The 71,227-nt window shown below is 50.1% G+C and overlaps 1 protein-coding gene across 2 annotated transcripts; it reads left to right on the forward strand.

Moving 5' to 3' along the window:
• The first annotated feature begins 866 nt into the window (after positions 1 to 866).
• SPARC (secreted protein acidic and cysteine rich) lies at positions 867 to 24,231 on the forward strand. 2 transcript variants are annotated; one of them, XM_067566691.1, is made up of 10 exons: positions 867 to 991; positions 13,897 to 13,972; positions 16,031 to 16,081; positions 17,182 to 17,266; positions 17,389 to 17,510; positions 17,829 to 17,949; positions 20,913 to 21,046; positions 21,418 to 21,566; positions 22,661 to 22,809; positions 23,465 to 24,231. In XM_067566691.1, the coding sequence occupies exons 2-10, from the start codon at positions 13,910 to 13,912 to the stop codon at positions 23,491 to 23,493; spliced, it is 903 nt and encodes a 300-aa protein (XP_067422792.1). In that variant the 5' UTR covers positions 867 to 991; positions 13,897 to 13,909; the 3' UTR covers positions 23,494 to 24,231. The 2 variants fall into 2 exon arrangements, with proteins under 2 accessions (XP_067422792.1, XP_067422793.1); XM_067566692.1 differs by having other exon boundaries at positions 16,034 to 16,081.
• Positions 24,232 to 71,227: the final 46,996 nt, after the last annotated feature.

Below are 71,227 nucleotides of genomic sequence, written 5' to 3' on the forward strand. Positions count from 1 at the left end.
GGGGTAAATAACACTTCCTTATTCACTGTCTCCACACCATTCATGATTTCATAGACTGCAATCATATCCCCCTCCTTGGTCGTCTCTTTTCCAAGTTCAACAGTCCCGTCTTTTTAATCTCTCCTCAGATGGAAGCTGTTCCATACCCTTAATCCTTTTTGTTGCCCTTCTCTGTACTTTTCCCAATTGTAATATATCATTTTTGAGATGGGGTGACCAAATCAGCACACAGTATTCAAGAGATGGGCCGACCATGGATTTATATAGTGGCATTATGATATTTTCTGCCATATTATATATCCCTTTCCTTGTGGTTCCCAGCATTGTTAGCTTTCTTGACTGCTACTGCATAATGCGCAGATGTTTTCAGAGAACTGTCCTCAGCAACAGAAGGGATCATCTGCGCTCTCAGAACCCTTACGTTCTATTCCATTAGGATGGACTAAGCCATCAAACTGATCCAAACTGGAATGTTTTTACTAGCAGCATTTAATATTTGTATGGCAGTGGCACATAGGTGCTGCCAGGGGCATAAGTGCCCCCCTATGCACTGTGCATATGTAGGCATAGACACCGTGCTTGCCCCAAAGAGATTACATTCTTCCGGGGGAATGTTAGAGAACTGGCAAACTCATTGCAGCACTGGAGGCAATTACAGTGATGATTGCTCATCTGAAAACAGGGCAAGGGGCACCTCTGGGAATACTTTAACAGCCCCAGTTTCCTCTGATTGCTCTGGCCCATCCTTTGGATTTAGGCTGTGGCCTCAGAATGTATTTTGGAAGGAACCGGAGAGTTAGGGACAGCCCACCAGAGAGAAAGTGAGGCAGAGCAAGAGACAGATTTGGAAAACATAGAGGAGGAGGGAGAGAGGCAGAAACCCTGCCCAGTGCATTGAACGGTTTCCTGTTGCCTCTTTCTAAAATCTTCAGATTCCTTCAGACCTTCAGAGAGCCTGAAGTTTTCTCATCTCTACTGCCCTGTCTGCGAGGTATGGCACAAAACCCTGCTCCTTTTCTTTCTCTATTTCAGACATTTCTCATCACTGAATTATTACTAATCTGATCAATTCCTCCAAAGCATCTAATACAGGACTCTGAACTGTTAGCGGTACAGAAATTTCTACCCATTATTCCTAGATAGAGGGGGGAATGCTGGGTTTTGTTGACAAACCGATGCTATATATATATGTATATATAAACTCATTGAATTCTTTCTTGTTCCTCTTCTGCAGCTTTTCTCCTCCTAAGCTGAAAATTTTATTGCTTTCCAGTTGCAGATTAAAAGTATTAGCTCTTCTGTGATCAGAAATTCTGTATGTGAGTTTGCAGTCTTTCCCAAGGGGCTTAGTTTTTCTTTTGTTTTTCAGTTGCTATAAATAGATATCTGTTTATTTATTTCTTTGGAGAGAGGTGAAGTGCCGGCTTGCAGGCATGTCTCATTTACTGCACTGTGAATAAGATTTAGTTATAAATCAACCCCAATTAATTAAGAGCTGGGGCAGCGTACTGTCATTTGATACGTTAGTCTCCCCTGCTTTTGGAGAAACAAAGCATTGCAGATGTTCTCCCGCACTCTTTTTAGTACGTTCACTTCTTTTTCTTTCTTTGCTTTTTCCTGCAAAGAAAGATATTTTATTCATTCTTTTTCTTCCAAATTGATTTTGGAATTATGTCAGGTTCTTCTCCCTCTAGTTGTTTGATTTAATTCAGCTAAATTGTAAGGGCAGGGGCCAAAGAAGAGAAAATAGACTTTAAAAAAAAAAAAAAAAAAAAGCCCATTTGAGAGGCATTAAAAACAAGGATCAGATACTCCCGTTATTTATGTTTGTCCAAAAGAACAAACCACTTGTTTCCTTTAAAGGCAGCTGCCTTTTTCTCTCTCTGGCATGCAGTGCAGTCCAACTGCTTTTTTTGTCCCCCCTGGAAGAAAAACTTTGTTTAGAAGCATGGACACATTAGTATTACGAAGAAAAGAAAAAACAGCCGGACGGTGGCTAACTTCCTATTCAAAGTGAAGGGCAGGATCTCCAAGTGAATTTGAATTTGAGTGCTTTATTATCAAGTTGAAACACCCTTAAAAAAATAACAAACCTAAAGGAACACACTGGAAACTGCAATGGCTTCTTAGCCTGGAAGGGTGGAAAAGGCGAGGGGGGAGAAATAGCTTTAAATGGAAGTAAATGGCTGCAGTGTTCTGTGAAACAGTTAAAACAAAGCATTGTCTGCCACATAGGCAGAGGCAGGCGACTGGGGGGGGCTGTGCAGCCGGGCGAGGGGGAGGACCAACTTTTCAAACTTTTTCCAAGCCCCACCTCCTGCAAAACCTCTCCTCTGACATGACTCACCCCCAATGGAATGCTGGCTCCCATGGAAACCCTTGCAGGGTCCCCTGCGAGAGCCAAGGGATGGAGAGCCTTTATCGCTCGGACAAGCCGCCGAAGGCAGGGCCGGGATGTTCACAGGAAGATGCGGGAACGTTCTGAGCCGTCGCAATCTGTCTAGAAGCGGCAAAGGCCAAGGGTGTCTCGGTGCAGCATCCAAAAGGCCTTCACAGGCTGCATCTTTTCTTCCTCTCTTCTTTTCCTCCTTTCTATTCTTTTCCTGGCTTCCTCCCCTTCAAGAGCGTTACTGTGAAGCGTCTAAGCTGGTGCAGAGGAGACGTCACATTATAACTCCTAAGGAGGCAACAGGGCCTGGGGATTTTTTATTTAATGGGCACTGAAATAGCCTTATTCTGAAGTGACCGACACGGCCGCCCTAGGAATGCTGCGTTTGGTATGAGCAGCAGGAGTCCGGCCCGGGAATGGGAGTATTTTCTGGGTCCCAGGCAGGAATTCGCTGTGAAGGATTCAATGTTCCTTTGTTTCCCTATTCCGGGTAGCTTTAGTCCAAGAAATGGATGAGAAAATAGACAGAGCCCGATTCTGCCCTCTTACTCACGCTGGATAGTGCCCTACTCCCGGGGAGTCCCGCTGAAATGAATGGCGGAGTAAAGTACTACTCCGGGGGAGGAGGGGGCGGAGGAATCCGGCCCACAGAAATGTGTTAGCACTAACTATTGGCAATTCCACACTACGCATCTCTCCTCCCTTTGAAGTCGGCGTTGCCTTTCCCAAGCTAAACCCACCCATCTAGCCCAAGGAGTGTCACAGCTCGATGGACGGATCGCACCTACCTCCCCTGAAGCAACCAAGTAAGAGATGTTGCTCACAAAGGGCTCAATCCTGCAAGGTGCTGAGAACCTCCTGAGAGCACTCTACAGCCTCTCTGACTTTCTGATTTGGAGGGTCCATGGAAAATCCTCTCTGACCTGGGCTGCTTTCAGACCAGCTTTTCAATTGCATTTGAAGAGAAATCCAGTTAACAAGTTACTGTTACATTGTTGGATCAGTTACCACTTAACCTAAGATCCAGGGCTACACCAAGGGGGTATTAATACGGCCTGACTAATAACCTAGGCCTGGTCTGCACAGTTCTGGGATCAATTTAACTATTCCCACAAGGGGGTGTGATATTCTACTGCAGAAGTGGTTCTCCACCAGGGGTATGCATCCCTGGGGGTACGCAGAGGTCTCCCTGGGGGGCACATCATCTCATCTAGAAGTTTGCCTGGTTTTACAACAGGCTACATAAAAAGCACCAGTGAAGACAGTACAAATTACAATTTCATGCAGACAATGACTTGTTTATACGACGCTATATATTAGACACTGAAATGTAAGTGCACTGTTTATATTCCAATTGATTTATTTTATAATGATATGGTAAAAAGGAGAAAGTAAGCCATTTTTCAGCACTAGTGTACTGGGACACTTTTGTATCTTTTATGGCTGATTTTGTAAGCAAGTAGTTTTTAAGTGAGGTGAAACTTGGGGTATGCAAGACAGCTCAGTAGTCTGGGGATGTTGAGAGCCACTGTTCTACTGAACTAGTTAAATTGGCACGACTCCTAGTGTGACAAAGTTATAGCAGGATAAAGGAGCTTATACTATTATACCTTATTCCTGTAAGGAAAGGAGCAAAAGCTAGGCTTTTCTGTGCACCATTATACCAATATTCCTGCATCCACACTCGAGGATTTATACCGCTTCAACTATTCTGGTATCTCTGTAGCGGTACAATTGTTGTACATGGCATGTCCTTAGTCAGTCTTCATCTGAGGATGTGGCTGCTGCCTTTCCCCTTGGGGCTAAGTAGCTCGTGTGTGGGTGTGTTTGTAAGTTGAAGGGCGTTTCTGCAGGTGCTGGGAACCATCCAGGCCTCCATCCAGCCCCAATTTCCTGCTTCTTCTCTCTTGAGATTTGGTGCCGAGTGTTCACAGCCCCACAGGGGAACAGCTGGGCTGGCTGGCGTAGGTGGCATGGAATCGTTAGGTGACTTGATCAAAAATACTATCAAACCAGAGACAGTTCAACACAGAACTTCATTCACATTCATTAAAGCAAACAGCTTAGTCTAAAACCTGGTTTTGTCCCAGAACCGATTTGCTGAAACCAAATTAAAAAGAGCCTTGTTTGCGTGGCTTGGGCTATGAAACCACGGTGGGGTCACAGTGCTCCCATTATGTTTATGTAATGGTTGTTTTCCTCCTGTGTCTTGAAGTGCTTGGTGTATTACTATACTTCTATATACTGGCCTTTTTTACTGGTAGCCTCATCCCCTTTTATGTGATCTGAGGAGAAGCAATTTATTGTAAACTCTGCAGAGCCTTTGATCCCCAGTAAGTACTCATGCAATATTAGTAACACGCAATTCATGGTATCGTGCACGTGTGTTGACCTCAAAGAGCTTGAGAAAGGGAGGTGAGTATTATTGTCACCATTTTCCAGAGAGGAAACTGAGGCAGAGCGAGGAGAACATATGATTTTGCCCAGCATCACAAAGCAAACCTGCAGCAGAGTCAGAAACAAAACCCATGTCACCTGACTACCCTACCCTGCTCTAACCACTAGACTACACTGTCTCCTCTCAGCAACAGCAGTGTATGCTATAATAGCAATAGGTCCTGCCTAGACTCGTTAAGGGCATCACCAGCAGAGAGTGGAGATAGATTTTTACACTCCTCTGTCTCTTAGCTGTTTCAGCAGATGGAATTGAACTGCAGTTACTTCTAAAAGTTATTGATCATCCAGTTTGCAAAAAATGCTACCATCCAATCATAAATTAACCAACAGCTTCCTTAGTCCCTAGCAGCTTTAACTGCGCTGTGATATCACCCGGGATCTTGAGTTATCAGCTGGAGACTGCTGCCCACAGATGGCGACACTATCTTGCCAGCCTGCACTCAGACCCCTCTGTGTTATGTGAGTGGGGGCGGAAGGAGGGTGCCCCAGATCTTATTGCGTAGATTCAAAAGGAAAAACAACAAAGGATCATTTTAGACTCTCTAAAAAACCCAAAATACTTTTTGAAGGAACCAGGCCAGGTGGTCATTTCCATGCTCATCAAGTGCCAGCTCCAGCTGCCCTTGAACTCCATGGCAGAACTCCCAATGACTGTAAATGGAGCAGGAGCAGGCACTGAGACATTTGTATTCAAAGTATTAAACTGGGGCATCACACAGAGGAACTGATTCAGGTTGGAGAAGGGTTGGGATTTTCTGTCCTGTCTGCATCTCTTGAACTGGACTCCAGGGGGACTCCTCTCATAGGCTGAGCACAGACTCCTCCCTTCTCTCCTCCCCCCACCCAAAACTAAACGTGGCATCCTATGGGACTTATGTAACCTTGACGTAGGGCTTCTGCTACATGGACTACGTCACAGCTTCCAAACAAGCCCCCTCTGGAGAGGCTGTCCAGGTTTCCTGCACCCAGATGTTCCTTCTCACCCTCCACGGGAACATCCTGAGAGAGGAGAGGAAGACGGGGGGCGAGGGATATATGGGCTCTTTCTCCTCGGAGTCACTTGCTTCTGAAGTGAACTTAATGCAAAATTAGTTTGTCCTAAAAAAATAAAACAACATAAAATAAATGCAGTGTAGAATCTACCCAGATTTCAGGATATAATTGGGGGGAGGGGGAGAAAAGCTTTTTGATTATTTTAAAATCAACAAACCAAAGAAACGAAAACAAAGTAGAATTAAGAAACTGAGCGGCTTCAAAGCAGGAAAGGGTTTGCTATTTTGAGCCAAATTTTAATTGATTTGTGGATTTATTTTTGTTCCTGACCATAAGCCCCTACCTTCCCATCACCAAATCTCTTTTGCTGGCCCTGTGTGTGTCCAGAGTGGACGAGATGTCAGAGACCTCCAGTTTGAGGATCTGTCATACAGAAAAGATGATAAAGAGCTTAGCAACTTCTCTTCTAGCATCTGTTAGTAGTTAACTAAAAAAACACACCAGCGATATAAGAGGCCAGTCTCCAAAAGGAGTTGCCACATCTGGCTGTGAATTCCGTGACCTCACACCGAGACAACGTTGCCCATCTAACCTCCTGTAAAGTACATTTATTTATTTGCAGTATGTGTATATTTCACACAGTGGTGACAGCGAGGTGAAAGGAGCTACAAGATAAAAAGTTGATTGCTTCAGGATGGAGCTGAGATAATGATGACCGTACCGTTACATGGTGACTTTTATCCAAATGGATGTTCTCAAAGAGTTTAAGTGGGACCAAAATATTGTCTAGGCCTTGTGCTAGCCATTTGCAGAGGGGTAAATCTCATTCAAATTGCTTTCCGCATTTAACAACCTGATTTTATGCATTATATCTATTGGAAGCACTCTGCCAACCAACAAAATGCAGCCACCTCAGGAATGAAACGTGGCAGCTGTGTTTAACAGCCATGGGGAGATTTGTGTTGGGAAAGGTGAAAAGCCAGGCTCATGGCTGGTCTTGGTGTGTTTGAAGGGCTGCAGAGCAGTCAGCATTGGCTGAGTTTAGCAGGGCAAGTCCTGATGCCCTTATGTACCTAAAGTAACATTCCCAGGAAGGAATACAGGAGTGTCTTTCTAGACGAACAAGTGGGATCTATGCCTAGTTCCCCACTAGTGTAGGGTGTCCGAGGGTAGGAGTTAGGGGTCATACTCAGGGTTTAACAGTGATATTATTTCACTAGCAAAATCCTGGTTATGCACAACTCTTGCTGGTAAACCCTCATAATATATGTATACAAACAATCCAATCTCAATGGCACAAGTATATTATCTTTTATACTACGATAACTGAGATCAAGGACTGAATTTGACTCAGCACTGTGCAAACACAGAGTAAAAAACAGTCTGCTCCAAAGAGTGTAGGGTGGGAGGTGAAATTGAAGCACAGAGTGTTGAAGTGACTTGGCCAAGGTCACACAGCGGCACAGTGGCAGGGCAAGGAATAGCACTCAGGTCTCTTGGGTCCCAGTCCAGTATCCTAACCCCTAGACCACACTGCCTTTCTGCAAATAAAGAAAGGGAAATGTCCAGAATGGGCAGCTCCTTGGGGCCAGGATTGTGGCAGATGGCTGGCGAAATTCAAGCATGTAGGAGAATAATAAAGTCCAGGGAGAAGTGGCAGCAGCCCAGAGGGGTAGTAGGGGTCAGGAGAACGGCAGGATCTGTTAGAGATGAGGATGAAGGGAGATGCTGGACCTGGGGAGGCCAAGTGGGCTAGCTGGGCAGAGAAAGAGCGAAACCAGGCCAAGAGGGGAGTCAGTATGGTGCCGCCGCAAGATTATAATGCTGTCACCTAGATATTGCAATAGCCTTTGGAGACAGGTAGACAGGCAGACGACAGCCATTTCTGGTCCCCACCATGAAAGCAGCAGTACATTTGTGGACAAATTCTGCCTCTTTAAAGACAATGGGGCAGATTCTACCCCTTCCCCGGTTCCCCCAGCCTTTCTGCTACCTTGCAGAACACAGGGGACGTGAACTGCTGGGTAGTTCCCCCAGCACAGGGGCAGCATAAGGCCAACGGAGGTGGCCGTGCTGTGCAGCTCCCGTAGGGGCATGGCCAGGGCCTGGCCGAGGAGGAGAGGCAGCATGTCCGGGAAGGCGGGAGCATGTCCAGGGCTCTGGCTATTCTGAGCTGCAGCGCAGATTATAGGCCGCCCTGCCAGGCTGCTGTGAATTAGAATAGCCTCGGCTGGATCCAGGAGCAGCCCAGCGACAGGGATGTGCAAACGTGGCGTATGGCCCCCCCATTCCTGGGCCGCACCTCCTGCGAGGCAGAGCAGGGGCTCAGGCGCGTAGAATCTCAGCTGTGCCGGGTTTGAACCCTGCCTGGCGCAATGTGGCACCATTCTCAGTTCAGCACCGTGATGAACCTCAGCAACAGGAACAATGAAACGCGGCTTTGCGAGCAGGTTCAGGGGATACATTCAATCAGTGGCGCCTGTCGTTTTGAGCTGTGACTGTCCCAGCACCTTTGCAATTAGCCACAGAGTCTGGCTTGGGTATGCCCAGACGCCGTAGCCTGGCTGGTTCAGTAGGAACGGTGCTCGTGATCCTGGATGAACAACTATCAGCGGGTCATGGCCGCGGCTACCAGGAGGCCAGCCTTGTTCTCGAGGCTCGGAGGCCCCCTCATCCTGCATCGGTGCTGCGCAGGGGTCAGCCACTGAAATCTGTAGGACGTGCAACCATCTTCTTCCCAGCTGGAATTCAGCAGCCATGCTGTGGGGGGATGCTGCTTGTTGCTGCTCTCCCCTGAAGCTCTGGTACGGGACACTGCCAGAAAAGGATGCTGGGCTAGACAGACCATTGGTCTGACCCAACCTGTTCTTGTGTGCAAAGCTGCTGGGTCAGCTATATTTTCTTAATTTGTTCCTTGGGGGCTGGGGGGGGAACGGAGCCTTCTACATGCTAGATCTCTGCACCAGCTCTGCTTGATTCCCCTCCACCACCACCCCCAAGTCTCCCTAGGTGACATCCCTTCACCTCTGCCTCTAACGCCCTGTCCTAATGGCCGAGGACAGCCAGACGCAAGTGCAGAGCCCAGCCACGCTGATTGCACACCATCCAGAGAGGTAACGGCTGAGCACTGCCAGGCTCTCTCGTCTCCTGCTGGTTCAGGGCACTTCCAACCACAGTTGGCTCAGAACAAGGGGTTCCTGTCAGGAATCAAAAGCCCAGGCTCTCAAAGTAGCGCAGGTCACTGAGCTCCTGGGATGTCCCAGGGACTTTTTCAGAAGATTCTCTCTCATCCCAGGAGGGCTCTCGTGTCTTCCTCACCTTCCTGCCCTCAGAAGCTGGTCACAGTCTCTGTCCATTGCACCAACTTGCAATACGTAGCGTTGGGAGGGCATTAGGTATTCAGTGGAAACCAAGCCATCGCAGCTCCCCAAGCATTCTCTGAGCAATCACCATCCTCATCTGTGAAACTCAACTCAATCTTACGGGAGACAGGAGCAGGCATTGGACGTGGTGGGATGAATAGATACCGTAAGAGCCTGCAGAGAAGACTGTGCCACCTCGGTCCGCTCCGGGGCACGTACAGACGCTGGGAAAAGATCCCCTGTGACCCATACCGTGGTGGAAAACCTTCTGCTGCAGCATTAGCATCGTGGAGTGCAAAGCCACTGAACCGTCGCGCAGGACTGGTATTACCACGGATCATTTAGGAGTGGCCATCCCGTCGCAAAGGAGCACAGGTCTTCCAGACCCTGAAAAGTTCCCAGGGCAAAGTCTCAGGGCAGCTCCTCTCCAAGGCTGTGGGTTTATTTTAATTTTGTTTTTTAAATAAACTTGTTTTCCTGCCTCTGGTGCGAGACGTCTATGCAGGGCTTGTTTGCCTGGAGAGTTTATTCACGTCCCCCCCCCCCCCCTCCTCCAAACACAACAGTCAGAACTCAGAGCGTCTCTTGTCTTCTAGTGAGCATCCGATTCAAAGATCCCAGCTCAGCGCGCTGCCCTGATGTTGTCTGGGTTTAGAGATGGGGACATCATCTACATGCAATGCAGGTTGGTTTGGGGGCTGCTCTTTTTTAATGCAAGCCCATTCTCCCCATTCAGCTCCCCTTTCCTCGGTGCTCAGCACAGCGAAATTTCCATGCTTTGGCGCAAAAGACAACTTCCAAGCCAAACAACCCTCGTTCGGAGACGCACAAGAGATGCCCTTACAAGCCAGGGGAGAGCAGCAATGGAGGAAACAGCCAGAATCAGCTGTACTTTTCCACCCAAAATGCCCATCAGATGGGGAAGAACCAGTGACCTCAGCTTCAGGTCTTGGCAGTGACGGGAGAGCTTTCAGCAGCCTCCAGCACAAATAAAGGAGAGAGGAAAGGACTTGGTGTACCGAACGGGAGGATAGGGGCAGAGGGAGCCCCTTGTATGCACTAAGCACCAGCCAAGCCACAGGAAACAGATCGCTTCCCTTCTCAGCACACGAGCCTCTGATACCGAAATGTCAGCAGCTGCTCTGGGTCTATTGGCTACTGTGCGGGGTAGCCCCACCAGAATCCAGGTTAGCGCTGCACTCTCCTCTCCCAGGTGGGGAGCACATGCACGTCTGTGTAAAACAGGTCACAGTCCGTAAATGGTGAAATAGGAGATGGTCAGCCAGCCTGCCCCCTCACGCTACAGCCCGCACACACTTTTAAACAGATTTCAATACACTTGGAGCTAAAGCATGCGGTATTTGAAAGAGCATGGAAGCAGGCCCGTCCAGGGATAGGGGAGATAATCTTATGTTTTGGGAATGTATAGGGCATTCTCCTTTGGCCAATGCAATGCTGGCGTTATCCCGGTGGGAGTGATGCATTGGGGAGTTAAATACTCCTGCTCAGAACTAAGCAACAAGACAGAGCAGGCAGTGCCTTTCTGGGCAATCAAGGCACAGCTTGGCGTAGTTCTGTAAGCGCACATCTCCTGTTCATTGTGAAAGGCAGATTCTCCAACTTTGTTTTCGACAGGAAACGCGCCATCGAGTCGATCTGAGTTAAGCCAGCCTGGCTTCATCCCTGAGCTGCTAAAAGACAGACAGATGGACATCGAGAAGTACTCTAGATTGTCCCCTCCTAAAACACAGGACTTGTTCTCCCTCACTTACCCTGGGCATTAGCTACAGTTACAGCCATTGCTGATCACCGATCTAGACACACCATTCCAACCCCCGGTGTGAACAGGCAAAGCCCCTCTCAGCCAGGATTTGCATCTGTGCAGGGAATGCCTGTTGCAAACGGGGGTTTATAGCAGATTTGCTGAAGAGATGGTGGCCACCAGTGGCCCCAGCATAGACAAGGGCTGAGAACCAGCTTGGGAAGTGTTCTGGGTAATTCTATGCCCCGTACCGGGGAGAGCTCTCTTTTCAGACCGTCACAGCCTGTGCCGCCGGAGACGGGCGGAGGTGAAAGCCCACAGAAAAGCGACTTGGAAGTCAGACAAACCCTTTTAAAAGGCGTGAGACAAACGCTGGGTTTTTGCTTTCAGGAGAGGCAGGAAGCGACAAGAACTTCTGCTCGCACCATTGCTCCATCCCTCCGTCAGAGACAGGGACTCTGCCTGCATATTAAGCACCCGACCTAGTCCTTTTCACCCTCAACCTTCCACACTTGGAGGGGCTCAATCCCTCCAAACAGGAGTCGGGGGGAGGGGAATCAAGGAATGATTGATTTCACCACCTGCCGCTCTGGCTTTGGATGGATTTAATAAAAGACTCATTGCAGCTGGCACTAACCGGCAGACAAGGAGAAGACAAGGATTGAGTGGGTCTGAGAACCTGAATTCCCCTCTCAGCCCTAGAGAGAAAGGTGAGGATTCTGGCCCCTACTCCTGCCCCATGCACTGCTCCCGTGGTGGATAGGGTCTGTAAAGCGCCTGCAGACTTCCCCCAGTGCAAGTGCAGGGTCACCATCGTCAGTCTTACACAGTCCGCAGTGCAAGCCCGGGTGAAGAAGTGTGCTGGGGTGGGAGAAAGAGGGGGCAGGACCCTAGCATAGAGCACTATGGACAGTCTGGGCTGCAGCCCAGCATCTGCAGGGTGCAAATCTGGGGTCAAGCCCCCTGCCAGGGGTCCAACATAAGAGTCCTCTCGAGGTCTCTCCGGGTCAGTTTGAAGGCCCCAGACTGCAGCAGTCTGTGTTCTACCGGTCCGTGGATCAACAGAGGGCAGCAATCTCCCGGATGTCCCTCGGTTTATTTGTCTCAGCGGATGAGATGAGGCCAGACAGGTTGCAGGCCTGAATGCAACAGCAGGAGAGAAAAGTTATGAATCACCACAAAGATCTCAGCCCTTTGGGACTGCAGGGGACGGATGAGTTGCCTGTGCTGCTACTGGAGGTACCAGACGCCGCCCATCTGGAGGAAAGCTGTGTGTGGAAGTGCTGAGGAGTGTGTTTTCTGCATGGTGCATGTGGGCAGCCATGTAAACACCATGGCCCCGGGTGCAAAAAAGAAAAGGATCTGGGCGACGCCCCACCCCCTTCGACCAGGGTCCTTTCAAACAGGGTTGAAATAGTTTGGCTGCTAAGACAGGCAGGTCCATAGCAGAGCCAGCCTTGCCATTGTCCTCAGAGGCTGAATTCCAGCCCCGCTCTGTGCTCCACTTCTCCCGTTGACAGCACAGGGGACTTGCACAGAGAGGATATTGGAGTCACTCCATTTCTGGTAATCGGTTCATTCTGGGAGTCAGCTTGTGCTGGTGCATGGAGAGCAGAAAGGGGACTGCTGGCTTGTCTACATGGGGAAAAAGCCTGCAGTAGCTGGTGCATGCTAGCTACTCCACACTGATTCCCGGTGTGGACCCTCTTACTGTACACTCCAAGCACCTTTGTGTGCATTAGCTGAATACACTTCGGAAGCATAGTAAGCTAACCCACCTGCGGGTACTCTAGTGTGGCCAGACGGGGAGTGAAAACAGAGTAGCCAGTGTGCTTCAGATTCACACCCTAGCTCACTAAGCACTAACCTTAAAGGTCGACAAGCCCTAAGAGTGAGTGATGGGGGGTCCCTGGGAAATAAGTGGGAGCCTTCATGCACTTATCTGAGATAAATACACAAAGGCAGAGTCCCCTGAGCCCTCTTAAAAGAGAGATACAGATGCCGTGGGGCCCCCAACATGTTTTTATAGAAGAAAGGGTGGACAATGGCTTGCCCGCATTGCATCATGCAGGGAGTCAAGATTGAGTAGTTTAATTTCAGCCTAAACTGCGGGTTGCTAGCAGGCAGGGGACTCTTGGTTTTTAAGGTAAAGTGCACCTCTTGGATCTTGAAGGTAGGTATCGTCAGGGCAGGTCTGGGGTCTCATGACTCGTAAAGAGAGAAGAACATAGGAAGTTCTGGGACTTCTTGAAAATTCTAAAACTTCTGGAAAAGTTTTATAGGGTTCACACAACAACTTTCTGCTTCATTGCACAGTGTTCTCTTTCTGCCTCTCTTGTTCTCTCGCTTTTGTCCCCCAATCTCTCTTCTCTGAGAAGAATAATATGTGAAGCTGTAAGAAGCTTTATATGCTATACATACAACTGATCTAATTTTTTTCAATGAAAAATGGTTTTTTTGCCCAAAATAAACATGTTTTGCAGAAGATTTTCAGTCCGGTTGCAATTTTCTGATGTTTCAAGGAAGAAAACGGAAGGAAAACAAAAACCCACCCACATTTTTTCCATAAAAATGTTCAATTTCCAAAAGCCGGTTTTTTCCCCCACTGAAAAGAGTTTTCAATTTCAGTTCTTCCCCCAAAGGCAGGAATATTATTTTTAATTTCCCCCCCATGAATGTAACTGGCCATTATAGAATTATAAAGTGCGCTGAGATCCTTAGATGAAAAATGCTGCATCCTTGAGATCATAGGTATTAGCTGGACTCCTGGTTCACAACCTCGAAGGCCTCTTCCACCTTCCGAATGCTCTTTAGACCCAGCTCAGTGCATCAGTCCCCCGGAGACCCTCAGGAAGTGAATTTTGCAGGGGATAAAGCTGCGCTTTGTAGTGCTAATGTCCAACCCTTACTCTTTTTCTCTCCCGTTTATCCAGGCTTCTTTGAAAGATGCGGGCCTGGATCTTCTTCCTTATCTGCCTGGCAGGCAAGGCAGTGGCAATGGCAGGACCTGTAAGTATTGCACCTGACCCTGACCCTACCACCTTCCCGTCCAGACTGGGCAGTCCCTATTCCAGGACTCTCACTGGGACACTGCCACAGGGGCAGGTTGTTAACTTACACCTCCCCAGTTCATTGGTGGGGTTTTTTATGTAGCTCCCATTCAGTCCCCTGTACCGTGGCGCTGAATTACCCCCACCTCTAGTTGCCCCTGGACTCCCTTTTCCACAGCTGGGGACTCTCACGGCCCATTTTACAGAGAGCGGGGATCCTAACTCACCTTCACTCATCGCCCACGCCCCTGCAGGGCTCTGGTCGCGGCCTGATCTTTATCTGCGGGTCCTTGTTGCAGGCTTCTCTGTCTCCCAGTGAACCCTGGCACAGGGGAGGAAGCCAGGAAGCCATTTTGCAGGAGGTTTAAAATGAAGCCGGGAAGGAGTGTCCGTGAGAGCCTGCTTCCCAGAACAGAATCTCCTTGGGAATGGCGCGCTGACCGATTACGTGCCTTCAAAGCCCCTGCACAAACTCACACCCCCGGGCAGGAAGATTTCACACGGGGTGCAGCCCAAATCAGGGCCGAGGCCAAAAATAGGAATGCCTGGACATTAACCCCTTTGTAGCTGAATGAAATAACCAGGCATAGCTGGGAAGGGGGAGAAAATGCTCCTCTTGGTCTTGGTTAGCCGGACATGGTTGCAGGCCACCTGAAATCTACAGGGAAGACACAAGCATACAATAGTGAAGGGGTTAAAGGACCAGGAGACCAACATCAGGAGTTGCTCCAAACAGTACCGCTTTGGATCCTCATAGCCACACGGGAGGGAGGGTAGGTTAGTGATCAAACGCCTGGCACCTGAAATTCCAGCGCAGCTGGATTAGTGAGTGAAAGGAGCTGGAACGTCCTCAGCCAGGCCAATCTCCTAAAATATTAGTTCAGATTCAGTAGCCCAGCCCACTGGGGCATCTAGCCCAAACTTTGCTCCAAGAGGGGCCCTTGGAGAATCCCAGTGCCCCATATGGGATCATAAGGAGGGCAGATTTTAAAAGGGTCTCCACTAATAAATTAAAATAGGTGGTGTTCCCTTGAGATCAAAGAAAAGATGCCCGGGGAGGTTCTCCTCTCTCCTCTTTGCGTTGGGAGGCACAAATGCTGTTAGCACCATCAGCCTGCAAGCGCAGGTTCTCCCTGCCGCCGAGTGGGGGGAACGCACATGGTGAGGCATTGCCTGCCGGGAGCTGCTGCTGGAAGGTTGAGTGAGAGGAAGCAAACAGCGAGCTGAGATTGCAAGCTCTGTGGGGCTGGGCCCCGCTTCTCGGTCGTCCGTACAGCGCCTAGCACGGTGGGATCCTGATCCGTGACGGGGGCTCTTGCTGCAATGCACAGAACTAATAAATATTAGCAATAACTGGGTCGGAGGGGGTTCTGCCTCAGTAACCACTGCCAAATGCCTCTTCCCAGATGGTGGCCCTTTGGGATGAGTATCCCAGTCCGGCCTTGGAGAGAGAGTCACTCCAAGCTGGTGCTGGACACTGCTAGGAGGGGCAGCGGATGGGGGTGGCTTGGGGACCTGCACTGCGCCTCGTCGAGCCAAACTCTTATGGGGTACAGCTCTCCTTCAGAGCCCAGCTCGTCCTCTGCCCACTGGGCCTCATGTGCCCCTGCCAGGCTCCGTGCCGCAACGCTTAGATTGCACTGAGCAAGAGCTCCGGTGTTCCTGCCGCTCGGCCAGATAAAGCTTCGTGCCACGCCAACAGCGTGGGAATGGCTGCCTCTCCATCCGAAGAGGTCCCACTTAGCGCTGGTGATGCAAAGCGAACACGGGCCCGGCCCAGCTCTGAGTATCTAACGGGCTGGCCTGTCTGCACCCAGGCAGAGTGCTGAGAAGTGTAAAGGTGTAGGGAGCGGAGACAAAAGGGAGCCCCAGCCAGCAGGATTCTCCTTCGTGAGGCTGCTGTCCTGTTCGCATGAAGACCTGCTCGTGGCCTTGCAAAGGGGCCGTGGGGCAGGAGACGTGAGGTGCGGGAGTTCACGCTTCTGACAGCACTTTCCCCCTTCTTCCTCCTTTTCAGCAGGATGCCCTGCCAGACGAGATCGAAGTGGTGGAGGATCCTACAACTGTGGTATGACATTACACAGCATCGCCTCTCTCTTGTACACCGCTAGCCCCCTCCACCCGCCTTTCCTCCTGTCCCCGCACCACTGCTCCCACTGCCGCATGGAGAGTGGGAGCAGAGATGGCGGCAGGGTCTCCCACTGGACATACACACACTTGATCCAGATGGTCGCCTCTTCTCAGGGCCACTCTCTGGGTTGGCTGGGTTTCAAGAGCAAGGCAGGCCAGGCTCCTGAAGGGAGGAAATCAGCCCCTTCCAGGCTGACCTCTCTGCTCAGAGCTGTCGGCCGAACTGGCTTATAAATTCCAGACCTGGCACAGGCCGTGAGATGACCGAAGAGAGAAGGGCTTTCAGAGAAGGGCTCTTTTGCTTTGCATGAACTGGACACTGGCTCTGCCTCTCTTGTGCTGTGATATGCCACGAGGGAAAACCACCTCGAGTGTTCATGGTTCATGGCGTCTGAGCAGCACGTGAAGAGCTGCACCAGGTGCTTGCAGACTCAGAGACTTTAAGGTCAAGAAGGGACCGTCTTGATCATCTAGTCTGACCTGCTGCACGTTGCAGGCCACAGAACCTCACCCACCCACTCCTGTAACAGACCCCTAGCCTCTGGCTGAGTTACTGACGTCCTCAGATCAGGATTTAAAGACTTCCAGCTACAGAGAATCGGCCATTTGCACTAGTTTAAACCTGTAAATGACCTGTGCCCCATGCTGCAGAGGAAGGTGAAAAAACACCAGGGTTTCTGCCAGTGTGAAAATTCCTTCTTAGCCCCAAATCTGGCCATCAGTTAGACCTGGAGCAGGTGGGCAAGACCCACCAGCCAGACACCGGGGAAAGAAGTCTCTGTAGTAACCCCATCTCACGTTCCATCACCGGCCGTAAATCATCTGTGCAAGCTTTAGCCTTGGTTTGGAAAAAACCCAAGCCCGCTTTCAGTGGTAGCTGCTACATAGCACCTGGGCCGATTTCCCAGTGAGCTCAGCCCCCAGCCCGGAACCGGGGGGGCTGAGTTCTTGGGCTAATTCTGGCCCTGGGGACCGTGGGAGGTATCCCACTGGCCAGTGAGAATACAGCTGTGGCTGAGCGGCTCCTCTGCCTTACAGGAGCCTGTGGGAGTCAATCCCGTCCAGGTGGAGGTTGGGGAGTTTGAGGAGCCGACCGAGGACGTGGAGGAGATTGTCGCCGAAAGTAAGTGACTCCCCGCCCTGCCCCGTAGCACCCCAGCCAGAGGAGCAAAGGCCTCTGTCCTTTCCTCCTGCTGGGGGATTGGACACTGGGGGCTTCAGCTTGGCTTTCCTGCCCTCTCTCAGATCCCTGCCAGAACCATCACTGCAAGCACGGCAAAATCTGCGAGGTGGACGACAACAACGTCCCCATGTGCGTCTGCCAGGACCCCTCCACCTGCCCACCCAGCAGCGGCGTGTTCGAGAAGGTGAGCGGAGAAACAGAGCCCGGGTAAGGCAGGCGAGGGAGGGAGAAGCCGAGCCGCTGCCTGTACGTCATAGAGCAACTAGCCAGAAGCCCTCCACGGCTTCAGAGACTGAGAATAGGAGAAGGAATCTTCCCTGGGGGGTCCCGGGTTTGAACCAGGCCCACGTCAGTAATAACCCGCGGTTGTTACCAAAGGGGGGGCCCATCTGAAGTGAGTCAGTTGCCTGGTTCTAGTTCCTGTCGGGAAGTCGTCCGAGCCGAGCGTTCTCCAGGCTGCCTCCCAGCCCGTCTCTCTAATGTCCGGTCCCCTTGCCCGCAGGTGTGTGGCACGGACAACAAGACCTATGACTCCTCCTGCCACTTCTTTGCCACCAAGTGCACCCTGGAGGGCACCAAGAAGGGGCACAAGCTCCACCTGGACTACATCGGACCCTGCAAATGTGAGTTGGCACCTTCACTGCGCCCAGGCTGCACTGGTACACCCACCCTCTGCTCGGCAACATCTGCCTCCGACAGCTGGTCTGCAGCCCCCCGGCACAGACTCCTGGCGGGCGTGTCGGGCACACGCAAGCCAGGGATCAGCTGCCGCCTTCGAATCAAATCCTGGAAGGGGAAAGGGGCTGCAGTGGGAAAGAACTCCAGGAGATAGGGGAAGAGGGACCCGGTTAAGGGGCGTGGTCCTGCAGTCAGGGGCGAGGGATGCCCTGTTTGTGAGCCTGTATTTTAATAAGACAGCACATCCTCTGCCCCCTGAGGTCCCCAGCGGGGATTGCCCCACAGAATGGACTGTGGTCAGGAAATTCTCCCCAGTTCTCTCCTTGTAAAAGCAAACAGGGAACGCTAGGGGAACGTATGCCCCTGCAGCTTTTCCTGATGCGAAGTGGGTACCTGTGTCCGGTTCCACCAGCATGACCGCCTAGCCGCCAGCACCCTCCCACCCAGAGCGTCCATCCTGCAGCCCTTTTCCTACAGAGTGAGGGTTTCGTTCTGACCCCTCCTGCAAGGGAACTGGGGAGAGCAAGCTGGGATCCTCTTTGTGCCCCAGCCCCTCCGGGCACCTGCCCTGGACCCAGGTAGAATGCTGCCAGCCTGTGGCACTCCATGGCCCCTTGGGGCAGCACCAGCCAGCCGGGGAGCATGACCAGGGCTCTGCCACTCCTTTATGAAGCAGCTGTAAGTGTCATTGGGCTGGGCCCCCTGCGCTAGCTGCCTGCATCTGCCCAGCGCAGGCACCATGGGGCTTGAGGAACCTCCGTGTGGCCACTGCAGCCTGGTGCCAGCATTCCTCCTGGGGAAACAGCTGGAATTTGGCCTTAAGGTCGTGCTTTTTCCTCCTGCTGATCTCTCCGTGGAAAGCCCACTGGGATCGCTGGCAGCACCGTTCTTTCCCAGCCTCTAATCTCATAAGCACACGCGACAGGCTCTGAATAACGGCGCAACGCACCCCGAGGGCGGGTGGTTTCCATTTGTTCCCACCCTCCAAACCTGGCCCATGACCAGCCCGAGTACACAGACCCCATAAGCCATGCAGCCAGCCCGAGGGACTCAGCCGTCCTAATCAATGCACAGGAAAGAAGGCCTGCAGACTCATTTAAGCTGCCAGGGCAGAGGGAACTGTAATAACTAGACAGGCCCCACTGCTGAGCGTTTCGCTGGCTTAGCACTTCTGAAACTTGGGATGCCTGAAAGGAACAGATTGTTTCGTCCTTGAACACCCATTTTAAAATGCAAAGCCGGGATCTGTCCAGACCTGCCCACCTCCCCCGAGCTCTTCCTTGCATAATAGCCTTATTGTACTCCGGGTGTCTCAGTGCTAGACAGCACCTACAAAGGGCAGTAAGCCTGTTCAGGGGTCTGATTCAGTAGAGAACGCCAGGTGACAATGATGCCTCTGTATCTTTATCCTGCACTTCCCTCTTAAGTCATATGCTGCTGGATATTTTGCAGCTGATGTTATCTTGGGGGCAGGGGTAGGAAGGTCTGTAGACAGCTGCTCATCAAACAATGCGCCATACGGAGACCCTTCATGTACGGGACTGTATCGGGAAGCACCTTGATTTGCATTTGCTGACGTCCTAGGAGCAGCACTGGCCCCCTGCTAGTAATGGGAATTTCAAAGTGATGGTCTGGTGCCCAAAGAACCGGCAGCCCACATGGGCTGCATGTAGGGACCTGCCATTCTGACACAGGAGCCAGGTGCTAAATACCCAGGCGTTTAAGGACACTGTAACCTGCCTAGGGCCTGTGGCACCCGGTGCAGGGATGTTGTGTCTCTTTAGAAACAAACCCACATGTCAGATGATCAATTCTCTACATTTATCTGCATATTCTTTAGCCACAAGGGACCTCTGCAGGGAAATGGAGTCTGTGCACCATCATCTGCTCCTGCTGCTTATTTCCTTCTCGATCATCCTTAATCCTCGGGGGGGCGACAGAATAATTTCCACAGCAATCGATTGGCAGGGAACAGCCAGAGGGTTGGGAGTCCGGGTGAGAAATAAGTGACAGGAGGTGACGGACCCCTTGAGCCAGGGCAGCCATTCAGGAAGACATCCCCGGATCAAGAAGAACCGTAGAATTGTGTCTAAATATAAAGTGTTTTCCTACCTCCTTTCCCATTCTGCCCCGCCCAGGTGTCTGCAGTAAATCAGTGGTTTGCACTTTCCAAAACAAGCCTGGTCAACACACTGGCTGAGGTGTTTCGCTCCCTGCCCGGGCGGGCAGCAGACTCCCTCCCAGTGCAGCAGGAGCAGAAAGCCGGAGGGAATAAACCAAAGTCCCAGGCCACTTTTCTGGTGGCAGGAGGGGATGGGTGGGAGACACCAGCACAGTGCCAGCAGGTCGATGGATTCACAAGTTAAGGCTAGAGGGGTCAGTTATGATCATCTAGTCTGACCTTTGGCAACAAGATTTCCTCCCCCCCGTGGTTTTTGCATGGAGCCCAGTGACTCGTGGTGGAATTAGAAAAGACTTCCCCTTCCGCCAGCACGGCTGGATCATTTATGGGCCCCCAGCAGCGGGGCTGCACGGAGCATTCGGTCCCAGCAGCCCCGAGAGAGGTAGGGGTGTCCCCAGGACACCAGGCGCTGCTCCCCGGGGAAGAAATTCAACCACGAGCCCAGCAGAAAAAAACGCCTGGATACATAAAGTGTAACAGGCCCCAGCAAAGAGCAGAGCGGAGGAAAAGCCCCTCCCAGCGGCTCAGTCTGATCCTGCAAGGGCAGAGGAAGTGATGGTTTGTCTTGCATGGGCTTCCTGCTCCAAGAGGCAGGGTGGGAGCCATGCACTGAGGCTGACTGATGCTGAGAGAAGGTTCCCGTCCCGCTGGGGAAGCTGGGCCGGTCTGCGCAGGAGAGGGGTCCAGGTCGGGCCCCGCGCTCATGGCTCCGTGCTTGGGTTTCAGACATTCCTCCCTGCCTGGACACTGAGCTGACCGAGTTCCCCCTGCGCATGCGCGACTGGCTCAAGAATGTGCTGGTCACCCTGTACGAGCGCGACGAGGACAACAGCCTGCTGACGGAGAAGCAGAAGCTCAAGGTGAGTGGAAGCCGTGACCGTGCGTGCGGGGAGCTCGCCCGCCGGGCCCCGATCCTGCAGGCCCTGGCGCCTGCAGGGAGCCCCTCTCTGCATCCCTGTGGCCCAGTTCTGCACACGCTGGTGCCAATGCGGATGCCAGCCCCCACACGCTAGTGCACCCCTAAGCGCAGGCTGGTTTAGGCCCACAAATCCCGCCCCATTGTGCAGCAGGGCGCACGCAGAACCCCACCCAGTCCGCACACTAGAGCAACCCCCCGCCCTGCAAATCTCTTCGTCCCCCTCTGACAGGGACCCGCCGAGCGGCTCGGTCCCGGAGGCAGGCTCCCAGCTGCAGTCACCAGGCTCCTTACCGAGGCCTCTCGCTTTAACAGGTGAAAAAGATCCACGAGAACGAGAAGCGCCTGGAAGCTGGCGACCACACTGTGGAGCTGCTGGCCCGCGACTTCGAGAAGAACTACAACATGTACATCTTCCCTGTGCACTGGCAGTTCGGCCAGCTGGACCACCATCCCATTGACGGGTACGTAACTCCACGCCCAGCCGGGGCGAGGAGGGGCTAATTCCCTGGCCTCTCCCTTCTGCCGGGCTCAACCTCCCAGGTCAGGTCACAAGTGCAATGAGTTTCCTCAGCCTTATCCCAGCCCCTGAGTGTCTGTACCCATCACAGAACCACGGCACCCGGTTGCAGGTGGTTCTGTGCTGCAGAGGATCTCAGGAGCGGTGAAGGACGTGGGTAGGTCAGGGTTGCAAAGCCGCGGGGCGAGGATCAGGATGGGCGTGGCCGAGGGGGAGGCAGCTGAGAATTGCAGTCAAGCCAGGCACGGGGCTCGAGACTGGTGTGGCGGAGGGAGCCGAGGTTCTAGTGCAGGGGCAGAGCTTTGCTGGGGAGGCCTGGCTCAGATCCAGCCGGCGGTGGATGACGGCATGGGCCGGCGAGGAGGAAGGAACGGGCTGTGCGAGGAAAAGGATGCCGAGCCCTGCCGTGAAGATGCAGACGACAAGACTCTATAAATACACGGAGCCGGCTGGCCGGGGGGGGAGGTTTGTTAGCCAGCATTAACCCGCGGAACTCTGTGCCACCGCCTGCCTTTACTGCCGTGCCGAGCTGCGCCAGGAGCTGCGCCCCACGTGTCTGAGCCGCTATCGGGATAGCCCTGGGTGGCTCCAGTGTACGCAGTGCGCTCGAGGGAACGCGCGTCGCTGCACACGGGGCAATCGGTTGCCGAGGGAAGGCGCTGCTCTTAGTCAGACCCAAAGGGGGAGACGGGGAGGGGGGTGACCCGCTGCCCGGGCCCGGCCCAGCACAGACGGAAACCCACGGAAGGACTCTTATTAACCGGAGACTCCCTGGAGCGGGCCCAGAGAGCGTTCACGGTGGGGAGGATGTGGAGGTGAACCCAGGGGGTGTGGAGAGAGGGAGAAGCCGTCCGAGCAGGGACAGGGGGGTAGCCCCTGTGAACACTGCTCGCCTCCTTCCATTAATGCCACTGCACCACAAGCCACTCCGGGGCCGGGGGCGGGGGGGTGAAGGAAGGCCCAGAGACGCTCCCCGCCCCGCCAGCACCATGGGGAGGACTCTGGCCTGGGCTCAGACCATCTCGGCTTCCCTGGCAGGTACCTGTCCCACACCGAGCTGGCCCCGCTCCGAGCGCCGCTCATCCCCATGGAGCACTGCACCACCCGCTTCTTCGAAGAGTGCGACCTGGACAACGACAAGTACATCGCCCTGGAGGAATGGGCCAGCTGCTTTGGCATCAAGGACAGTAAGTAGCTGCCCTCCCCGGCCCTGGCAGCAGTGGGGGGCACTGGAGGAAGGGGCGGGCAGGGAAGGGGGGGACCGGCCCGACGACAGCTCTCAGAGCTCCCAGCTGGCCAGCAATGCTAAAGAGGAGGCAGCAGCCATAAAGCCAGGGCCTGAAGAGGGAACTTTGGGTCTAAAAAGATGAGCTTCTGCCCCACGCGCTAAAGCACCCCTCCTGAGAGCAGTGGGCAGCACCGGACTCCCAGCTCAGGAGGAGGGATGCTAAAGTGGCTTTAAACTAAGCATGTGCTGAATGCTGTGCTCTCTCCCCCAGCCCACCCCTTCCACTCCCGGCTCCACCCCCCGGCACACCTGTGCCACCGCTTGCAAAAGGCATCCTTGGAAAGCAGCCTCACAGCGATCTTGCATAGTGCCTGCTCCGGGGGCATCCTCCCTCAGCTGGATATGGGCCCCTCTATGTCCTTCCAACTTTTTTATTCAGCATCAAGAGAGTCAGAAGAGGGGTGAGGCTGGTGGCTGGTAGGCAGTAGTAGTCATCAACGCCTCTGTGTGGAGGGGAACAAAGACCCACACAGCCCTAGCCTGGGTGACATGTAGCACAATCTGAATGTAGGTGGTGACTTTCCTAACTTCTCTCTCTCTCTCTCCTTTTGCAGAGGACATTGACAAGGACCTTGTGATCTAAACCAGCACTTTCCTTCGCTGTCGCCACCTCCTGTTTCCTTTTATTTTGAAATCTTTTTTGTTTTGGTTTTTTTTCCCCTGGGGACAAGGTGCTAATGTAGATCTAAGTGTATATTAACGGTGCTAAACGAGACAACAACTTATTGTTAGTAGCCTAATGAATACCACTAGAAAACTCTGCTCACTCGTCCATTTCTGTGTGTTCTTAGCTGCTCTCTGATTCGATGACAACCTCACAATAACCAACCCTGTTCCTGTGCTCAATAGCGACTCCCTCTTCTTATCCACGCCTGGATTTTTTCTCTCTCAAACTTCCTACTAACATGTTCTTCTGATCTTCCAGTGTAGAGCAAAGACATCCCAGATGATTAACTCCCTGATTCCAGAAGGCAAGTGAGGGAAGGTGTATCCAGAGGGTGTTGGATGATTGGGCTTTCCGAAGTTTAGCGGAGCAATTCTTGGTGAAAGTTTGGGGTGCCGGATCTTAGCTCCTGTCAGGGAGGGTGGGGAAGGGAGTGGGATAGACACTGAAGATCCAGAATGGCAACATTTCAATTCCCAGGGCTTGAATTTAATAATAATTGGGCACAAATAGGTTTTTTTTTAAAAAACCGCCCAAATTTTTAAAAAATGTAAAACCCCCTCTAAAAATAAAGGTTTGAAAATGCTACCTGCTTTATTATTGCTGATTGCATTGTTCTTGTGTTGTCCCTGCTTTAAAGTTAGATTTTGGTGCTGACGTGTTTGGTGGTGGTATTTTTATTTGGCTTTGCTGTTGCGATTCCGCTGCAGTTGAGCTGAGACAAATGCTCTCTGTGGCTTTCACGACATTACACGTTCCCCCATAGCTCTTCCCATCACTGCTTCTGTCATTCTGAAATTCCAGCCCTGCTCTCCCAGGGAAGCTCTGTTCGATGTGGAGGTGACGCTCCTGCTCAGAAAGACATGCCTGACACAGACAAGCGAACGTTGCTCTTTTTTTTTTAGCTGTTGTGGTGTTTTGATTTTGTTTTGTTTTAGTCAGGGTTTTCATGGAGGGGGTCCCAACAGACTCACAGGAGACGGTTAGATCTCGCAGGCTGAGAACTCTATTTACCTCTGAATGTTCCCTGTGCCTTTTATGATTCAATTCTTGCCACAGTGTGAGCAATCTGACGAGTCTCTCGTAATAAAAGATAATTATTTGAAACCGTGACACTAAACGAGCTGATGCTATACTTCCGGTGTCCCCGTCTGTTTCTTGTCATCCTCATCCGGGGGTCACAGCTGAACCCTGGTTCGACTTCTAGGGGTTGAAGGTTGTGCCAGGTGCCACCTGAAAGCTAAATCTCCCATAAATTGCAGTCCCAGTCCTTGGCCCTTAACGTCCCTGTTGCAAAGTGAATCCCATTGAATAGCACTACTTTCCTGGAACAAAGAAGCTGTTTTCCAGCAGAACAGGTAGAATTTTAGAGAGCCCAGACTGTGGGTCTCATCTTTGGTTGGGCCCTAATCTCAGTGCCAGGAGTCAACACATCTACTCACCTGCTTAAAGCGCTTTGCTGAATCAGAGCAAGAGTGCTCAGCACCTGTCAGGGTCAGTCCCCTTCGCTGTACGATTTGGGCACTCCAAACGCATGAAGGCTCTAATGTGAACTCCCCTGGCCCCTTGGATGTTGGAAGGTTGTGCTGCTTTTTGTGATTTAAAGGTTATTTCCTGTAGATTTGGAACCAGGTCTTGGTTTAGCTCTTCTGTGACCGGATGTCACATAGCATTAATGATCTCCATGAGTGCTACTGCTCCACAGAAGTTACCGCTGATCTCCGTTCGTAGAGATCACCACCGCGGTGTCTCTAGAGAGGTATTAATATGAACATACAGGCAAATTTGTTAGGGTTCTAGGAAGGTACAAGGATAAAGCTACTTATCAGAATTAGTTAATTTCTAAACTGTGAGCAATTTATTCCAAAGCCCTGCTCCCGCCCCTCTAATTCTTCCTGCTTGAAAGTCAGAATCTTCTGCTCTTCTTTCTTTTTCCAAGACCTCTTGCCCAGACTGTTATAAGTCAACTCTGTCGCATCCTTTATCTAGAGCAGGGGCCAATTGACGTTGAGGGATTAAAACTGGTTCTCTCTCACCCCCCAAAAAACGCACATGGGCCCTACCAAACTTGACTGTTGGATTGGTTGAGAGGGAAGAAAGAAACAAAGTGATGCTATAGCTGTTTCAAATGCTGTGTATATTATCCCCAGAGAAGATGCATGTGCACAGAGCTGGTAGGAACTAGGAAAGCCTTGACACAATAGACCAGTAAGGGCTCATTCGGTTAATGCTTAGATTATCTATGTAAGATTAATAGAAGTCTGCAAAAGTTCCAGTGTAATTACTTCTATGCTACCTGGACAGCTGCAGTATTAAAGATAATGTTTCAACCTGTAGGGCTGAGACGTGCTGTGCTGTTTGCACTGTATCTAGTGGCCGGATAAAGATCCTGTAGTAAATACATAGCACTGCCCTACCATACGCACACCCACGGCATACTTCTCATGATAACGTGGACAGATGCCCATGTGAACCCATCTGAACACAAAAGTGAGCACGTGTTTGATAAATAAACACAAGGAAACTTTCCTTCCAGACCAGGCTCCACGTCTAGTTTAAGTCGCGAGTTAAAATAGTTCCAGTCTTAGGCTAATCAAAACCACTGCAGAGCGTGACATGTTGGACCATTGCTGCCCAGGAAGGCAAGCATCACGCAGGCCCAGGGCAGAGGTGCAGCTGCGTGTGTGTGACGCTTGCACAGAACCTACTTGGTTGCAGCTCTAAGCCACGCGTGAGCACGCAGATTCACAGAGCAGGAGAATGAACACGCTGTTATAAAAATAACCAGGTGTCGGCCAAAAATATCGGCGTCGCTGAGTGTTAAGCTGGGGGCTCCATTGACCTGGGTAAACCAAGACATCACCCCCAGTTAGTCAAGAAATAAAGCTGTCAAAGCTCACTTCCTTTCGACCACAGACAGCGGCACTGAAATGTTCTGCACACAAGCTGGCTGCACCAGCTGCTGTCTCTCAGGATGGGCGGTGTTCTGTAGGGCTATACGGCATCAAAGCTGGGTCATTCACTGAGTCTGGAGCACCCATAGCTGCAAATAACCATGGATCTTTTAAAAAACGAACCAACCCCCCAGGCTTTAGGTTCAAAGATTTGAGAGATCTCCAGACCCAGACACATGCCTGAGGTACAATGCCATCTGCCAGGTTTATTCCTCAGAAGGTAGGGATAGGGGAAATGAGCCAGAATCCTGGGCTAATGTTCTCACCATTGGACTGCAGCCTTAGCCCGTTCCCCTCCAGAGCAGATGTTCCTGTAAGCAGCACACTGTAGGGTGTGACGGAGAAAGTTTGCATGAGCTGAGTGGCTACAAGGGACAGGCCTGTCCATCTATCCAGGCCAAAAATGTTACTTGTATCTTGTACCTTTGAACCTGGAGGGGGAAATTCTAGTTAGACAGAACGTAGTAACCCACGGTTTGGGAATGGGGCCAGGATGCCAAAGAAAGACCCTTCCCCTAATGAAAAGCACAGTGGGATTTCATTGACCATGGGTGGTCAAGAGGTCAGTTTTACATCTAATCTGAAAGACAGTGACTCATTATACCAAGCCGGCGCTGCATGCCCCGAGTTCCTGGTTCCCCACAGCATTTTCATCTTCGGCAATGACCCACAAGGAGATGTGTGAAGTGGGGAGGAGGTGAATGTGTTTATTTGTGACTGATGGCTTGGAAGACCCATTGGTTCATCTAGTTTGTCCTCAGGTATTTTACAGGCATTCAAATGACATCAGTGGCAGGTGCCTGGATTGCTGTCAATCCTGAATTAAGAAAGAAAATGCCCCAATTTCCTTTGGCGGGCTGCATCTATGATGCTTTAGGAAGCTCCCAAGGGAACTGGCAACATCTGGTAATACAATTTTACCCACTTGTTCTAAGACAAGTGTGTGTGTCTTGGGAGGGGGATTCTGGGGTAGAGTCTACACCAATCAACTGAAGGGGCAAGAATACCTGATCTATGAGTGTAATAATCATCATCGTCTCTAGCTCTTAGAGAGCACATCAATAGATCTCACAGTGCTTTATAAAGAAGGCCAACATCATCCTCCACACCTCTTTCACAGATGGTAAACTGAGGCACCGAGAAACGACCTGACTTGCCCGAGGTCACCCAGTGCACTGCGAATAGATCCCAGATCTCCTGAGTGCCAGTCCACTGCTCTAGCCACTAAGTGACTGCGAGAGCAACTATGTGTAGATGATTGCCCCATAGTTAAGAGCCGCAGTTGCCCCTCCCCTCCCTACCGCTTGCCATTTTCCTTCACCACGTCTCGACGTGCCACCTTCCGTGGCCCGGCATATTGAGATGGTACGACTGGTCCAAGATCCTGTTGGGGTTAGTAGACTCCACCCCCTTCCTCACTGGGCTGGGCCAGCAGATAGAGTTCTGCTTCTCTCCAAGAGCTCCAATACCCCGCAAAGATTTACAAAATCAGCTGGGATAACAGAGCTCCAGAGCCTCCCCCGCATCTGCTGGGAACCAGTGAGCACCTCTCACTCACCATCCCAGCACGATATTTGCAAGGGTTCTGGGTGAGGGGAAACCAGAGAGATGGCCAGATGACAGCACAGAGTGATTGCTCTTAAAACCTGCTTTCCAGTCGCTCCCGCGTAGCCAGGAAAGCTAGGTCTGGATCAGCCGCCAAAACAAGGGGAGTATTCCTTCCAAGAGAGCGCTGTTTGCTTCATCCAGCCCAGCCAAGAACAAGACAAGCCAGGCAGCTGGCAGACACACACAGGCTGCTCCACTAGCCACAAGCGCTGAGGTGGAAGTGAGTCAGCCCCGCTTGCCTGGACCCAAGGCATTGCGATGAGCCGGGAAGCTTGAGAGCTCCATCTCGTGGGATTTCCATGAGCACTGTCTAGCTTTCCAATGCAAGTGGAAGGAGGGGGCTGCCCGGCTAGGCTTGTATGCAGTGATGCTGTCGCCGTGTTGGCAAGGGCTGTGCATTTTGTTCTGCATGTCTGTCTTTGGAACCAGCCCTTATCTGACACTAGCAATGCAGGCATGACATTGGCCTGGTATGACACAAAAGGGCCAAGCTCAGATGTGGTGTAAGCCGGTACAGCTGCACTGGTTTCAACCGGACTGTCATCGCTTTACACCAAACCTGAACGTGGTCTGGACAAAAAGGAAGAATCACAGCAGACTAGATCAGGGCAGAAGGCATATGAATTTTGTTACCCTTATGGCATTATAGTCAATGCGCCAGTTCAAGATAGATTGGGACTTATATTATAAGCTCCTAGTTATCCGTTGTTTGTAACTTTCTTTAAAAAAAAAGAAAAGAAAAGTCACCTTTATGGCTGGCCTAGCACCAAAGATGGTAGTTGATTTTTTTCAGACAGGTGAGGAGTTACAAGAATGTTATCTTTCTTAGTGTAATAAAACCTAACCCTTGCATGCACAAGAAGTAAACAACGATTGAACATCATAACCTGAAATTTACCAATTTAAAACTGTTTGAGGACAAAGTTTGTAAAATGCCAAAAATAAATACAAAGCCAACAGATATTCACACTTGGGGAGAGTCAGTCTGGCACACATGTAGCAGGAAATTTCCTCTGACTTCAAAGTTATGTTACTAGTCACAGGACTAGAGATTAACACATACAGTTAAGGTTGTCCAGAGTTACACTGGGGCAATTTTGAGTTGCTGTTTCAATGGGAATGGCCAGAACTGCATAAGGTTTTGACTATGCATCTTTGGAATTAGAGCGAACTAAGTACAAAGATTAAAACACGAATCTCCTCTTCTTCCCTTATAAAACAGGGAAATTAAGTACAAATCTGCTATGAATGCAACACTAAGTTTACATTTTAAACACTCAAAATTCAGGCAATGCAAAAGTTAAGGAGAGTGGACCACCACAGTTACAGCAATTTTATGCTAACACAACTCCATGGATTTCTAGGTCCGAGATTCTCAGGTGTGATTTGAAATCAATTGAGTTAAACCAATGGCAAAGGATATGTGGACACCCTTAAGCTGATGTAAACTTGGCTTCCATTGATTTAGTTTAAATCAATTCTACATAGAAAAGTCACACCAGTTTAATGTGTCATTTTAAATTGATTTAGTTAAACCTGGTGCAAAAGGCTGTCTGGACACTTATTTTGGTTTAAACCAGGCTGATTTCAGTTAGGAACAAATTTAAACTAAACCAAAACAAACCACACACTTGAACAGAAATAAGTGGCCCTCTGGGGTTTTGCACCAGTTAAAAGGTGATTTATGTTTACCCTGGACAACTTCTGTGTGTTGACAAGACTTCAGAGTAACCTTAACTGATACGCAAGTGGAGGGTCTGGCCTAGAATGTGTAAGCCACCCTCGCTCAGTTGAAGTAAACGGAGCTGTGACAATTTTGATCAGTTGAGGATCAATCCGGTCCTTCAGATATGGGGCCAAATTCTGCCCCAGCAACACTGATGTAAATCTGGAGCAAACCTCACTGATATCATGCTCACTGGAGGGGGGGAAAGACGGATGGTTCTTAAAGGAACAATGAATAAGCATGAAATCTATGACCGGTTTTGATTGAGGTCCAGGTGCAGTATGATGATGAAGCTATGGCCTCTGCTGGTGCAGGAGCGTGATCTATAAACAATCTGTCAGATAACTCGAACATGAAGCCAAGCAGCCGCTTGGATAGAATCCCAGAAGATCCAGGAGAGCAACAAGGGAGCGAAGGAAACATACACAGACAAGCCAGCCATGCCGGGTGAACCGAACTCTCACTCAGGACCTGTGGAGCCACAAGGTGTCAGTAGACAGCGAGGAATGGCTGCTGCAGTGAGAAAGCAAGCACCGACAGACCCATCCTCGGGCGGGCACCGGACGTACGGCTGCGTTACCTGCAGCCGTGTTCAAGGCCGGGTCCTGAAAACCGTTTCCGGACGTGACAAATATCCCTCGGGAGACAGACCTCAAGCAGGTCAAAGAGCTGCACTGCAGGACAGGGCTTACCATTCGCAGGGCTGTACCGATGGGGCCTTGAGAAGCGTGGTGATAGCCAGGAGGGCAGGGAGCATGGCAATAGATTTCTCCCACCTCTGGCACTAGGTCCAGAGGAAGGCAAAGCTGTGCCATCTTGTGCAGGTGCTAGTTTCCCAGAAGCCCCTCGGCTTGCTCTGTGCCTAAAACCCAATATGTGCTGGGCCAGAATGAGATCCAGTTCAGATGCTTTTAGTCCCGGGAACTGCACCAAGTGTGTGCAGAGACCCAGCCAGCTCCGGTTTCTCCTCTTCAGTTTACATGACTGTACAGACTAGGGGAGTTCCAGCCTTGTCTGGCTCCAGCGCGGGCCCTTTTATACAAACAGGGACTTTAGACGAGGGAAGGACTTACAGAGGACAAGTGATCAATACTGAACGACTTTGCCCAAAATGAGGGACTGTCCCTCCTAAACAGGGACATTTGCCATGTGTGCAGTTCTCTCCCTTGAGACGACTTGTACAGCTAATTCCTGTCTGGATGTGTCCCCCCATCGGGATCCCAAGGTCCAAAATCTCCAGGTTAACAGAGTAGAGGCCAGCCCAGGACTTTGGGGCCAGCTGGATCATTAACAGATTTGGCTGAGGAATTGTGCTCAGGGGCGTTGGGCCTTTCGCATAACGAGCAGCCTCCTTTCTGTTCCTTTCTCCATAAAAGTTTCTGCACCATGTGCTTCTTCATGGCCAGAACTGCGGAGCGCTGGGGAAGACGCGATGTTTTCACAAAGAAAATAAATCTGTGGTTTGAAAAAAAGGAAGGAAGGAAGAAAAAGATAAAATATAAACAAAAGAAGTTTCAAAAACTATTCAGAGAAGGAATCAAACCCAGGCTGGAAAAGGAAAACGTATCCAGCAGCTGTACGGAGGCGTTCCAGGGCTTACCTGATTGAACGGGGAAGAGAAAGGAGCTGCGGAGAGGCGTAAGTTAGAGCAAGATCTGAGAGGCTGCAGGAAGCAGCTGGAGCCCAGCTCCTGGGGAAGGCTTCAGAAAAGAGCAGCCCGACCCCCCAGAGAGCACAGGCCCATGAAGAGGGGCCGGCCTGACCCCCCGACTCTAAGGGGGCATGAGTAAGGAGCAGCCAGGAGGGCTGAAATCCTGTGTTTAGCTGGGGACAGCTGAAGCTGGAGCTCGGAGAAGAAAGACTGTGTTTGAAGCCAAGAAAGAGACAGAGCTCAGAAAGCAGGGGCTGTGTCCAGTGGCAGACAGAGGGTAGGAGACTGTGTTTGAAGCTCCTGTTTGTTAATAAACTAGTCCCCAAGAAAGGATGGGTTTCAGGCCTCAGTGGATTTATTGAGCAGGTCCTAGCAGAAGGGAAACTGAGGTGGTTGCTGCAGAAACACACAGGGCCAGAAGGGGGCATTGCAGAATAGGGGCACCTGTGTTTGCCGGAGGTGACGAGGGGACTCGTTCTAGGGAGCTGAGCCAATAGCGTGTTTGAAATATTCACTATTTATTTTTATTGCAGCAGCACCTAGGATCCCTGGCCACGTCCAGACCCCCCTTGTGCCAGGCTCCCTATGGACGCAGAACGAAAGGTTGATTCCAGCCCCCAACAGTGTGCGCGCCTTCCTGTGTACGTTTCTAACAGCATGTTGCATTCTATGCAGCACTGTAGCATCTAAGGATCTCAAAGAGCTGTGCATGCAGCCCTGCCCATGCTTCCTCTATCACGTGTGACACAGCTGGTTGGAGATACGGGGCACAGGAAAGGTAACATCTTGAACTACCTGTGGGTCCAGATACGTAGCTCTGACGTAACACAACATATGCAGTGCAGGTTAATTTTAGAACGAAATGCTGTATTTATACACCATCATGCCTTTCATCCTAGGGCCAAACCTTAATTAACCCACACCACTGCCCTGCGAGGTAGGTAATTATTTAGCTCCATTTCACAGACAGGGAAATTGAGCCCCAAAGAGGTGAAGTGACTTCTCCATTGCAAAGGCTAATACAAAGTCAGTGGAGATTCCTCAGGTTAATACCAGTGTAACTGAGTGTCAGATTTGGCCTAGACTTTCCATGACTCTTGGGAAGGTTACTAGGCTTAGATGACGTTATTGATGTGCATTCTGCACATTTTCTTAATTGCATAGTCTCTCTAATTGATGTTTCAGTTGGACTCTGCAGAGTTCATGGGTCTCTTATTTCTTGTCCAGCCTTTCCCAACAGATAATCGACGAGATGGTCTGATGGGACAGGCTAATTTGGTAATTGACTGATCTTAGATTACTAGCGGTAAATATACCCAATGGCTTGTGAAGGGATGTTAGAATTCTCTGTGGTAACTCAGAACCCCCCACACCTTTCTTGGGTGTCTGGCTGGTGAGTCTTGCCCACATGCTCAGGGTTTAACTGATCACCATATTTGGAGTTGGGAAGGAATTTTCCCCCAGGGCAGATTGGCAGAGGCTCTGGGGGTTTTTCGCCTTCCTCTACAGCATGGAGCACGGCCCACTTGCTGGTGAATTCTCTGCTCTTTGAAGTCTTTAAATCATTATTTGAGGACCTCAGTAACTCAGTCATAGGTCAGGGGTCTATTACAGGAGTGGGTGGGTGAAGTTCTGTGGCCTGCGTTGTGCAGGGGGTCAGACTAGATGATCATAATGGTCCCTTCTGACCGTATAGTCTATGAATCTATGAATTTTTTTAGTGCCTGAATTTTAGATTCTGTTCTGCTCATGCCTACAGGAATGGAATTCTCCTTCCGACAGCTAAACACGTCTCGAGATTTAACTTTCAAGACGATGGACATTGTGTGCGACCTACACGAGTCGAGTATGGCGTTTTGTCCCCCTCTAGTGGCTGAGACACAGAAGAACCTTATGGGGGCACATTGCTCCTGGCTAATGGACCTACATCCAGATTCTCCAAGGTATTTAGACACCTACCTCCTATTGAAACCAGTGGAAGCTAGGAGCCTTTGAGGGTCTTGGCCCTAGTGTTTTAGCTCAAGTGGTAGAGGCTCATGCTTTTAGCATTGAAGGGTCAGGTTGGCTGACAGCCCAAGTGAGGTCAATTACAGTGACCCTTGTTCTGCTCTGAAACGGGCAACTTCCTTTCTCTTACAGCCTGCTCAGAGCACGGGCCGGGCAGGGTTTTTTAAATTAGCAGCGTTCTTCTGCATCCCGCCCCAGCCCTGTCTGTGGACCTATGCTTGACTGCTTGGCATCTGTGGCAGGAGGACATCCTATAATAATCACAGGGTAATCTGGAGCGTTTCAGCTCTACACATCCCTTGGGGTAAAGGGCTGCTTCAGTGCATTGACCATCGCGCAGGGCCTGGAAGTCACAGATTTGTATTAGGCGACCTCAGCATCCTGCCTCGAAGCTGGCCTCCAAAATAGCTGGTGCAGATAGAGTATGAAGAGCATAAAGGCATACTGCCTCCCGAAGAGCAAACAACACAGTCAAGGGGGGAAGAAAGAGGAGACACCTGCATTCCTCCCCTTAGCTGCTTTTCTGCCTGACCCACAGACAGCTCCTGTGTATGACATTCCACAACTGGCTCATGGGCCAGAGTAAAACAGCTGGACCTGCCCCATGCCCCAGGCACATCTCGTCCCTGCTGTTGCACACTGCCCAGAGGAGCGGCCTTGGAAGCAGCTACTCATTTCCCATGACCCCTTGCGAAACGAAATGCATACCCTGCACACTCAGCCCGTGCAATGTCTGCTTCACTTTGGAAAGCGGCACGTGGTGGGCACTGGAACAGCAAAGCAAAGCAGACTCCGAGGCGCACACCTCAGTACCCTGAATGCCTTGCCAGGTGATCCCTGGTTCACAGCACTGCTCGAATCTGAGCTCTAAGCCCGGGTTGGGTTTATGGTTGCCCTGAGTCCTTTTCAGTGCAGTTTGCAAGCAAGAACTGCAGCTGGCTCTCTTGCTTTTCGCCTCGGGCTGTACCTTTAACGTGTGTGGGCAAAGGCCGGCTGCTCGGTGCCATTCAGTTGCAGGCGAAGGAGATGGTGCACGTTCCATCTGGGAGGGAAGGAGCAGATGAACTGCAGGATAAGGTCCTCGGGTGGGTGTCGGAGGCTGGGTGGGGCGCAGCTTTCTGGCCCAGCCCCCTTCTAATAAATATTCATAAATGGAAAATCTGGGTGGAGCCAACGCGCCAGTAAGAAATCAGTTCTAAAAGGTGAGCAAGGGAGTGACAGATGGGGGGGGGGGGGGGGGGGGGGAGATGAGTAATTTCTGCTTCTAAAAGCTCGTTCACAGGGAGCGCAACATGCGTATGCGCAACATGCCTCCGGTGGCACATGACCAGGATTCATCACCGAAGTCGGTTCGCTGGTTGGATCGTTAGCTCCCTCGCCATGGGCCGGATACGGGCAGGGAGCGCGTCATGAACGCTGAGCCATGCCCCCCGAAAGGTGGCTGCAAGATGGAATAAAACACCCCGGGTGTCTCTTCTAAAAATGCTTGCTCTCGTTTTCTTTGAGATGGAACGGCAAATATTCTTTGCTGTTAATATCTGTGCACTGCCACTGTAAATGTATCCCACAGACAGACAGACAGACAGAGCTCTCCATGTTACCTGACAAGTCTCCTCTTGTTTATTGACTTACCCTGTTGCACATATTCTCCCTTGCTCTCTCTGGTATTTCTCGTGAACTCATTTCACGTAATCAGTTTAATTCCTGCCTGGTGCAACTCCCTTCGCTCCCATGGAGTTACGGCTTCGCTGCTGTGCGCTGGACTCTCCCACTGAGCAGTGTGCACACGAAACCCTCTCTGTGCCTGTTCCACAGAGGCTGCGAGGCCGCCACAAAGCCTGGCTCTTTAGCTTCAGCTTTTGGCAAGTCCCCAGTTCAAGCCCTGATAGTAGCCATCGCCTGTAACTCTTCCGACCCCAAGGGCGGTTCCTGCTCACGCCCCCAGCCTTTCTTTCCTTTCATTCGGCTCTCTCGCTCTCTCTTTCTCTTTGCCATTCTTTTTTTTTCTTTCTTTCAGACTCTTCAACCTTCTTTCTCCGCGGTGGACGAACCCTTTGCATTGCATGGGGCTGATATGAACAATCAAAGGCAGGAGACACAAGGAGCCCTGCCCAGGGGGGAAGAGGAGATCTATGGAGCCATGCAGAAGGGGGGCCAGACAGCCATGCAGGCTCCAGCCCCTCTCACTTAAGGTGGGGGATTTTTATTCTTCTCACAGTTCCTCAGATTTGCAGATTTGGGAGGCCTGACCCCCTGCCGGATTCACAGCCCGCTGCCCCACTCAACCCTTGGGGGGGGGGGGGGGGGGGGGGGGGGGGGGGGCGACGACGGACGGACACGACACCATTTATTCACAGTGGAACCTGGATCCAAAGCACACCCCAGTTCGGATGTGGCAAAACACTAATCTGACTGAGGGGGACGTGCAAAAATCAAAATCTCCCTCTGGTTTTGGCTCATTTCCAGTTTCTTGACCTGATTCTCCTGACCTCAGGGAAGAAAGCTGCCCAGGCACAGGAAGTGTTTGCATTGTCCGGCATCCTCCTGCCTCCATTTACCTTCCCATCCCGCCACGGAGGCAAGCAGCCAAAATTAACACGGAGAAGGGGCAAAGCAGAGTCTCTAAAATATCGGCCTCTTGGCGTTCTTGGGAAATCATCCCTAGCAATAATCAGCACAGATGTCCTCAGCAGGGCTGAGCTGAATGTAGGAGTGAACGCCGTGTTATTGGGGGAGCTCCAATAAATGACCTCATGCCGGTAAGGAAGCCAGAAAGCTGCATGTTTCCTTGTCCGAGCCTGGAACTCACAGGCCTGTCTGCTGCAATGACAGCTCCATCCATTCCCGGGGACCACGCAGGAGCCGCCCAGCTTTCAGGCACTTTTATGTTCCCCATCACCGTAGTAACTGAGTGCCTCGTGACCTTTAATGGACCTAGCCTCACACTTTCATGTCAGGCAGGGCAGTGCTATAGTCCCCACAGGACAGATGGGAAACTGAGGCACGGAGAGACTAAGTGACTTACCCAAGGTCATGTAGGAAATCTGTAACAGAGCATGGGACTGAACCCAGATCTCCCAACTCCTATGCTGGTTCCCTAATCACCTGGCCCACCTTCTTCAAGCTGCAATGTCGCTGCAGTTCTGTCCCAGCGGCTCTGCAGCCTTTCCCTTCTCTAGGTTTGATCTCTTGATAGGCGGGTTCAGGAACTTTCTTGTGTATTTTCATTTTTTAAGTCACTGCCACCGACACGGCCGTTCTTCTGCCAAGTTTGTGAAGCCGCTGCCTTCACTACAAGGATGCCACTTGACGACATGGTGTTAGCACAAAAGCAACTGTTTTTCAGCACCCTGACCTGATTTAATACGTGCCTGAGAAGTGAAAAAATCAAGGCCGGCATTTCTCTTTTCATAACTTGTATTCCCCTGTCAGCAGCTCGGGTGAGGTTGTCTGGCCTGTGCCATGCAGGAGATGAAGCCGGACGACTGTGACGATCCCTCCTGGCCTTCGAAATCTACAGACAAGCATCGCTGCTTCTTGCCCGGCCAACAGCACCACAAAGATGAAGGCGTGGTGGGTGCTAACGTCTCTCGTTAATTCTTCCAGTGGCTCCAATATTCTCCGCTCCGCGCTTTGGGAGGGAGCCAGCAATGCAACATCTGCTTCTTCACGTCCGTACACACTCACATCCCCTTTTAATTCTTCACCATATAAAAAGCCAAGCTCCGTCCTGTGACCACACGAGGCCTCGCTGTCCCATGGGCCTGGCCTACCAAACCAGCTGTTTAAGGATGGCATGACATTTAGAAACCGCCGAGGCAAGGGCTTGACGTGGCTGCTCGGCCTCCGTCTCCTGCCAGTTGGGCTAGTCTCTGAGCCATCCGCTTTGCTGCTGCTTTGTCACCCGTCCCACCCTTCTAAGCCCCCCACACCGGTGAGCCAAAGGATCCTGCTGGAGGAATGGGGCCGGAGCACGCTGGCAGGGTCACGTGCAGGCTAGAGAATATGGGTGTCTCCCGCGTTTCCATGTCGGCCGCTTTACTGCTAGGAGGGGCTTAGCAGGCGGGAGCTTTGTGGGGACAATTCATTCCTCAGATTCACTCCCAGATCTGCGGCCAGACCAGGACATTCTTGGCTGCGGTAGATAACGGTGGCTGCAGACACGCAGGTTTGGGCTTCTTCTCATTGTCTAGTGACGGGTGCATTCCACTCCCCCCTTCCATTTCCTTGTTCATCCTGAACAGATTTCTTCCTCTTCCCTCTGCTTCCTCACCACCTTTTCATCTTCACTCCACCCTTTCCCTTTCTCCTCCCATTTCTCCATCTCCCTAACTCTCCCATCTAGACTCAGGGCCCCATCTTTACTCCTCTTCCCTTTGCTTTCCCCCACTTTTTTCTCATACTCCAACTTTTACCCCTTTTCTGCTTCACTTCTCTGCCCCCTTCGTACACCTTCCACCTCTGATTCCATTTCTCCCTTTCCCCCATCTTTGTTTCTTTGCAGCTGTGCAGAGTGTTAGACCCTGCCTGTTTCTCCAGCTGCAGAATGGGGTAACACCACCTACTTCAGAGAGGTGTGGCTTCATTCATGTATAGTTATCAAGTGCTTTGAGATCCTTGCATGAAAAGCACTTTGTAAGTGGAAAGTAACATATTTTCTCTCCCTTCAAGCCTTTCTTTCACTGGTGGCCTAACACAACCTACATCCAGAGCTGTATGGCATGATCATTTTGTTCTATGCAGATTTGTTCCCTCGTTCTTGACTCCACATGAGACACAAATTGCCAACTGCTTAAAGATTTTTAAGACTAGTGTAAAACTGAGACCAATAACGTCCAAACAGAGTTTTAATTATTACCTCAAAGACATTAAACGTCCATCAAGAGCCTCAACAAAGCAGAACGTGGGCTCAACCGCTCTCTGGGGATGTAATTCTCTATTTGTGTGTTTGTTTGTGTCTCCACATCTGCAGCCTTTTCCCTGTACATGGGTTTGTCTCTGAAAACATGGTTACAAGAGCAGATAATCACACTCTGTTTTATGTGGTTCCATATCATTACTAGTGCATGATAGCATGAGCATGTCCTTGGTCGTGTTTACACTGTGTCACAAAGGTGTCTTTATGCACCTATAGATAACTGCATAAACCTATATTTCTTTCTCCATGACCAGTATATGAAGCCAGCTTGACACATACCTATTATATACACAAATACACACAAACACACACTACTGCCCTTTCTTCCAACACCTGTGTCATCCTTCTGCTGGGTGGTAACAGATGTCAGCGTCCTAGTGGAGGAGAAATCATGACACAGAGTTTAAGTGTGACTGGCTTTATTACACACACTATTCCAGTCTTGAAATGAGATTGTCGAACAGCATGCAGGGCAATGCCTTCTTCCAGGAGTCTCCGCCTAATTCCAGTGTCCATTTCCCAGGGATTCACTCTGCCTCATGAATTGACTCCAATTGGAGCCAAAAGCAGAGAGCAAACTCTCCTGCAGCTCCCTCTCTCCTGAATCTGCCGCTACATCAAAACCTTACATAACCCTGTACTAACAACTACACAGCGTGTCTTCCTAAGAGTCAAAACTTGCTCGCACACTAAGAATAAGAATGTAGATGTCTGTGTGTGTAATAGCGCCACCTGGTGGTGTTCTGCCATAACAATATTTTTATGTAACAGACACATAAATATGCATGAGAAACAAGCCATTTTATGTATGAACATTTTGGTAAACATGTTTGAGTACGTACATGCATGTTGGTGCTCATGGGATTTTTGGCAGTCACACCGACATGCCTGCATGTCCACCGTCTAGCCATATTCTGAATGACATAAATATGCCTAGGCCTGCTCCTGTGCATGTACTGTACTGTGTTGTCCTTTGTGGAATCTCTGTGCATTTGGTTGTTGTTTACACGTTCTCTACAAGCCTGCTGTGGTTTCTGTGGTCAACAAGAAGAGAAATACCTTGGAATTTACAAACACAAAGATGATATAGAGGGCCCTTTCACTGCTACTGGCAATTAGGTAAGAAGCTTTTTTCCTCTCCTGAATGATCTCGGGCATTTCGAGGGTGGAGATAAATGAGCTATATCAGAGCTCGCTGGAATATAGATATTCTCCCGTTCTGCCACAAAAATAAAAAGGAACCAGAATTCCAAAGCCTTGGAGCTGCAGCTGCATAGCAAACATTTCAGCTCTGTGCTTTGGGAATTGTGTGCGTGTGTGTGTTTGCATGTGCCTGTACTTGTGTCCGACAGAAAAATAACAAGTGCAGCCAAAACCTGAAACTTTACCCCCATTTTGTGTAATTTAACTCACCAGCGTGGTAACTGTTACAAAGGGCCGCTCTGTGCTTTATTTGTGGCCCACTTTTGGCCACTTTGCCACTCCATTAGGAATGCAGGCACTGTCTTGATGCATGTGCATTTATTTAGGAGCTGAGGCCTGATTCTCGCTTTGGCCTGTCCTTGCGGTAGTGATGATGGGAGGAAGTGGCTTTAGCACCTTTGTGCTCCCTGTATTCTGGAGCCATGCCACGAATGTAAAGTAGAGCAGTCTCAAGGCTGCTCTAATTTTGCTTCCCACAATTCCTTATGCGGTCTTGGGAAGCAGCTAGTAGCCAGCTCAGTCCACTTTGGCCAGGCCCCTTAGTCTCCCCCTATACTGAGAACTGGGCCCTTACATCAGGTCTCTATTGGCAACAGAGGCCCTCTGTGAAGTGGATAATCTCAGGAGGCCATTTCCATCCACCTTAAGGCCCTTTGATGTTGCCATGGTGGTTTAAAGGGCCCTTAGCATGACTGAGATTCAGGCCCCTGATGTGTAATTGCATTCCAAAATATATTCCATGCTTGCAGCTCGTCCTGTGCTGCGGGATTTCTTCCACAGTCGGGGACAGCCCATAGATCCCCTACGGTTCACGAAGCCGTGCAGGTCAGTGTCTGAGTGACGCTTTCATTTAAAGCACACAAGGACCATTTGGAGAGAAACGCTTCAGATTTTTATAGCTTCATAATAAGCCTCCTTAGTCAGTGCTCGGGTTTATCCTGTACCTACATGTTACTGTGTATAAGGCGTACAAGAAAAAAGTTTAACTCTTATTCTATTTGGGCCTACCTGTCAGAGGGAATTTCTATCATAAAACTGCGCTCACTCCTAATCCCTTTATAATGTGTCCCATTAACACGTAGCTTTGTTTTTGCAGAAGAAAATCCTTAGAACTGCTGACATCCTGCAAAGTTATGCCTCTTACTTTCCTACTGGGTCCAGGACGCTGAATATCAGGGGTTCCCAACCTTTTTGGCTCAAAGACCACGGTTATAATTTTTACAACCCCGAAGGGCCACCAGTCTCCCACCAGCAACCCTCCTGCCCCTTCCCCCACTGTAGCCAGAGGGAAGGAGGTCAGCGAGAAGGATCTCCTGCCCCCCCGGCTGCAGTAGGGAACACAAGCGTTCCACCTGGGTCCCTAGGCAGTGGTTCCCTTCTGCAACCAGGGAGATGGGAGCCATGGGCCACTCTAAAAGACCCCGCGGGCCACTTTTGGCCCGCAGGCCATAGGTTGGGAACCACTGCTGTACATTGTTAAAATGGTTACTTTATTGTACGCCTCGATGGGGCTGCTGAATGAGCATACAGTAGCTTCTAAAATAGATTCTATTGCTTATTTATAGAGTAATAAGACCTCTGTGACCACTGTGCGTAGGCGTGTTTAAGGACCACTCATCACCTGACCCATGCAGGGAGCCAGACAAAAATGATATATTATGGAGAAAAACCTGGGACTGGCTATTAAAGATCTCTATAATAAGTTGATGAAAGACGGGATATTTTAGGGTCTGGTGGAGACAAACTGGCCCTCAGCATATCGTAGAGAAGCCTAAGGGTTGCTCTAATTTATGCTGACAAGACTGATCCCCTAAGGACCTTTGGACCAGCTGGGGATTGCCTGAGTGCAGCATGCTACAGAGATGGCCCCTCCTGCCTCATGTCCACCCCCAAGTGGTCCCTACATTGGAGTCAGGAGGAAGAGGGAGCAGGTGATATAGAGGCAGCTACACCGGCTTTAGTCCACCCAGGCCTTCCTCTGCATTAAGGGAACCTCCAGTTGCCCTGCGAGAGCAGCTCTCTGTCCCCTTTTCGCCAGCAGAGCGGCACAAAGGGGATGGGGCCCAGAATCCGTCCCCTGATGTCTAGAAGCTAAGAACATGAACTAGAAATGAAAACTTCTGATCAAAGTAACGTGTGCCCTGGGGCGCGTCACGCCGAACTGGGCTGGACTGGGATTATCTCAGGCAATCAAAGCGGAGTGCTGTTGTAGAGTGACTGACGCACACATTGACAGTTACTTTCTCAGTTGCACCATTCCTTGCACATGGCTTGGGGAAAAGTCAGGTGTCTACGGCAGGCCCTGCCTGCCCACGGCCGATGGACCAGTCACTCAATGCAACCTTCACCCTCACCCGATTCCTGTTTCCTGCCCTTTCCCACTTCCCCGGGCGAGTCCTGGTTTGTCCTGAGCCTTGCTCTGCCTGTCTTGTTTTGCAAGTGTTAATTTTGTATGTGGTAAGGGCAGAACTGTAGCAACATGCCCAGGCTTCCCTCCCCACCCCCAGCAAGAAACGGAAAGCCAGGCTGTGCAGTAAAGCCACAGCCGCCACACAGAACGCCAGGACTTTCACTCACTGCGTGGAGCTCGTGCCTTGGTCTTTTGGGTCAGTTTAGTGAATCTGTGGCTCTCGTGAAGAGGGGGGACTGATAGCCCTGACTGAAAGCAGACAAGTGCTATATCGGCTCCCCAAACACAGCTCCCGTGGTGCGCCCCGATTCTAACGGGTCACCCCTTGTGCTATTGCAGCCTGGAGCTCTCTCTGACTTTGCTTTAGTTAGCCCAACACACTGCAATGTGGTACCTAAGGATTTCACCAAAGACCAGCATGTTCACGCTGCTCACAAGCAAGACATTTCTGTCCAGGGCCTCAGAATTAACGAGCAAGATCCAGCTCAAAATATAAGACACTATTAGCTGTACTGTTTATAAATCAACACTTTTCATGAAATCACCCCGTCAGGTTTGTTGGTTTCTGTTCCATGGGGTTTTAATTTTGACATCAGCTGTATTTTTATGAGGAATCCTGAATCCCCTGTGCCAAAAAAACCCTCCCAAGATTAATTGCAAATCTCTGCCTTAACCCTGCAGATAATGATCTCAGACCCAGGCCTGCATTTTCACCTCTTAAGATAGCCCATTCACACTAATGAGCCAAATTATCAAAGGTAGAGGACACAACCTGGCATTTGGGTATATAGAATGGCCAAAGTGTTGACTTTGTGTTCAACGGAGAGACCTTGGGATTGTATTGAGGTGCTCACATTTGGACATTTGAGTCTCTGAGCCAATTTCAAACACGATTCCAGTGGATACAACTCAGAAATGTTGGGAACTGTCGGAGTTAGAGAATTCGCTACGGCAGTGCTGTGGCTGGGATCCTAGGTTTTTTTTGTGTTTCATAATGTCGGGATACGTGCACCTGGTCTCTTTCTCTGTTGGTTGCTATTGCATTCTCACTTATAGGGCTGCCGGTCCTGTCCTTTGAGTCTCACCTGCCCGGTTCACGTGAGGACACCAGTCCAAGATGGAAAGAGATGAATGCAGTGCACATGGCAAAAAGTCAGTGAGACTGCGTCACCTCTCGTGACCGGGGAGAGGGGGGAGAGGGGAACAAAAAGTGCCAGCAGCTTGTTCTTCATGGGATCTGCTAAACCAAACTTTTATTAACACGCGGCAGAAAAATGAAAAAATGCCAAATGTCGGTTCCGTGTTGGTCCCAGGATTTGAGAGAGACAAGGTGGGTGAGGTAATATCTTTTAGAAGTTGGTCCAATAAAAGATATTACCTCACCCACCTCCTCTCTCTAATGTAGGTTCCTGCAGCTGCCTTTCCCTGCCGCCAGCTCCAACCTAAATTATCCTCCAGACTTAACGGCACCCTAGCACGGTGGCGGCACTTACAAACCAGTCTCCTTGCCATGTGCCCCGTAAGAATGCAATCGCGTTCTGTCTTTGCCTTAAAGCTCCAACGGTGTCGTCTTTCCTTCAGACGGGATCTAACCGCTGCAGTGCGTCCTTATAACGGAGGTGCAGAAAGAAGGCGCCCATCACCAGGCCGGGGCCCACGTGCAGCAAATTACAACCACCCCATGTTAGAGTACGCAACCGACGAAAGCTGGCTTCGGCTGGAACCCCTCACCCCAAGGATATACGGAAGGCCACCCGCCCATCAAACATACTAAGAAGCAGCCCGACTCGGTAGATTAGAGCATGCTGCAAGGCCTGAGATCAGTAAACTCCAGTTTTGTCGGCCAAGCAAAGGAGATGGGTTCTAAAGCTGACCTCCTCTGAAAACGTCGTGCCTCTAGCTATGGCGTCCAGTCCTGGGGTGGTGCATGGGGAGGTGACCTCTCAGAAGTAGCCAGGGTCCAAATGGAGCTTTACAGAGTAAAGTCGATACCGGGGGAGGGGGGGGGCAGGGAACTAGTAGCCAGTGCATCTAGTGAGCACAGCTGTTCTGTGTTCCATACACAGGTAGCTACCAGGGAAGGGGGCTGAGGTTGCCAAGGGATCTCCAGGAGGTAGCCTCCTGGAGAGCTTTACTGTTTGTTTTAAATAAATCATCAAATGCCTGGATTGCTGAGCCAGTGCCTTAGCCCCGTGGGAAGGGCCTCTTGGATCACTCTCATGCCCCCATTCATTGTGGATGGGGCTTTCCACCCCAGCACAGATTCTCATCCAGCATCCAATTCCTCTTCTTCTCTCCCCCTGCACCCATCCTGCTTGCATCAGGCAGGAACAGTGGAGCCACTCCTGAGTGATTCATTCCCCACTGGGCAGAAATGCTTTCTTGGGTATGTAGAGCTGGGCATAGGAAAGCGTCGGAAGGCCTGTGATCTGGGATGATTCACCGAGCCCTAGGAGAGCTCCTGCGTGTAGGGACACAGCTCAGACAGAGGTCATGGCAAGGTTAATATTGCAACAAAAAGAGGCGTGATTCACAGCCGGTGGTAAGCATGAGATTTCACAGAAGGATCGGGAACACGGCTCTTCACAAAGACGGAGAATGAAACCGACCTGCAAGGACAGAAAGCGGAGACACGAGACATGAAAGGACCAGGGATTGACTCAGTGTGAACAGGAAAGCAAACATCTCCTGCTGAGCAGCATGGCATCTATACCACTTCCGCCTACAGGAGTCCATTCTGAAACAGTGGTGTAATTCCCTCCCCCGCCAATCAGTTTGTGCTCTTCTGATGACTTGCACTGGCTTGTGGGTCTGCACTCTGCTGCCCACTACAGGATGGGATCAGAGCCGATTAGCTGTGTGTCATATGCCCTATAGTGCTCAGACCTAATCGAGATTCTTCTTTAATTCAAACAGCAGACAGCTGTGCCGTAGGGAGCGGGAAGGTGTGGGTTCTATCCAAGCGATCATGGTGTGCAGCATAGTGAAGTGCCATAGTGAGTTGTTAAAATATGTGGAGTACAATGAAAGGCTAGCGATGGTGGTACAGGCTGTTCGTTAGCCCCCCTTTGCAGCTAAGGGTGGAGGAGCTAGCTCAGATGACAGGCCAGATCCAGGGGCTAATCTGTGCATGGAACGCCTTAGTGGAAGGATAGCTTCAAGCCAGACCACTGAGGGCACCAGACTCCCAAGAGAGGGTGGGCGTACAGTGCACCCAACTGGATGGTGGTGGTGTGTTAATGTAGATGGAATATCTGAGGAAAGGTGCTAACATAACCTAGTCATTGTCCAACGTTAAACAGTGTTAAACAAGGCCCGGGGTTTGGTCTACACAGACCTCAGCCTGCTTGGTGCCATGGCAAACACACCGTTAAAAATCCTTTTCACTTTTCATTAAAGATGAAGAAAAGAAGGCAAAGCAGTTAAAGTATCTGAAATGTAATGCAGTAAGTTTGGCTTTCATTGTAACAACATCCCTTGTTCCCTCTCCCCTTAGCCGGAGAGAGCCTGTAGAGAGAAAAGCCCCCTTGTCTGAGTGCCTCTGAGGTGCCAGCAAAGACGGTAATAACTGTCCTTCCGGGGGAGAGAGAAGAAGTTTGTTGAGATGGGCTGGAGCTGGCATTACTGACTTGTTGTTAAAGTCTGATCCTCTTTTATCCCAGGTGGTGTTGGAGCTGGTAGAGGTGATGACGTTATGTGGGTCCCTCTTGCTAGCCTGGTTTGGTCAGGACATCTCTCAAGATTAGGACAAAGGAGGTCCGGGGTCCCAGGTGACGGGGCAGGTTGCAAAACTGTTACTAAAGCTCACTCCAGCAGCCAATTTTTCTCCCCAAAGACTCTTTCTTTATGGATGCCCGAAGGGAGTGAGGGGCGGAATAGCCCATCCTCTCATTGTTTTGTCCACTAATTAGGCCTCAGATCCAATTTTGGTTCATTAAGTCCCAGTCCCACATTTTCTTGCTTACCAACTATGGTCTTAACACAGTCTGCAAACGCAGCTGCACGTGACTTGCTGACATCCAGCTGAATATAGTGATGCGATGCATCACTGGAACTCTTAAGTCAACTCCAACACCCTGGCTACCTGTTCTGTCTAACATCGCTCCCCTGCCGATACGCCGAACTGCTGCGACATACCACAAAACTCAGCAAATCCAAGAAAACAGACCTCTTCCTATCCACTCGACAACACCCCTACCCCCAGTGCCGTAAGTCCTGCAAGCCTTTCTGGGAATATTCACTTAGTCTCATGCAGTCAGGCTATGATCAGGTGGAGATTGGGAAAACAAGACTTTAAAAATAAGCACCTTGTGCCAGATCCCAAGCAGAAGGTTCTTGGGTTCGACCTCCCATGGACATCTTGCTCAACTCTGAATTGAATCCAAACCAACCATCGGAGATGTGGACATTTACTGCACAAATTGAAAATCAAGGACTCCCCGGCGTGCAGGTGTGGTTCCCATGACAGACCATCAAACAAGTAATCACCTACTGCCCAATTTATAAACATGAAGGAGGCATTGCTGCAATAGATTCTGCCACTCCTGATGTAGCTCTCTGGCTGGATTAACGTCAGGTGAAATTGTAGTTGCAGATCTACACCAGCCATACAAAAGACGAAGAAGAAGTTCGATCACTCGGCCTTTTTGTTCGAATTCATTCAGTCTGTCTCCTTTTCATCCCTTTCCCCATCAACATGTGCTATTATAGGTTATTATGACATCATATGAACTTTCACGTACTTTTCAAAATTGCGCTCACAATTCAGGTAGGTTTGTAGGCCCAGTTATTACAACAGCATCATCGAATGGGTGAGCAATGGCACCCCACTCCAGGAGTCATTCCCTCACTGCTTCCAGGAGAGGCAGCGTAGCACCATCCCATCTCAAAGGCTCTCTTGTACCATGACACTTTCACCCAGAAACATTTTTTCCTAAATGAATAATGTGTAGAGAGAACCGAGATGATGGAGGAATCCTACATCAGCGGGTCAGATTCACCAAGGATCTATGGTATATTATGTCAGTAACAACCTTGGCAAACTTCTCTGGTGGGAGAACATCTGCTTTAGCAGCACAAAGCATCCACCTTCTTAGTTATCTGGCGATGGCAAGCCCGAAGGGGCTGTTGCTGTGCTCTAGGGCAGGGCTGGCCAGAAATGGGATGTGATCAGCATGGATAGAGAGCCCAATGATTCCGCACCTCTGGCCATTCTCCTGCCAATGGAGCTTTTATGGATTATTACGGCGTCTCTGAATGCTTATTTATTGTTTCTACTGTCAGATCCCCAGTCATGGATCTGGACCCCATTGCGCTAGCTGCTGGGCAAACACAGAACCAAAATGGGCCCCCGTTAACTGAGTGGGAATAAAACACCCAGGTGATTGCCATTCTGCTAGATAGCAGCTGAACATGAATTACTAAAGAGATGAATGAGATGGTCAGATCCTGCAAGGCATGAGTGCTCTCCGCTCCCAGAGAAGCTAGTGGAGTCCGTGGGAATCAAGAGTGCTCAATTTTGATATGCCCAGTGGCCTGTGAAGGGATGTTAGATGGGTTCTGAGTTACTACAGAGAATTCTTTCCCAGGTGTCTGGCTGGTGAGTCTTGCCCACATGCTCAGGGTTTAACTGATCGCTGTATTTGGGGTCAGGAGGGAATTTTCCCCCAGGGCAGATCAGCAGAGGCTTTGGGGGTATTTCGCCTTCCTCTGCAGCATGGGGCCTGGGTCACTTGCTGGTGGATTCTCTGTACTTTGAAGTCTTTAAATCCTGATTTGAGGACTTCAATAATTCAGGCAGAGGTTAGGGGTCTATTACAGGAGTGGGTGGCTGAGGTTCTGTGGCCTGCGGTGTGCAGGTGGTCAGACTAGATGATCATAACGGGCACTTCTGACCTTAAAGTTTATAAGTCTATGAGTACCTGCAAGGGAGCAGAATGTGGAGTTTGTGCTTAACATTAAAAAAAAAAACTTGGCAGGATCAGGCCCTTAAAGTGGAATTGCAGGGTGCTGTGCGCCTCTCAGGGGTGCTCAGCGCCCTAAGCCCCGTGAGAATCTTCAGCCTTTCCGAGTTGCCGGGAGGGGCGAGGAGCATTATTCTGTGCAAACACCAAGCAGCCGCCATGGAGAAAGCAGCAGCCAGGGAAGGGAGAAGCAGTACTGGTGGCACGACCTCTGGTTTGGAGATCAACATGCATAGGGGTGGGTGGAACCTGGGGCAATTCCATCCCAGTGGCTGTGCTTTGAGGGCTAAGCGTTGGGTCTGAGAGAACGTTTATAGACCCAGCCGCGCCTGGAAGCCATGGTTCCTGTGATCCTGGCGGGGTTGCTTTGATCTCCTCTTTGGCTCCATCCCATTGGCTTTAAAACCATCACCCCCCAGGGTCTGGCAGAAGCAGTTTTAAGTAAACTCCCCTCCCTGGTTTAATCACTGCAATCAGATGACACTAGGAGATAGGAATTAAAGCAGCCAGCCCAAGCACTGCGAACAAAGAAAGAAAGTGGTGTGTGTGTGTGCGCGCACACAGTTACAATGGGTCTCCTTCAATCTTCCCATTCAGATCTTGTCCAGAAAGAGGGGGTCAGAAGTGGAAAGGAACTTCTCCCAGGATGGAGGACTCACCCCTAATTCTTCCTTCCCCTGAAGTGGGTGGGTGGGGACTATGGAAAGCACAGGGCAAAGGTATTAGGGCTGTTTTATGCCATACCACCAAAGAGAACATTCTCCAGTGTAACTCTGGAATACGGAGAGAGAGATCTCAGCTGTAATAGGAAGTTCGCAATTAGAGCACAAGTTATTACTGGAAAACAAAATTCTCTGGCATGCTGCAAACAAATCTGAATTCCCAAGGCTGGTGCCCAAGCAAGCAAGTAAATAAATGCTGCCTGTTCATTCCAAGACCCATTAGAAACAGAGGGAATAAGACAATATTTATGAAGGTGAAGGGAGATAAAGCTAGTGCTAAAGAGTGGGTGAGAGACAGAAATTACAAGGGGATATTTCCAACCATGAATATTAAATTAAAATGACAGAAGCTGTTCTTAAAGGAAAAACCCCATTAATTTTAGTGGTTGACTGAGAATCCCTGAGACTAAAGCCCAGACGCATGATCAGAGGACCCCGTTCCATGCCCAAGGCATACCTGAACTATTCAATCTCTATGTCCATCCAGCCTACCTCTGCACTGAGCCAACCAACCAGGGTAATAACTGTGATGGTGTTTGCCATGACCTGGACATCGGTCCTCTGAGAATGAGACTGAGCCAATGGGTTCATTTCACACACTGCAGCTACTGGTTCTACGTTTTAGTCACTCTTTAGGTATGAACCAGCCAACCTTAAGGAAAAGGCTCTATAATGAGACATCGATCCATGGAGTCCTCTGTGTCACCCCCAGATGACAGCGCTACGAAGCCCAGTGTAATCCATTGGTCAGTGGGTATTAGCCATTCCCCCTCTGTGCAATCCACAGTGAATTCAAATCTACTACAGAGCCTGGATTTTTAGCTCAGGACGTCACTGTTTCAATCCCCAATGCCAGCCAAGAAGGTGGCCGTTACACAAGAACGTGACCCAACCTTTTTAAGAGCTTGGCCTTCCTCTTACAGATATTGCTGGCTGTTTTTCAAAATGAACATTTGTTGCACATCCAAGATTTCTTCTTAAAGAAAAGCAATGACCTAGGAGAACAGAGGGATTCACTTGTGCATCTCTCTCCTAGGGATCCTGTGCCTGTCCTGTATCACTCCACAGCTAACCCCAGATGGTACCTCAATCTGGGACAATTTCCTTAGGGGCGAGAGAGACTTGATATAAATTGGATCACGCAGTGCTGGTGCCAGGGTTCCTCAGTGAAAAATGTCCTGACTATTCCTGCCAGGAACCAGAGTGGATTGTTTGAACAGAAACACGGCTTCAAAGACGATGGGCTCTTTTCTGTTTCTGGAACTTAATGAGGCTTTTTCCGGAGGTATCTGCTCCCGCCCTCACTTCACAGTAAATTAGAGGGAGGGAAGAGGAGAAAAGACCTTCACAAAATACAAAGGGGCCTAATAAACCCGGGCTGGTTTTCAGAGATGCAGTGCACCAGTAGCTCCCACCTGCTGGAGTATGAGTTGAGGATGCCTGGTAGCTCTAAGTCAATTTGAGTCAAAAGCCCACATGTGGATTCAGACGCCTAGTATTCCACCTCCAGATTGCAAACGTTGGCCATAGAACCCTGTCCCACTATTGATGTCAGGGAGAACGGTCATTGACATCAGTGGGAGGGAAGCCAAGGGAAAAGGCCTGATTGCACTAGGGATGTTTCATGTCCCCTGTGCCAGCTAATACCATGAAAGGACTCTGTGCTTGTGAAACTAAACCAGCCCTTCATTAAGAGAACTTATTCACAGAGCAGCTGCAGCTGCACATGGCATTCAAGCCACATGTGCACCATTCCCTCATGCCTCTGCTAAACTCTTCCCTTCTGCAACCTGTGATCCTCCTCACCAATCCACGCAGGTTGCTCCTAGGTGCTTTGGAAAATTCCTCCCTTAGCATCATAGGGACCTGCTTGCAATCGATTCCCCACCATGGTTTGGTCTGAGGCACACCAACCCATGGGGAACAAACGACATTGGAATTCTGACCCCACATTCTGCTACAATCTTGGACTTTGCAGGGCTATCATAGCAGGATTCGGGCACACAGCCTATGCCTGACGGCTCTGCAAGTCCAAGCCATAGCTTAACACAGTCAGCAGACCCTCATTTTGTAATCGGGTTCCACATTTTACACTGGAGAAAGAGCCGAGGCACCAGAGGCTAGCAATGCTTCTACAAACTTCAGGTGTCAGGGTACAATCAGGGCCACGCGCTTAATTGTCAGAGACCAAGTCAATCGTTTAGTAAGAAAAGAGCTATACAATTCAGCCCCCACTTCTAGCAATCCCAGGTACTGTCCTACTGTGTACCTCCAGCCTCCCCATTTGCCCATATTCACCAATTACTGTATTTGTAAAATGCAAAAGCTTCAAGCCCTCCACACACACACACTCTTTCAGGCTGCAAAGCTTGTCTTTAAAAATCAAGGCTGGCTGACAGTTCCCAGGACAGATGGTTTCCTTGCCATGCAATTAGATCCCCATTTCCTCTCATTTGGGGAAACATTAGCACTTTTATCTTTTACTGCAGGGAGCTGGCTTCTTCACCGAGATGGCCCCTGTAGGTAACTGCTAGCACCTCACCCCATTCCAAAGTTCCCTTCCTACACCTGATTCTTTAGCACACCAAACACCACCACAAAGACTCTCCTGCCTAAACTTTCATCCCTGGTTTTGTTCCATTCAAGACACCTTCCCTCCACATTGATCTATTCCAAACCCATCTCCCTCCAAGGGAGGAACCCTCTCACCTCCCTTATATCAGGTTATTAAAGACCCAGCTGCACTAGTGATAGCCATCACTTTCCTTAACCCTTTCTGAACCAGCTCTCATTCTCTGCTAACAGGCTGGGTACGCGAGGCAATATAGGTTCACTGCTTATATGACTTCGGCAGTTCAGATAAAAATGGGACTGTGATTCAAACTATTCCTCCTCCCCCCCAGTTTTTGCTTTGACAATATCCAAACCAATCAACCAAAGCAGATTTGCAGAATCCAGAATCCAAACCACCCCTTTGATTCCAGCTCTGTTTTTTGAAACGATGTTCCCTGTTTTGCAGAACATCTTAATCGCGTGTCCATTAGACGGTTCATCTGTTAGGAATGTATGGCACCCTCAAAGAAAGACATGCATGGATTGGAAACCAAGGCAGGTTCGGGCTTAGCGGCCTTGGCAAAGCTGGTAGTGTGGCGGGCTCAGGGTTCAGAGTTGAGCTGAATGTGCAAAGCAGAGCGAGCGATTCTGAATGGTGCCAACCTGCCCCGTGCCTGTCTTTGGCCAGTGCTGTGCGTGGCCCAGTAACACAAGCACAGGATTCGCACACTACTATCGCATGAAAGCACACTGCAAAATACAGAGCAGGGAGCACGTCCATTTTCTGCACCACATGTTCGTTGACGGGTGGGAGGAGGGCTGTGCAGGCGGCTCACCGCCAGAACCACCCATATTTCTTAGCTTTTCCTTCAGCCTCAGTGATAATCCTTTAATGAAGTCAACGGAACAACTGAGCAGGATGCTGGCATAAAAATGGAGGCTGACATTTTTGTCATTCAAGCACTTCATGCAATAATGAACATAAAGCTCTCATCCAGCCCTTTATTTATCTTCTTCACTGTCTGTCCCTTCTGTTTACTTTATGAGCATTGATCTTTTGCTCTCTCATGATATATCGAAATGTGCATCTAGATAGACAAGGGGCGTCTCAGTGCTCCAGGATGACTCGCCATGGTCATCTAGCAGGCTCTGCAGGGACAGGACTGGAACCTGGGTCTGCAAGACAGTTGATGCTTCTGCACTGCCATGGTAGAGCTATACGCAATACCACATAGACTCTGCAGGAATCCACACCACAGGAAGTACTGCCTCGGAAGGCCAGACTGACAGCTTCCCTCCTGGCCCCTGATTGGTCCCACTATTTAAGCCCAGGAGGCATGCCAGGAAGTGTCTGTGGAATGAGATGAATGCTTCTGTCAGCTGTAGCAATAAACCTGCATCTTGGCTCACCCTTGGGTGCTTGACTCTTGGTCCTACCCACTAGGCCAGAGTGCCTCATAGAATATTAGGGATGGAAGGGACCTCAGGGGGTCACCTAGTCCAACCCCAGCTAAGTCATCCCAGCCATGGCTTTGCCAGCCCAGGCCATAAAAACCTCTAAGGATGGAGATTCCACCACCTCCCAAGGTAACCCATTCCAGTGCTTCACCACTCTCCTAGTGAAAAACTTTTCCTAATATCCAGCCTAGACCTCCCCCACTGCAACTTGAGACCGTTGCTCCTTGTTCTGTCACCTGCCACCACTGAGAACAGCCTAGCTCCATCCTCCCTGGAACCCCCTTTCAGGTAGTTAAAGGCCACTACCAAATCTCCGCTCACTCTTCTCTTCTGCAGACTAAACAAGCCTCATTCCCTCAGCCTCTCCTCCTATGTCATGTGCTCCAGCTCCCTAATCATTTTTGTTGCCCTCCGCCGGACTCTCTCCAATTTGCTGGGACGAGGTCAAAGAGAGGCCCTCGGCGAATCCCTAGGATGTGGGGGTTGAATCTCCGCTGGGCAGGCTCTTTATCTCACTGGCAGACTCATCAGCCTTGCTCCTCAGCCTTCCCACACTGCTTCATCAGCTGCTGCACCTCACTAGCCCCTCACCTTAGCTCCCTTCATGTGCCCCAAATCCCCTGCTCCATATCCTCCCTTCCTCTGCCCCCTTCTGTGCCCACCCACTTTCCTTTCCCCACCGTTGGCTTTAAATATTTCATCATTTGTATGCCTCACTCTCTGCCTCAGTTTCACCATCTGTGAGATGGGCTTTATTCTTCCCTACCTCAACGGGTGCTGCAAGGAGAAATCCATTAAGGGGTGTGAAATGCTCAGATACTATAGTGAGGGGCCGTATCAACAACTGGATAAATACCGTGATGCTCTCTCCCGCTCTTGCAACAAGCGATTGGGACGCTGTGTTTTACATGTCACCCAAAGGACGGGGAAGCTGAGTAAATGCACAGCTGCACCCTGGGATGCACAGAGCTCAGCACTGTCAGAACATGGCAGCACAAGCACAAACTGAAACCACAGGAATTGTTCACCAAAAGGGGCTTAAGAGATATCTGGTGTTTCAGGGGACAGGGGGAGGGAGGAAATTCCCTTTAAAGTCTCCATGCATATGCTATGGGTAATTAGCAGCTGGAGCTCATTTGCTCACTGTGTGTGATGCGAGTAATGGAGCAGCCATCATTTGGGAGCCAGCCAACGGTAGCTAAGGCCTTGTCTACTCCAGTGGGTTGATTTACAGACTGGGCAGCTGCAGTGGCAGGAATCACTCTTAGACCAGTGCAGCCCGCTGATACCCCAGGTTTCTCTCACCTTCTTCCTCTTTTCCAGTTGGGGGAATTTTCATTTTGAAACTTGTCATCCAGGAACTAGAGCCATACATGTATTTTTTACCAAAACTAAATTTTTTCACAAAAAATAAAAAAAGCGGTGCGTTTTTTTTTTAAAAGCATTTTTCATCCAAAACATGTGCAACCTAACCCCACTCGCCATATTGGCTGGGGTGCGAGGGCCGGCTTTCCTGCCTGCCGCTGGAAGATGACCATCCTGTTCCGGGGTGTGATCGCTACGACAGCCGTGTGCTTAACACTGGGGAAAGGCAGGCTTGCTCGCACACAGCAGCGCTGTCTGCTAGGTAGAGGTGAATCACTCCTTCCTTCTGCGGTCCAGTCAACTGCTTTATTGCTCTCTCCCTGCCGCGTTATAGTCATGATCATCTAGTAGGATCTCCTGTATATCACAGGCCACCAACCCCACCCAGCACCCACACTCTAAATCAAGCCGATGAAATAACACTACAGTACTATAACCCACGGGAAACTAGACTATTATGTGTCTCGGGGCCTGTGTATATGCAGCCCTGCCTTCTTCTACATCAGGACGGATCTCTTGCGATGTATTACAGTCCCCTTGCTCTACAGAGTGCTCCATTAGCTTCCTGAACAGAGAGCGTGTGCTTTGAAAGAGAAGGGAGATGATAGGGACAGATCCCACTACAAAATCGGCAGAGCATCAGAGGAGGCGCTCTGTCTCCACCCATTATTACCCGGGGCTCTTCTGTTTCGATTGCCTGTGAGAAACTAACGGTAGCTTGCACAGCTCGGTAGGTATTTCTTCAGGGCTGGTTCAGGCTACCAAGAACAGTTTCATCACCGGATCCAGCCCTGCAGTCCATGTGTCCCTAAGAAACCCGGCCATTCCCTGTAACGGTGCACAAGGAATGAGGGAGGGGCCCTTGAGCGTTCGGTGAACATGACCGAGCAGAACATTTCGCACCAGCAAACGAAGCAGAAGAACTGCTCTTTATTAGCCAGTTGAGCAATAGGAACCACTTTTCCTTTTGGGTGGTTGTGCAAGAATCTTCAGAATGGGAAAACGGCTCTGCCAGATTGGGAAACCTCCATCCATCAGTGCCAGCAGAATGTGATCTACCGGGAGACAACAGCAAGATACCCCGCCATGCTGCTACACGTCCAGACAATGTGCTCGGAATGAATGTAAACACGACCTGTTTATTTCTGAATGTTACTTTTGGCTCAGGCACTCCTGATTGTTACTTTCCCCTGCTCAGCGACAATGGCTGCAAGCGAACCATTGTGCTTATTGTATTCCCGGTGCTTACACTTGATGAACAAAGGACTCTGTTTATAGTCCCTATGGAGCAGAGGAGTTCTCGTCTCTCTCTATCCGGCTCAGGTGTGATTGCCCTTGGAATACTGCCTTCGGATCTGGGCTCCGTGCTGAAAGAGATGAGACAAACCAGAGGGAACTGAGTGGCCATCAAGAAATCTAGGGACTGGTGGGACGGATTAATGGGGGTAACTTACAAGCGCTAAATAGAAATGACTTGGCTAAGCGAGAACTACGGATGAATGCCAAGGAGGGGACGAGTTATTTAGTGTAGGAGTTGAGGATGGGGCTGAGAGCAATGGAATGACTATGAGGAAAAATGTCCTGACAATGAGACCCGCTACGCTGCGCGGGAAATGCCCAATGGGCCGTTGCTCACGGTTTTTAAAGCTAGACTGGAGAGAAGGCTACAGAGCGTCCTGGGGGGAACTCAGGGTACGTCCTGACTGCAATCACGGGGTCACTGCGGCCTGAGCCGACATCCTCACGCCCACTTTAATCCAGCTAGCTCGGGGCCCAGATGAGTGTCGCTGAAGCAGCATGCAGCTCAATGTGGGCTAGCCCCTGAGTAATTAACCGGATGGGCTTGTATAGCTCAGATTGAAGCCCAGGCTATGCTACTGCTGCTTCCCTGCTCCAGACCAGGACCCAGGCTAACTCGAGCTGCACTCGCACCCAGTGATTGCCCATTATGTCCACCGTGGAGGGGACCCCACACAAGCCAAACAGCATGAACTCCTGTGTGGGAATCCCCTGAGCAGAGCAGGAGAAGGTGCAAAAGAAGAGTGACCGATTCCGTGCTCCACCCGGGCCTGACCCCACATCAGCTTGTGCATGCCGTGGCAATAGACGGGCATCCACAGGGCGCCGGGGAGAGGGAAACGATGCCGCGGAGGCAGCCCTGCTCCACAGCTTCCACCAAGCCTGGGGCAACCGCAGCCAGGCAGCATTTCCCTCTGAGCAGCATCTCGGTCAAGCTGTGGCACTGTCCTTCCTCTCTAGTGAACGCTGCTTTCTCCAGCATAAGGGAGGAAGGAGGGAGAGACATCTCTTCTCCTGAACCACAGTGGCACATTCATGATCACATCAGGAAAAGTGCTTAGTTCTGGCTCATGAACTATCCCCAGGAGAACTGTGTCTCTTGGGGGTGGAGGAAGGTTTTGCAAGGGGGCAAGAGCAGGGGAGAGGAAGCTAGGATGTCAGGCAGTATGAGCTGTAGTAAGGGGCACCCTCCAATCAGAGTTAGTGAAACAAATGTGCTTCTTTCAATCTCCTCTATTCCGCCGCCTCCCCCTGGAAGTGACATCCGATCTCATGCTCGTAAAAAGGGACCGGCTCTGCCTCTCACCTGCCTGAACACAGAGCGGCAGGCTGGGGGGGAAGAGATTAGTAATGATTAAGCACAGCTAGCACACACCGGATGAAGGCGGAGGGGAGGAGGCCGTCCCTGTCTCTAAGGCGTCAAGGTCTCCTTGAGTCTCATTAAAAAGTGACATCTTTATACGGCCACATGGCAAAGTCTGGATCGGAGGCTGCTGAAGAACCAAGCCTGGACAAACACCAAATACATAACCCCTGAAGGCCAGTTTTCCACCACAGGTCCATAGAGGCCCTCCTCAGATCAGTTTTGTACGGCAAGTAGAGCTGGATAAAATGTTTCATACGAATAGTTTTTCATTGGAAAAACGAAGGTCGGGTCAACCAAAACTATTAGCAAATTCAGGTCAGATTCAGAAAATAGTTTTGGCCAAAAAACAAAACAAAAAAAACCCAATCAGAAAAGTGTCAATGGTTTGACTTTCTGTTTCGGAATTTACCTACATTTCATCTTTTAATAACATGAAACATGTTTTGAAAGCTGAAAATGAAACAAAAAACCAAAAAATGTTGTTTTGGATTGAGTGAAACGTTTTGTTTGCTTTGAAACAAACACAAAAGCAGGGTTTTGATTTCATCAAGAAAACCCCTCTAAATGGTCTCAGTTTGATCCAAAACCATTTTTTTTTCCGCTTCAGCCACTGAACCAAAATATTGGTTCTTTGCCCAGCACTAGCTGCAAGTCCCTGTTCAAATGAGTGCTACGCTGTACAGTAGGCGTCCTCCCACAGGCCCATTGCAACCTGGCAAACTTCACTACCTATTTCTCTTCTGCTGCATGCTGGTGTCCTGTGCCTAGAGGTGCTCAAGATGAAATCCTTATCCAGAGACACAGACTTCAGAACATGGGGGATCCAGCATCCCTGGGGGCCAGATCTTCCCAGGAGACCAAATCAAGGGGATTTTTATGTATCTCTCTGTTGGGGTTGACAAATGCTCACTGATAGGTTCATCTTTCATTGGATGGGAATGCTCCCCTGCCAGGTGGAAGTGCTTTTTGTTTTGCCACAAACTAGTGATCCGACAACACAGTAGATCAAACTGATTCCCTCTTTCTGCTGGACTCTGCGCCAAGTCAGTTGATTGAGATTCGTGGAGGAGAGGGGTTTGCGAACGTCTCCAGCTCGTCTCGGTTTTCTAAACTCGTCGGAAGGTCCCGACTCCCTCCCCCGCCCGCTGCCCCTCCGCCTGTCATTCAAATTCATTTTTTCCCAAGGGCAATGCAGTCCCTTGGCCCTCGGGATGTTATAATCACACTCGCTCTCCCGCAAAAATGGAGAAGTGAAGCGCTAATATTTCTCGTGTTAAAAAAAAGCAGAAATCCCCACCTCCGCCATTTAGGTGGTTGGTGTACGCCCTAAAGAAGCAAAAAGAGGGATGAACACTCCCTTTTGTCCTCTTTGCAGGTCACCCTGAATGTAACTTGTGCTGAACAGAGAGCTTTAGAGGCCTGGGGTGCTCCCACGTCAAATCCCAGCTGCAGGTCATATGCGTTATCCAGTTACTTCCTAGGCCCTAGGGGGTGACAGGGAAATCCCCTTAACAAGGACTCAGTCCGAGTCATGACATCTATTGGCTTTCCAAAGTGAGGGCCGTCGCCTGGCCATCCCTGCTGGGTGAGCTGCCATCAGCTACCATCGCAGGGCTCCAGGAGGGCAGATGCCAACACGCGTTTTACACCATCCTTCAGCTCAGCTTGCCTCTACCGTACAGGGAAAGCCCGGGCCAATCACCTCTCTAGCTCGGTTTGAACCCGGGCCTCTTTGCCTCTGCAACCAATTTTGTGTCCCTCTTCACTTCTTAATACAAACGCGTCCCTCTGATTTGTAACGTTCACAACCCCCCCACCAGCCGTCACCCATTAGATTTCTAACCCTTACCGATATTCAGTTTATGTTTATGGTTTAACCCGTTGCTTCTCCCTTTCCTAGTTTAATTAACCCTGGCCTATTATCCCATCCTTTCTCCCAGCCTGCCCCCTTTACATTTTTCAATAACAGCCCCCTTTCCACCGCTGTGCCCCAAACCTCTTTCTTCTGCATACATGGCTCATTGAACCTGGGTCCTCTGACCTCAGTGGGATGGTATGATACACCTGGGGCTATGTGAGATACAAAGATTTGTTCATGCCGCTCCTTCTGGCTCCTCCCTGGGCAACCACGCCACTCTACGGGTCGCCACCAGGAAATTGGGGATGGGACTCCTTCCTTGGGGGTGCTGGGGGCAACCAGTGTTGATTTCTGCAGTGGGTGGCAGACAGAAGGGCTGGCTGGTCCTTCTGCACACGTCAGAGCTCCAGTATACGGGTTTATTCATGACATGTACATTAGAAATAGACATTGTACAGTACATGCCATTGATGAACCTCAGAAAAGCTTACGCCCATTTTCGGTTGGTCTGTGAAGTGGCTGGTGCAAGCTCATGTCAAGTTTGGACTGAATACGTCACCAGGTAAAGGACTTCAGTGCCCTGACAACCAAAGGGAATTAGGGACTCGAATGAGCAGTGATATGAAGGGCACAGGCAGCGTGGGCACCTGCAGTATCTGGGGAGGGTTCAGAAATCTAATGACAGGGATCCGTACTCACGAACACACGGTTACAATGACTGCAAGTTTGGAGTTAGCAGAGAAGCAATTTTCCCCAGGATATTTTCACCTTCCTCTGGAGCATTCAGGTGAGATCATCCCTAAGCTCAGGCGGGCATATTGCTTGTGACCATTTCCCTGAGACTCGGGGTGCTTGTCCTTCCTATGCTTCTGAGGGAACGCCCCACAAAAACCGCAGCAAGAGAACACTCTGTTTTCAGGGACGACGACCGGAGCCAAAGATGACATAAGTGTTCCGGCAACGGATGGAAACCGACTGGCTGAAAGTGAGGTAATGGCTTACAAAGGAAGACTGATGGCGGAGAAACATGCGGACTGGCCAACCCACCCCATAGCGATATCCACGGTCGGGCTGTGTCCGACCGGCTCCCGCCTGGGAGAACGATGCGTGGGGTCCATCAACCTGACACATCTCTGCTCTGAATGGAGGATGGAAATGTGACTGCAATGCGCCCAGATGCCCAGTGCCAGCAGGTCTGCTGTGTGCTTGATTGCATTCCCCGCAGAGTCCCGCCTTCTCCCAAGATATACCGTAGCATCTCTATTTCTCTCATCAGGGTCCCATCTGTTTGCAGGAATGACGACATCCCCCTCAGCATGCTGACATCCCAACCTGCACTGAACCTTCTGCTTTGCCGAGTTCCTGACGCCGTCATGGTGCCAGATGGCTTTGTCAGCAGATGACTTCATCTCTTTGAAAGGCACAGTGTTCCCTTCTCCGGTGCATTGTGGGACTGATTAAGCATCTTGGATTGGATTTAAATTCCTTGCTCACTGCATCTTCCCAAAGGTTCATGACATGGCAAATGAGAAACTGAGCGAGGGCAGCATGGTCTAGTGGCTAGGAGATTAGACTGGGGCTAAGAAGAGCTGGGTTTTATTCCCTGCTCTGTCAATGACCTGCTGTTTGATCTTAGACAAGTCACTTCCCTTGCCTTGTCCATTTAGGTTGTAATCTCTTTGGAGCAGGGGCTGTCTTTTGTTATGTGTTTGTACAGCCCCTAACACATGGGGTCCTCATCTCAGCGGGACCTCTTGGAGCTTCTGATCAACACACTAAGTTTAGCTATAGAGGCCAAATTCATCTCAGTGGAACCTGCATTGACCAGGGAGAAATTTGCGAGGGTTTGGCTTGCCTCCAATTCCTTTCCTCTTCCAAATCAGTACTATTCACTTGTATGTACTTATCTTGCACCCAACACCTGAGCAGATGTTCCCAAAATTATTAAACAACTGCTTCAATAAATCAATTAGCACCGATCAAACCCATCCCCAGCCAGCAAGGAAATAATTCCTGCTGGATCCCAGCCCACAGCAAGAAAGAGCTTCAATGAACCAATGAGTCTTGCTCTGCATCCTAAGGAATCCCCAAACCTGATGTGGGTTGGGAGAAAATTCGAGGGGATGAATCTCAGAGCCCGCCCCCAGAAATTCAACAGCAAGAGCTTTGCACGGGCCCTATGAACAATTTAGAGGTCACCTTTATAGTGAAAAAAAATGTGTGCTGCCCATTTTTGCTTCTTCATAATGAATAAGGAGGCACCAAAAGTTTTCATTTTCTGCTAGTCTTTTACATTAGGAATTTAAGTCTTATCTGCCCTGCTTTTCCTGGAAGACTATGGAGCACTGGGGATCTGGTAGGTTTATGGTTTCAGAGATGCCCATGCTAGTGAAACCTGATTGATTGAGAAAGGAAGCGAGTGTCAGTGAGCCTCCGCTTTTTGTTTGGCTTTGCACTCAGCACTCAGCAGGATCAGGCTGATGGGCAGCTGAAACCTCTCTGCAGAAAATGTATGGGGAGAAGTCTCCATCAGAGCCTGCTCCCCAAAGCTAAGGGGCAGGAGATCCACAAGGAGTGATAGACACAAAGTTCAGCCCAGGTCTCTTCTGGCTGTGCCTAAGGAATTAAGGGACAATTTTAGCTGCGGGATGTGAGCAGGAAGTCATTTTATCCTGACTTGAAGCTGTAGAAAAGGGCGGGTTTGTGAGATACAGAAGCTCGGAGACTGACCGTCACAACTAACAACTTCTGCAACAGCTTACAGCCCCTGCCACAGTTTGCCTGCTGGCTTTTGGTAATAGTGCAGGGTTTCACACCAGTAGTCCTTACTCGTGGAAGTAGCCTCATCGAAGATTGTCATCAGTGAGAGACAATAAGTATTTGCACACGCACACGCATACACGGTCTGGATTTCAGCATTTGCTATTTTCTCAGTTTTTGGAAAACATCCCCCTTTCCCCTCCTTCTCCAGCCCCCCATAAAGCTAACAGGTTTATATTATTTCACTCAGGAAATACCCCCTTCCCTGTGGGTTCCTACAGGCTCATACACAGCCTTACGCACAGAGCAGTAAAGTATACCAGAGGCTGAATCTGGTAGGCCAATCCTGTAGAAATTATGTACAGCAACAAAGAAAACAAATTGTCTGTCCCTGAGAGGTAAAGATCTTCCTGTCTGGTTGGTCTCAGTCTATCTCTGTTCTCCCTCAAGGCCTGTCAGACAGCTGACTGCACCTCCACATAAGTTGTACGACCACATAAGACATAGCCTTATGTCTTTCGGGCCTAGCTGACAGATCAGCCTTACTAAAGTAAGACACCTTTAAAGAATGAACGGACACAGAACCACTCCACAACTGATCTGTTATGGACAGGTCGTGGGTCAAGAAACTAGTTCTTACCTACAGAGATAGGCCAAGATTGTCAAAATTGGGGCCTAAAGTCAGGCTCCTAAGTTCTCATTTAAGCACCTAAATAAGTGGCCTGATTTTTAAAAGTGCCGAGCTCCTCCATGAAGACATAGGAGTTCAGTTGCAGGCACACCCAGTTTTGAAAATCTCGGCCATTGTGGCTACCGTCATGAGACATTGGAAATGCCCACCATGCGCTAGGTGCTTTCTGAACAGCAACAAAGGTACCATCTCGGCCATGACTGGGCCCGAAAAAACTATGCTTGGGCCCTGCTGCTGTCTCTGTTCCCTTGTCACTTGGAGAGAGGAGAGGAGTGGCTGCCCCTGGTGTTTGCACTTACATTCTTTACCGGGGCTGGCTAAGTCGGACAAGGCCCCATCAGTCGATGTGAAACTAAGAGACAACCTCTGATCTGTAACAGGGGAGATAAGACATGCTGCTCTTTGAGACCTGAGACTAAAACCACCCGCTGCCCACCTGGGAGTACACGGCACCAGCAACTTGCTCAGCCTGGGCATCACTGATTCAAAGTGAGCTGGAGATTCTTCCTCCCTGTTCTAGTGGAAACCGGGTGTGCGGCTCAGTGACTTTTTTGCTTACCATCAAAGAAGCCCGTGTGTGCATGTGTGTGTTTGCAGGTGAGAGCACATATTTGTGTAAGAGGACTAGACATTCAAATGCACTGGAGTGCTGCGCTAACCTGCATCTACCCACGCTGCATCATGGTAACCTCAGCCATAGGACTACTATGAGCAGTGCTTGCTGAAATGGTGTTTTAACATTTAAACCCGGCAAAGAAAAATGACTGAAATAGGGATACTGATACAGATATACTATGCAGGTGTTAGAGCTGGGGGCGGGGAGGTCTCACAGATGGCGCTGCATTGCCCAGAATCATTGTAGAATAGAGTTTCCAGACCTTCTGGTTGAGACCGTATGATTTGCTACACTAGATCAGACCAATCGCCCATCAACTCTAGCACCCCGTATCAGCCGTGACCTCTCCTGACGCTTCAAAGGACGGTGAAATAAAACAATGCACCTGGTGCAAGGCCTCAAAGGTGGGAAAATGACTTCCCACCTCTTGTGTCAATCAGCTGATGCCCTGAGGCCAGGGATTTGATCCCTCGCACCTTAGCAGGTTGAAATACAATGTCTGCATCGTTCATAAAATGATCTAAGCTCATTGAAATCTAGGCACCAACAGCTGATTCCCTCACCTTAGGTGGCTGCGAGGGGCACAGCTGTGTGAAGTAGCATGTCCTTTCATTTGTTTTAAATACACCTACCCCTAATGTCACTGAGTGAGCACTTGTTTTCTTCTTATGAGACGTCCTAAAAACGAGGGGCCGATTGGCTTGTTACTACATCCTTCATAATCCCAAATACCTCATTTAAGTCCCCTCCAAACAGGGGCGTGCGCAGGAATTTAAATGTGACCCCTTTTGGAGGGGCACGTTCTGTGCCCCTGACACAGCCCTGGGGCCGAATGAGCTTGCTCTCTCTGCCACGGCCCCGGGGCCAGGAGGAGCTCTGTGCCCCTGCCGATTACTGGGGGGCCCATGCCCCTGCTTGCCCCCTCTTGTGCATGGCCCTGCCTCTGAATAATCTTATTGTTTGTATATGTAAACCCTGCCCTATTTGTAACCCGTCTTGGGGAGGACTCATTCAGTCCAGGCCGTTTGTTAAAGGGCACAATCAACTTGAAATCCAAGTCACGTTAAAAAACTGAGCCAGATACATAGTTGCCGGTCTTATTCCATCCTCTCCCATTTTGTGTGGCTTTCCACTCACATGTTCCTATTCCCCTGTTGCCGTGCGAACCCCCCTCACACAAACAGCAAAGGTCAAGGTGCTGGTCTGGGACCCCGAGTTCAATTCTCAGCTCCGGTGATCTCCCATTGTGACGTTGGGCAAATGACTCCGTTGCGCCACGCCTCAGGATTCCATGGGGGTAATAACACATACTGCCCTGCCTCAGACATGGCAGTGCTGGGTCCTATGAGCAGACAGAGAGAATCAAAGGTTGGGATCTCCACTGAGGGACCCTTATGGCTCTGGGGAATCCCACTGACCTCCTTGGGACTCTGTGCAAAAGGCTGCTGCTTGTCTCACTGTTTCCTCAGACTCCTCCATCTGCCTCTTGTATCCACCTGATGTCTCTTGTCTGATACTTATATTGTAAGCTCCCCGGGGCAGGGGCTGTCTTTTTGTTTTGTGTTTGTACAGCACCTAGCACAATGGGGCTCTGGGTCATGCTGGGGCTTCCGCAGTACAAATCATCAATCCCAGTAAGCTCCCAGGTGCCTTTTCAGCCTTCAGCTCCTCCATGATCAGAGCAGGATCCTCTCCCCTTTCCAAAAACAACGAGAGTTCTGTAGCACTTTAAAGACTAACACATTTAATTTCAGCAGGCATAAGCTTTGCTGAAATTAAATGTGTTAGTCTGTAAAGTGCTACAGAACTCCCGTTGGTTTTGCTGTATACAGACTAACACGGCTACCCCTCTGGAACTCTCCCCTTTCCACATCCCCCCACCCCCTGCACCGACCGACTCCTAGTTAAAAACAAGCACTGGGCTTTTAAGTTGCATTTTAGAGATTTGACATATTTCCCCCATTGTCCTGGATTTCATGACAGTGCTGGCTAACCTAACAGTAAAAAGCTCTGCCATTATTTGGTTCTGAGGCTTGGGAGTCTGCCCAGCTCTCACACACACACACACACACACACACACATGCTACTTTCTCCAGAGGGAGAGCAATGCCTTTCCTCCTCCCCTCATCAGTCAGGGAGGGCTGGAACTTCAGGGAACGAATTACACCTACTGCAACCTTCTCGCTAGTAGCTGCTTTCAACCTGCGCTGTAGGGATTGCAGCCAGCTCTTTCTTGCAGGAACTTCTCTGAGAGTCTCCACTTCACAGCCACCATGGATCTCCTGCAGCTTGCGGGGCGCTGCACGGTGACCAAGGACTCGGCTGAGAGGGCAGCAGGGCGATAAATTTCAGGAGAGGTCTCTCCTGCTGCAACAGGTAAGGGCACGCTGCTCGCGGCTTTTGCAAACTCAAAATGACTCAGAGAGCCCTGAGCAGCATGGTCTGGGGGAAACCCAGGGAGGATGGACAGATCTAGGATCGTCAGGGGCAACCTCATGAAACTGCTTGTATATAACTAAATATATTTAACCTGCAATTTGAAACAAATAAGCGAAGCCTAAAGATTTATGCTTTTAGCCAAAAACGAAACTAAAAAAACCCCAAAACCAAACAAACAAACTTTTTTTGGTTGCTCTTTCATTTTTCTCCTTGGTCCTGTCAGTCCTAGTACGAGGAATTGTGAAGTGGGCTAGGAAAGCTGGCGTCCAATGTTTGCGTTTGTCACCCCCGGTTCTAGCCTTTTCAATTCACGCCTGTGAACTTTCCCAAGCGTTAGGGGCAGGCAGTCACACCCGGCGAATGGACTCTGCACAGCAGCTCAGTTTGAATCCACCAGGGAAAGCAAGCTGAACTAAAATGATTTTAATGATGCATTGTGTGCAGGCTGTATCTTAGGGTGACCAGATGTCCCGATTTTATAGGGACAGTCCCGATATTTGGGTCTTTTTCTTATATAGGTGCCCATTACCTTCCATCCCCTGTCCTGATTTTTCTGACTTGCTATCTGGTCACCCGATTGTATCTACATCAAGCTTTTCCTTATTATTTCCCTGTTACGCTACCACCAGTGCTAGTTCTACTGGAACTTGTTACAGGAGGACCCCTCGTGTAGGCAAGGTGGTGGCATTTTCACTGCCCTGACAACTAACCTCACTCAGAGTCTAGACAGCAAAGTGGTGAAAACGCCAGGGCATCTTGCCTGCCCTGGTGCTCCCACACAGTTGCCAGGAGAGTTGCAAAGGTGGGAAATTGAGGAAAAAACTCAGCGGAAACAAGGCCTCGGTGTTTGCTCTGCCTTCATGTAGGCGTGGGCATGTATAATAGGTGTGTGTTTGTGTCAATGTAGGGTATGATTCCTTGTGCATTTGGGGGGGGGCCTGATAGCAATCTACACCTAAATCCCTTGGTAAATCCAGATCAATGGACGTGCAGCTGATGTTTCCCCAGCACACATGTTGCACTGCGAAGAAGGGGAAGAAGAGAAAAAAGGGGCGCCCATGCATTTACAGCACGGAAATAATATATGAAAGCCCTTAGCAGCAGCAGCAGCAGCAGCAATCAGATATTTAACCTTCTGTGGGAATTAAAAACAGACTAGCTGGAATGCAAGAATACATAAGGACAAAGATCATCTCTCAAATGACATCTGTTGTGAAAAAAAAAAACAAACCTGGCTCGTTGGAGCTTTCTCTTAAAAAACGCTAAAAAGTTTACAAAAGTTTGAAAACTCTTTATTCTTCAGTGATTCTACCAGTTCACAGGCTGATGGGCACTGGGTGCCAGGACTGTATATTAGCTCACAGTTATCTGGGCCTAAAATGGTTGAAAGTAGCATTGGGTCTCAGGTGGGAAGGGGAAGGTGCCTGCACAGATAGTATGGATGCTGCATGGTCCCAGCTTTGTCATTTACAGTTTGCCATTTAGAAGCCTCACATCTCCCTGCCACTCTCAGCACCAGGAACCTTCCATGCAGCAGAGGGGAAGATGTCAGGGTGACTTGGCTATCCAGATGGCTATCTAGAGAGGCAAGTCCCGCTTGAAAGTTATCAGAGGTTGAGAATGGAAAGCAAACACTTTGTATCCCACCTTTGAGGAAGGTTGGGCAGTACTGGCATTTAGTGATGCTGAAATCATTAGACTTCTTGTTGTGCTATCTCCTCATTTCTTAATATCCAGCACTACCTGGCTTATCTGAAATAGCTCAGGGACATCAGACTTTGAGATCAATGAGGTTTGGGGTAATTGGGGGAGTTATTGTGAAAGAGGACCAGTTTAGGATTTTATTCTGTGGTTATAGTCTTGTTCTATATACGCCATTTGTTTGCATCACATATGCACACCTCACTTATAGTCCAGAATATATTTTTAAATGAACTCAAACTGCACTTTCTGAAGGGGCCATTCTTTCTCTAAGCATCTCCCACTACATTTGCTACTATTTTTACTCTGAATGAGCTTTAAATAGGAAGTTGTTGCAGAAGCTGATCAGTTTCCTGGCACTGTAAACAAATAAGCATCACTCTTATGGGATGAGAGAGAAAAAAATAAGGAGTAACTAACTCACACCTGGAATCAAACATCTATTAGAAACCAATTCATTTTGCATTATGCTCAGTTTACAACAGCTCTTGGCTCCAGTGCAAGATATATAGGATCATCATGCCAGCCCATTGCAATCAAAATGGTGTATTTGTTGTGTGCATGTGTTTATTAGTGTTCACCTCCGTGCATATGTGGGGTGTGTGTGTGTGTGTATGCCTGTACATATATCAGTGGGTATTCTTAAGTCTCCACCAGTGCAAATGCATAATAGGATTAAGAAGCATCAGACCTTTTTTGGAAAAGCCAGTGCTCCATTGTCCTGTTAGAAATCTGATTAGCTGAACAAGCAGTTTGTCCTCTCTGCTGCGGTTTTCCTCGGCAGATGCAGGTTTGTTGCAAATAAACTTTCCTTGCTGTTTCTTGGAAAAAATAGCTGCACGGTGTTTGAAGAGGGAAGAGCAGATTGTGGGGTATTTTTAGGAAGCAGAAAGGTTTTATAGTTAGGAAATATTAAGGACTGATCATGCTTTAAGTTTAGACAGAAACTGGAAATAAATTCTTCAGGTAGAGATACTGTAGATATAGCGTGTATGTCTAACTTAACGGGCAGAGAGAGACTGCATTATAGCTATATGTATATAAGATACTTATATCTATTACTAAGCAATAGTAGGTCTAGAGAGATTGTGACTGGATATCTACTACTCTGTATCGATCTACTCTAGATAAATCCTGTGGGTAGACGCATACACTTTAGAAACATCTTCAATAGACAGTGTAGAGAGGAAACGTTCTGAGGAGACACATCTTGATATTGTAAATAGTTAGTAAGTTCTCATCAAGACTAAGTGTGACTGTGACAACAGCCCTCTGTGACTACCTGCAGAACAGCCAGTCTCTATTGTTAGCTTGCCTTTCCCATCACTTTTGTCACCTGTCACACATGGTCCCTATCCAAATGGGGAACTCTCTGGGGCAGGGACTACCTGTGTTACTTGTTTGTACAGCATCTGGCACACTAGTGCAATAGAAATAACTAATGATAACGATAGTATGATAGCCCTGCTGGGGAAATGAGCTCCCTGCGTTTACTAATGGCATGCAGGACTGGTATTTTTATAGGTTATACGGGCAGCTTTTCCGTTGACTGAAACATCTGCCCTGTGGAATTTTACAGCACACATTTCTGTACCACGGCTCCCCGGAGATCTGCCAGTGGACTCTTTGCAAGCAAGCAATGCACAGCTGAACTGGTTGACTCATCCCTATTACTTTACACTCACACGCTGACTGCAAGGAAGCGTCTGGAAGAACAAGTGCAGAGTAGAGGGCAGTGGCGTCAAAGCTGCTGTCGACAGGGCAGAGAATTGGCTTCACGGGGCACATGTTGCCCTGAGACCAGAAGTGAAAACCAGCAGGTGGGTTGGGTTGCTGAGAAAGAACCTGGGAGTGAATCAGATTTCTCTTGGGAATCTGTTTGGGATACAGAGTCTAGGAAGGACGCCTAAGTGCTAGCAGTCTGTCTACACGGCAACCGAGAAGTGCAAACACAGCACATCTGACTCATCATGAGCTGTGATCAAGCTCGCTAAAAATAGCAGCGTAGCTGTGGTGGCATGGACTAACCGACTTAGTGCACATGTGGGGTCCCTGGCTGTACTCGGATGGCTCTTCGCTGCCAGGACTAACCTGCTACCCTGCTTGGTCAAAGCTAGCTCAGATACGTCCACATGTACTGCTATCACATCCCCCAGCTGCAGTGTAGACATGCCCTGTGTTACAGAGCCCTTTCCTGGGGCCAGTCCTGCGGGCAGAGGCTTGCTCTGTGCATGGAGGGTTGGTGGGAATGAATCCCAACAGATTCGGCAGCTCAGGACAAGTGGCTTCTAAAGAAAAATAAAGAGGAAGCGACGTGTTAACGGACGGAGCGCAGAGAGACAACGATCGAGACAAAAGGATTGCTCCCCCAGGCACGAGACTTGGAGGGGCTAACTAGTGCCTCCTGCAGGCTTGTATTGGCTTGTTTTGAATTTGGGGCACTTTGTGGCAGAGGTGCAGGCAGCACCTATTGAATTGCCAGGGATGCGGGGCCACAAGCCTGCCCACATCTAAAGCCCACACCCTAGTTTAAGGGGAGGAGCTACTGGACCCAGGCGTCAAAAGCGTTCAGGGGACAAATGATAAAACAGGAAGAGGAGTGAGGTCATGGGGTCGAAAGCAGGGATCCAGTGAGGGACACCCAAGCAGAGAACCTCACGCAGCGGCCACTGCTCCTCGAAGGTGTCCAGGGAGCCTATGGACGCGGCCCAAAGGAACTCTGCCCAGAGACGTGACCTAAGAGAGGATCGGAAGTAAGCCCCACTGTCACAGAGCACATCTCCATCCAGCTTCCTCCTCCTGGTGTGGTGGATGGCCACCTTGATCCGCACCAGGAGGAGGCTGACGAGGAGGTCTCGCGACTTCATGGGGTCATGGATGGAGTGTGCATAGATCAGGAGGTGCAGGGCGAAGTGCAGCCAGGACCTGAGCAGAAGGTTGTGGAGGAGCCGCGAAAGGGGCCGCAACCTGGCGCAGTCGCGGTAGATGTGTGGCAGGGTCTCCCTCCCTCCACAGAAGGGGCGAGTGTCGGAGAGGGGGCGTGAGAGGTGCAGGTAGTATTGGCTGGAGCAGATGTATGTTATGGGTGAGTTTGTCACGTACGCCAGAAATGGAGAATCCTGAAAATCAGACCTTTCCAGCCGTGGCCAAAACCAGGAGTGCCGCCAGGGTCCCAGTGCGATGGGATTTCCATCACTTCCTTTCACAGGCTGTTCTGTAGCCAAACCTCTCTCACGATCAGGGAGTTTTCTCTAATATTCAGCCTACACGTTGCCTTTCTGAATTCCTTCCCTGCTTCCTAGTTATCCCCACGTGCACTGCACTCAATAAATGTCCCCCACGCCTGGTATTTATATGCCGCACATATGAGTAGGTCCCCACGTCTAGAGGCAGGCATCATTTGGCCGCACTTACCCCGGTGAGTTCAGTGACTCCCTCCAAAACTCCTTAACCATTGACACTGCACTTCTCCAGAGCTGCATGCCACTTTCTCTGCCCTTTGGGCAACGACCATGACTGACCCCAATACTCCAGGTGCGAGCAGTAGAGAAAGAGACACCGTTACCTCCCTGCTCCTTGCCGGAAGCTTTGAACAAAGCGATTACTTGCCTCCCTCTGGGAACTTGCTTTCCAGGTAGGTTCTTTCTCAGGTCCCCCTTCCTGCTCTCCTCAGCATCACCCATCCGAGGTAGCACCTCGTAGGCATTCCACTTCTCCCGTCCTGTAGCCCGGGATCTAACTGCTGGGACAGGAATGAACCCTGCCTCTGGAAACCAATAGAACAGGGGGGAGATGGCAAAAGCTGCTGATTGGTCCATGGATCAGTGAGGAGGAGGAGCTGGGAGATGAAAGAAATCAATCAAACCTGGAGGAGGGAGAGAGGACGGAGAAGGACGGGGTTTAGACTCACACGCCTGTGTATGCGGCACAGGCTTGGAGTGCATTGTTGCTTCCACACTGCCAACCACCCACTCAAAACCAAATGGAATGGCTGGGGGTAAGACCAAGCGGAGGGGCTGCTGATGCTGGCCAATTCTCAGTGGCATGGGGCTGCAGAGCCTCTACCGCATGGGGAGCCCTCCTCGTGTTATGTGATGAAATGACCAATGTCAAGACTGGACCTGCTAGCCCTCGGCTGGCTGCAGCGTGGAGTTTGAGTCGCTCCCTCTTGCTGGCTGGGCGGGAAGACGCTGGAAGGGCCGCAGAGCGGTCAGGTGATTTAATTGCTTGATGCCTCAATTTCCCTGTCTGTGAAATGGGGACAATGTTCGCCTACCTCCGAGGGGTGTTGTGAGGCTTTATCCGTCATCGTTTATGAAGTGCTCGGAGGTCCTCATGAGAATGGAACCGTGTCAGTGCAATGCTTTATTGCAAGTATTAACCTA

The sequence above is a fragment of the Emydura macquarii genome, unplaced genomic scaffold, assembly GCF_026122565.2.
Source record: "Emydura macquarii macquarii isolate MOO-44397 ecotype Brisbane River unplaced genomic scaffold, CSIRO-AGI_Emac_v2 contig_2768, whole genome shotgun sequence".
NCBI lineage: Eukaryota > Metazoa > Chordata > Testudines > Chelidae > Emydura > Emydura macquarii.

Coding starts and splice junctions, on each gene's coding strand:
- SPARC (XM_067566691.1), top strand. CDS start 13,910: ATGCGGGCCTGGATCTTCTTCCTTATCTGCCTGGCAGGCAAGGCAGTG. Junction 17,950..20,912: donor CTACATCGGACCCTGCAAAT/GTGAGTTGGCAC, acceptor CTTGGGTTTCAG/ACATTCCTCCCTGCCTGGAC. Junction 21,567..22,660: donor GACCACCATCCCATTGACGG/GTACGTAACTCC, acceptor CTTCCCTGGCAG/GTACCTGTCCCACACCGAGC.